A 72,089-nucleotide genomic window follows, 5' to 3' on the forward strand; every position below is an offset into this window, starting at 1 on the left:
CAATCCCTGCACATCCATTCTCACACCCCGGGTTTCAGCAATTCCCCTCCTACCCCCACTACAATGATAAATTGTTTGTTCTCTCCCTTTCCTAGCAGTATTTAGACCTAGGACCTTCTCCCATTTCCCTACTATCGTCCAGCCCACATCCAGGTACAATAAAATACAATTAAATAAAATAAAATAAATTAATACAACAATAACAATAATTTCCCCCTTTTTTAGATAGCTCTCATCCAGTGATACTGTGTTGTGACTAAATTATCTCTTCTTGTAACACTAATTTTTACTATTTTAATATTTCCCTTTTCACCTTGCTATCGATGTAACTGATTCAGAAGTTACACTACATTTGTAAGAAAGCCCTAACCGACCCAGAACTTATATTACATTTGTCTCAAACCCTTAAATCATTATCTCTATATACAATCATTTATTCGTGGTCAATTGGCCCTCTGTTTATAGTACGATTGCAATCCTGTCATTTCTCTTTTTATAATCTTCTGCTTATTAAATCAGATGTACCTATAATATGATAGTATTATTACTTTAGGACATCAACAATAATTTGACGTTCTTCTAGTTAATTAAAAAATTTTTTATTTGGTTTAACCAGCGCCTTATTGTCATTAATGGACACCTTTCACATTTCTCCCCCTTGTTTTCCCTTTTTATCCTGAGCTCCATGCTGATATCAGCACATGATGAATCAAACAGAACGACCACGGCTGTGCAGCAATCTTTAACACGGGATACACGCCCCCCCATTGATTGGATATCAGCTGACGTCTATCCTAATAAAAACTGCTGGAGCCCACTATACCCCAGGAAGTGACCAAGCCCGGCGAACGGGCGAAACGCGTCTTCCGACCCCGGGCTGTCCAGGACCGTCCACATCTCCAACCTCCTGCCTGCGCCGTAGCTGCAACCAGGACAGCGGCTTTCAACAACCTGTGAACCAGAGACTTCGTCCGCCGTGCAGTATCCGACGTTGAACCAGACCGGCACATAGCACAGTGACACTCGTAACTAGAGCTTCTCTCTTCACTGCGAGGCACCGAACGACCAGCTCTCCCACATTTACGGGTAATATCAGTACTCATTACCCGTACACATGTCACTATTCCAAGGCGGCACTTGAGAGTCATTACGGACCTATCGATTGAGGCCGCAACCTCATGGGTGTTCTTATATCATTTTGACACCTATTATCTTTATCAGAACTGTCTGCTAATAGTACTTAATATTCCATTAACTGAATTTATCTTGTCATAGGGGTATATGCAATAGCGGGCGAAATCGCGGCAATTATCGCCGTTTTTTCAATTCGACCAAATTCGCCAGGTGAATTCCGGAAGGTGGCTTCCGGAATTCACCATATGCAATGAAAAACGGATTCGCCAGAGTCGCGGGCGAAAATCGGCCGATTTGGCGGATTTTGCCGCGATTTTTAAAAACGGGAAAAAACGGGGAAAAACCCGAAAAAAAAATGGCGTGGGGTCCCCCCTCCAAAGCATAACCAGCCTCGGGCTCATCGAGCTGGTCCTGGTTCTAAAAATGCAGGGGAAAAATCGGGCAGGGATCCCCCGTATTTTTAAAACCAGCACCGGGCTCTGCGCCTGATGCTGGTGCCAAAAATACGGGGGACAAAACGAGTAGGGGTCCCCCGTATTTTTAACACCAGCATCGGGCTCCACTAGCTGGACAGATAATGCCACAGCCGGGGGTCACTTTTATGCCGTGCCCTGCGGCCGTGGCATCAAATATCCAACTAGTCACCCCTGGCCGGGGTACCCTGGGGGAGTGGGGACCCCTTCAATCAAGGGGTCCCCCCCCCCCAGCCACCCAAGGGCCAGGGGTGAAGCCCGAGGCTGTCCCCCCCCATCCAATGGGCTGCGGATGGGGGGGCTGATAGCCTTTGTGATAAAAAAAAAGATATTGTTTTTTCCATTAGTACTACAAGTCCCAGCAAGCCTCCCCCGCAAGCTGGTACTTGGAGAACCACAAGTACCAGCATGCGGGAGAAAAACGGGCCCGCTGGTACCTGTAGTACTACTGGGGAAAAAATACCCAAATAAAAACAGGACACACACACCTTGATAGTAAAACTTTATTTCATACACCGACACACACATACTTACCTGTGTTGACACGCCGACTGCAACGATCTCCGACGATCCGAGGGTACCTGTCAAAAAATTATACTCACCTTCCAGCGTCCAGAGGTCCAGAGGTAAATCCACGTACTTTGTAAAAAAACAAACCGAACACCCGCTCCACCGGACTAATGAAAGGGGTCCAATGTTTTCACATTAGAATCCTTTCCCCGAATGCCGGGACATCACGTGACTCCTGTCACTGATGTCCCTTCAGCCAATCAGGAAGCGCTACTGCCGTGGCGCTCATCTGATTGGCTGGACGCCGTCTGTACTCTGACAGCGCCTCGCACAGCTCCCTCCATTACTTTCAATGGTGGGAACTTAGCGGCTAGCGGTGGGGTCACCCGCCGGTCACCGCTGACCGGCGGGTGACCTCACCGCTAGCCGCTAAGTTCCCACCATTGAATATAATGGAGGGAGCTGTGCGATGCGCTGTCACAGCGATCAGCCAATCAGGTTAGCGCAACGAAGTTGCGCTTCCTGATTGGCTTAGAGACCTGTCAGTGACAACTGTCACTGACAGATCTTAATCGTGGATAGGTGTCCCATGTGTCAGCATGGGACACCTTTCAGTCCGTTTTTGGTGCGGGTAAATGCGCTTTCTTTTTTTGCCAAGTCCGTGGATTTATCTCTGGAGCCTGTTGAGGTGAGTATAATTGATCTTTTATTTTCAGGTACCCCGGGATTCTACATGGAGAAGAGGACCGATGTCGGCGTGTGAACATAGGTAAGTATGTGTGTGTCGGCAGTGTGTAATAAAGTTTTACTGTCGACGGTGTCTGTGTCCTGTTTTTATTTGGGTATTTTTTTTCCATTAGAACTACAGGTACCAGCGGGCCCGTTTTTCTCCCGCATGCTGGTACTTGTGGTTCTCCAAGTACCAGCTTGCAGGGGAGGCTTGCTGGGACTTGTAGTACTAATGGAAAAAACAATATCTTTTTTTTTGAACACAAAGGCTATCAGCCCCCCCATCCGCAGCCCATTGGATGGGGGGGGACAGCCTCGGGCTTCACCCCTGGCCCTTGGGTGGCTGGGGGGGGGGGACCCCTTGATTGAAGGGGTCCCCATTCCCCCAGGGTACCCCGGCCAGGGGTGACTAGTTGGATATTTGATGCCACGGCCGCAGGGCACTGTATAAAAGTGACCCCCGGCTGTGGCATTATCTGTCCAGCTAGTGGAGCCCGATGCTGGTGTTAAAAATACGGGGGACCCCTACTCGTTTTGTCCCCCGTATTTTTGGCACCAGCATCAGGCGCAGAGCCCGGTGCTGGTTTTAAAAATACGGGGGATCCCCTGTCAATTTTTTCCCCGCATTTTTAGAACCAGGACCAGCTCAATGAGCCCGAGGCTGGTTATGCTTTGGAGGGGGGACCCCACGCCATTTTTTTCCCGGATTTTACCGTTCCAGCAATAAAAAAAATAAAAAAATAAAAATATTATTTTAAAAAATATATAAATAATATTTGTGCCTCCCCCCAAAAAAAAAAAAAAACCTAATCCCTTCTAATATAAATAGATCTGCTATTCCTAAAAAAAAAAACACAAAAAAAAACATGTTTAAAATTTTTTTATTTGTTTTCACCCTCCAAAGTGTGGCGGAGTGAAAATCGCGAATTTGCTGTCTAAAAGCACTGCAGGCGAATTTCCAAACTTGAATTGAATATGCTGGAGGCGAATTGCAGCATCTGTACCATTGCAGAAAAGGCGAATTCGGAAAAAGGCGAATTGAGAAAAGGCGAATTTTGACGGGCCGTTTTTTTGCGAAAAATGACTGCACTGCATAGGCGAATTGATTTTTGGAGGCGAAAACGGCCCGGAATTCGCCTATTTTGCCAATTCGCCCGCTATTGCATATACCCCATTATCTTTACACTGCGGAGTTTAAGTGCCACTTGTGCTATATTGCTCATCAAGTTTATGCCAAAATATATATATATATATATATATATATATATATATATATATATATATTCTATGATTAGTATATTTATTCTGGCCAGAGCACTGTTTTCATCCTCGGTTTATACGGAGGGGATTTTTTACATATACAGCTTTCCCTACAGTTACTATTTTTAGGAGAGAAAGAATACCTTTTGTCATTATATTTGGTGTATATTTTACCAACTTGGTATATATTTTTTTGTAGACCATTATTGGTTACCCATTTGTATCCAATATAATGTGCATAAATGTTTATTCATTTACATAAAACCAGTACCTTTGGAAGTTCATGAGGTTTTCAATCCTCCTTTCATTACAAGGTAATTTCACCTGATAACCTCATCATTATCTGATATTCACCACCTGTTATCACTTTGCATACAGATTGCAGTCTTTCATCAGAAAAATATTTTTTATCATTATTCTTTATTACGCTGCTCAACGGACGGTGTATGCCCATGTGTGTACTCCACACGGAGTGTATACTTCATATGTACTCCATAATCGGTACACATCATACACAGTTATAAATTTATCATCAAAATTGATTGTTCCTCTGTATCAAATCCCACTTATCTCTGTGTTGTTCTTTACTTTCGCTATCATTCGGGACTCTCACCATTGATTCAGGGATTTCCTTGTCTAACAATGGCAGCAGATCCTCCTTCTTAGCTCTTCTCCCAGGACCCCTCACCCATTCTTATTCTTCCCAGATTTTCGTGAACTCTCATCAGTGATTCTAGAGCACAAGGTTATCGGTATATTGTTTCTACTATCATACCACACTGGAAACGCCCGAACCCATACCGATCTTGGAAGCTAATCAGTGTTGGGCTGGGTCAGTACTCAAATAGGAGACTTTTGAGGAATACTCGGTGTAGTAGAAAATTTCGGGCATTCATGCTCTATGTCTAACGCTGACAGCAGATTCATCTTTTCTATCACATTCTTCTCTTTTCCCTCTCCTACCAGATAATCAGTGATCCGACTCATTAATCTTCATTAAATATATTTAGAGTTGCTCATCCACCACCTATTGAAGCAGTTAGGTTGTGTATAGCTTATATCAGATATTTTTCTATCACAGGCAGATCTTGGAGTCTAAGTTGTTGACCTATTGTTTCATTGTAAACGTGATCTAACCTGGACAGCTCACCATTACTATCCAATATTGATTGGCATTATTGGTTTATTACTTTTATGTGTGTTTTTCTCCATAATATGTGTCCAACTACTTTATGTTTTATTGTGTTACATGAATAAAAATTTAATAATTTTTAACCATCTCTTTTTCAATACTACAAATTATTCAAGAGTGCACCCACAAAAGAGTCTTCTTTTCTCCTTTGTTTCTAAATGTTTCACACTGACTCAGGGTGCACCACCAAATATAACTATTATTGGAAAAGTTTACCTTCTCCTATTCTATTATTGTATTTTGGTAATTATTAATATCCAGCCTTATACTCTCCTGTGCGGTATACCCCCTATATACAGCTTTATATCTATATATATATAATGTATACTGCGCCTAAATTTAGTGCCCCCTCTCTCTTTTTTTAACCCTTGTAGACTGCAGGGGAGAGCCAGGGAGCTTCCCTCCAACGGAGCTGTGAGGGAAAATGGCGCCAGTGTGCTGAGGAGATAGGCTCCGCCCCTTTTTCGCTGCCTATTCTCCCGTTTTTTATGGACTTCTGGCAGGGGTATTTACCTCATATATAGCCCCTGGGGCTATATATTGAGGTATTTTTGCCAGCCAAGGTGTTTTTATTGCTGCCTCAGAGCGCCCCCCCCCCAGCGCTCTGCACCCTCAGTGACCGGAGTGTGAAGTGTGTATGAGGAGCAATGGCGCACAGCTGCAGTGCTGTGCGCTACCTTGGTGAAGACTGAGTCTTCATGCCGCCGATTTTCAGGACCATCTTCTTGCTTCTGGCTCTGTAAGGGGGACGGCGGCGCGGCTCCGGGACCGAACATCAAGGCTGGGCCTGCGGTCGATCCCTCTGGAGCTAATGGTGTCCAGTAGCCTAAGAAGCCCAATCCGGCTGCAAGCAGGCGAGTTCGCTTCTTCTCCCCTTAGTCCCTCGCTGCAGTGAGCCTGTTGCCAGCAGGTCTCACTGAAAAGAACAAATTCTAAGACTATAACTTTCTAAGAGCTCAGGAGAGCCCCTAGTGTGCATCCAACCTCGGCCGGGCACGAAATCTAACTGAGGCTTGGAGGAGGGTCATAGTGGGAGGAGCCAGTGCACACCAGGTAGTCTAAGATCTATCTAGAGTGCCCAGCCTCCTTCGGAGCCCGCTATTCCCCATGGTCCTTACGGAGTTCCCAGCATCCACTAGGACGTTAGAGAAATATACAATATATAAATATAAAAAATATAAATCTAAAAAATATACTGTGGAAAAACTATATACAGATGGGTTCACGATTATTTTGGCTAGTTTGCTGCGCCTAGGCACAACATGGTTTATTAACATAAACCCTTCATCTATTGTTCTCAGCTGCAATACAATACAGAGAACAATACAGCAGGGGATTAAGTCATTACAGCAGGGGAATAAGTCCGACTGGCCAGTCTCAGTTAATCCTATTAAAGGTCAAGATAAACATGGACCCATCTGTATATTAGAAAGATATTTTTTAAGTAAAATACAAGGGCTTAATTGACAGAACCAAACAAATAGTGATGCTGCAATTGCGTTCAAATCAAAACAAAATATAAAAATATAAATCGGAACAATAAGCTCAACCAGGTGAAAGCTATTGCAGCAAAGGTGACCTAAAACATCCCAGAAGACTGGGCCGTAATGTTGTCCAGTCCAAGGAGATTAACTGGTCAGGGACAGAGACACCACATTCCTATAGGATAGAAGAAAAATACTCGGGCCCACTAGCCCCATCCTAAATCTCCTGCATAGTTTGACATGAAATGAAAGCCACAGATAACTCAGCTATCAGAGCTATCAGTCTGTTTCCTCAGTCGAAAAACTGCTATAAAAAGCTGTTCCATAGCATGGTCAGTGTGTACAGCCAATATAGGAAAACAAGTAAGTTCCACAGAGTAGCCCTGAACAGAAGACTAGGGTGCTGAAATCAACAGATGTGATAGAGAGCCAGCGAGACAGATGAGAAAGTGAAGGGAACAGTTCATGCAAAGGACAACCAGACTGCAGCAGGTAAGTATCAGCAGCCTGGCTCAACAGAGTAGCCCTGAACAAGAGACTGGGGTGAACAAATCAATAGAAGTGATAGAGAGCCAGCGAAACAGACGAGAAAGTGAAGGGAACAGTTCACGCAAAAGACAAACAGGCTGCAGCAGGTAAGTATCAGGAGCCTGACTCCACGGAGTAGCACCGAACTGGTGACTGGGGTTACCAGATCAAAGTGAAAGAAACAGTTCAAGAAAAAGACAACCAGGCTGCAGCAAGTAAGTATCAGTAGCCTGGCCCCACAAAGTAGCACTGAACTGGCGACTGGGGTTGCCAGATCAAAGTGAAAGTAACAGTTCAAGAAAAAGACAACCAGGCAAGTATCAGGAGCCTGGCTTCACAGAGTAGCCCTGAACAGGAGACTGTGTAACCTGAGTAACAGAGCATGTAAGGGAATGATGATGGCTTAACACCAGTAGACATCAAGGAGATCAGGGTGTCCATCATCACAGGAGCGTGGAAGTGGAACAGCAAACTAAGCAGCAGTCACCAGGGCCTCACAGACACAAGCTACAGCATTCAAAATGGGGCAGACGGAAGTCCCCAGCAGCAGAGAAGCGACCAGCGAGTAGGAACATTCAGCAGAACAGAACCCCAGCGCTGCAGCAACTACTGGAGAGCAGCAGTCACCAGGGAGGAAGCCATAAGTAGGAGCCACCACGCGGTAGAGGATGTCCCTCAAGCCAAGTCAGTGCAGCAATGTGCCCACTTTAATAAAATTATCAATAATAGGAAACTCTTAAGGCCGGTACTCACCAGCCGATGCGGGAGAGATGTGTGCTGAGCAAACCGCTCAGCACACATCTCTCCCGCTGCTCAGCACAGCGCGATGTGTGCTGAGCGATGCAGGGGAGGACGGGGGGGCCGCTTATTTCACCCAGCGGGTGAAACGAGCGACCTGCTAGATTGGCCTGCACGGCAGGCCAATCTAGCACCAGCGATAGCAATGCGCGGGGCTGCGCATCGCTTTCGCTGCGGGGGCTACACACGGAGCGATCCTGCTTAAAATTTAAGCAATCTAGTCAGATTGCTTAGATTTTAAGCAGCGATCGCTCCGTGAGTACCCCCCTTTATTATAGTAGCAATAATCGGTGCCCCTTTTAATGGATTATCAATAATACACATAGCGAGTGTGTGTGTGTGTATAAATATATATATATATATATATATATATCTACACATGCACACAAGTATACACATATATAGGGGCATATCCAAGTGAGAGCGAAAGCTGCCCTCCCCCTATTATGATGGCTTCCATACCCGTCCTACCCGGTTCGCCTGCATCCGCCTATTTATATAGTGTACATTAACATACCCATACAGAGTGTAGATACAGACCTACAATATATGTGCATGTACACAGAATGCATACATATACAGCAGGAGTAGGCAACGTCCAGCACTCCAGATGCCGTGGAACTGAACATCCCAGCATGCCCAGCTACAGTTATAGCTTGCCCTAACTGCAAAACATGGGGCAAGACATGCTGAGATGTGAAATTACATGGCAGCTGTAGTGCTGAACGTTGCCTATATACATAGCATACATATATTTACATAGTATACACATACATACAGTATACATAGTATACACATACTGTACATATACATAGTATACACATACATATACATAATCAAAACATACACACACATACCTATAAATATATATGTTTATCTATATAAAACATCATGAAATATATACAGCCATTAGCCATCAGCCTGATGACAGCCGGGCAAGCAGCTGTACTATGTAGCCTGCTATAATGAACCGCCCGGTGACCTCGTCTAGGCCCGCACTCCTGCTATAGAGGCCGTGGCTATCAATCTCCGGGGTCTACCGTGGATTTCCCTGATATCCTAGCAGCCCAGTCCAAACTTCAGCGGAGGAGCCAATAAAGATGGAAACTAGGCGTGCGGAGCTAGAGGAGGCCCTATCACAAAAACCCATTACAATTACAATTTATGCAACGCTGTACCCACAATATAACTCATTCATATTAGTCCCTGCCCCACTGGAGCTTACAGACTACAATTCCTAACACACAAGCGCTCAAACACATGAATATTTCATTGCACCTAGCCTTCTTGGCAGGGTGATTTCTCACAAAGAGCCCTATTTATTTTACCTACATTTATACAAAAGTAGGTGAAAATGAAAATTTTCACCTACTTTTGTAGAAATTAAGAATCGTGGCCATTCATTGGAATACTAATACAGGAGATATCACCTATCTCCTGCTCAGATTTCAGTCTTGATCAGGCCCACTGTACCCATACAGTAGTATGAGGATCTAAATTCATCAAGCTCTCAAAATGTCTTTAGGAAGAACGTGTATAGAAAACACATTTAATAAATATTAATGTATTTCAGAAACATATTACCGCGCCTCTACAGGTCTAGAACCAAAGTCTAGCCTGAGTTATCTGTAATTAATAATAATATTAATTACCTGTCTTGGGTCAGCTACTCCTGACGTTCTATCTTCAATATATGCTTTGTTGTAAAGATGACCTCACAGAAGCCCAGAAATGTAGTTTGCTCCGCTGATGATCTCACAATTCAATCATAGAGAAGGTCCACCTGAAAAAAGAAGATAGAGGCGCGATAATATGTTCCTGATAGACATGAATATTTATTACGGTTTCTTTATATAGTACCACAAAAACGCAGTGCTGTATAGAGAACACAAGTCATCCATATCAGTCCCTGCCCCAAAGGAGCTTACAGTCTAAATTCGCTAACACACACACACACACACACACACACACACACACACACACACACACACACACACACACACACACACATTACACACAGTGTTGCATAAATATCTCCTGTTGGCAGGGAGATTTCACACTAAAACAATTGGATTATTGGAAGTAAAATCTTCAAGTATAATAAATGTGATAAACGGCGTAGTCACAAATACCCTATCCGACACCAATTTAACAATACAATACAACAGCAGTAAAGCAGCTGCCTGAAGGCGCCATTCAGTCCCGCACAACACGAAGTCAGGAGAATAGCAGGAACAATGTGAAACCCAACTCTACAGTGATGGATAGTGCTGTGCATCTATACCCCAGCACCAAACATACTTTGCCGCTCAAATGAGAGTCTAGCTATAGAGAACTGGCGTATAATAAACAAATATATTCATTAACAAAGAGTAACAAACAAGATATACACTGACCATAGTCACCAAAACATAGAGAACAGATTACAGCAAATAGCAGCCAGGCCCCCTCGCAAGTGCACGTATTTTATAGTGGGGAAAAAACATAAATATAAAATATCTAAAAACATATGAGCTATCAATATAAAATATATACAATATATAAATATAAAAAATATAAATCTAAAAAATATACTGTGGAAAAACTATATACAGATGGGTTCACGATTATTTTGGCTAGTTTGCTGCGCCTAGGCACAACATGGTTTATTAACATAAACCCTTCATCTATTGTTCTCAGCTGCAATACAATACAGAGAACAATACAGCAGGGGATTAAGTCATTACAGCAGGGGAATAAGTCCGACTGCCCAGTCTCAGTTAATCCTATTAAAGGTCAAGATAAACATGGACCCATCTGTATATTAGAAAGATATTTTTTAAGTAAAATACAAGGGCTTAATTGACAGAACCAAACAAATAGTGATGCTGCAATTGCGTTCAAATCAAAACAAAATATAAAAATATAAAATCGGAACAATAAGCTCAACCAGGTGAAAGCTATTGCAGCAAAGGTGACCTAAAACATCCCAGAAGACTGGGCCGTAATGTTGTCCAGTCCAAGGAGATTAACTGGTCAGGGACAGAGACACCACATTCCTATAGGATAGAAGAAAAATACTCGGGCCCACTAGCCCCATCCTAAATCTCCTGCATAGTTTGACATGAAATGAAAGCCACAGATAACTCAGCTATCAGAGCTATCAGTCTGTTTCCTCAGTCGAAAAACTGCTAGAAAAAGCTGTTCCATAGCATGGTCAGTATGTACAGCCAATATAGGAAAACAAGTAAGTTCCACAGAGTAGCCCTGAACAGAAGACTAGGTTGCTGAAATCAACAGATGTGATAGAGAGCCAGCGAGACAGATGAGAAAGTGAAGGGAACAGTTCATGCAAAGGACAACCAGACTGCAGCAGGTAAGTATCAGCAGCCTGACTCAACAGAGTAGCCCTGAACAAGAGACTGGGGTGAACAAATCAATAGAAGTGATAGAGAGCCAGCGAAACAGACGAGAAAGTGAAGGGAACAGTTCACGCAAAAGACAAACAGGCTGCAGCAGGTAAGTATCAGGAGCCTGACTCCACGGAGTAGCACCGAACTGGTGACTGGGGTTACCAGATCAAAGTGAAAGAAACAGTTCAAGAAAAAGACAACCAGGCTGCAGCAGGAAAGTATCAGTAGCCTGGCCCCACAAATTAGCACTGAACTGGCGACTGGGGTTACCAGATCAAAGTGAAAGTAACAGTTCAAGAAAAAGACAACCAGGCAAGTATCAGGAGCCTGGCTTCACAGAGTAGCCCTGAACAGGAGACTGTGTAACCTGAGTAACAGAGCAGGTAAGGGAATGATGATGGCTTAACACCAGTAGACATCAAGGAGATCAGGGTGTCCATCATCACAGGAGCGTGGAAGTGGAACAGCAAACTAAGCAGCAGTCACCAGGGCCTCACAGACACAAGCTACAGCATTCAAAATGGGGCAGACGGAAGTCCCCAGCAGCAGAGAAGCGACCAGCGAGTAGGAACATTCAGCTTAATAGAACCCCAGCGCTGCAGCAACCACTGGAGAGCAGCAGTCACCAGGGAGGAAGCCATAAGTAGGAGCCACCACGCGGTAGAGGATGTCCCTCAAGCCAAGTCAGTGCAGCAATGTGCCCACTTTAATAAAATTATCAATAATAGGAAACTTTTAAGGCTGGTACTCACCAGCCGATGCGGGAGAGATGTGTGCTGAGCAAACCGCTCAGCACACATCTCTCCCGCCGCTCAGCACAGCGCGATGTGTGCTGAGCGATGCAGGGGAGGACGGGGGGGGGCGCTCATTTCACCCAGCGGGTGAAACGAGCGACCTGCTAGATTGGCCTGCACGGCAGGCCAATCTAGCACCAGCGATAGCGATGCGCGGGGCTGCGCATCGCTTTCGCTGCGGGGGCTACACACGGAGCGATCCTGCTTAAAATCTAAGCAATCTAGTCAGATTGCTTAGATTTTAAGCAGCGATCGCTCCGTGAGTACCCCCCTTTATTATAGTAGCAATAATCGGTGCCCCTTTTAATGGATTATCAATAATACACATAGCGAGTGTGTGTGTGTGTGTGTGTGTGTGTGTATAAATATATATATATATATATATATATATATCTACACATGCACACAAGTATACACATATATAGGGGCATATCCAAGTGAGAGCGAAAGCTGCCCTCCCCCTATTATGATGGCTTCCATACCCGTCCTACCCGGTTCGCCTGCATCCGCCTATTTATATAGTGTACATTAACATACCCATACAGAGTGTAGATACAGACCTACAATATATGTGCATGTACACAGCATGCATACATGTACAGCAGGAGTAGGCAACGTCCAGCACTCCAGATGCCGTGGAACTGAACATCCCAGCATGCCCAGCTACAGTTATAGCTTGCCCTAACTGCAAAACATGGGGCAAGACATGCTGAGATGTGAAATTACATGGCAGCTGTAGTGCTGAACGTTGCCTATATACATAGCATACATATATTTACATAGTATACACATACATACAGTATACATAGTATACACATACTGTACATATACATAGTATACACATACATATACATAGTATACATAATCAAAGCATACACACACATACCTATAAATATATATGTTTATCTATATAAAACATCATGAAATATATACAGCCATTAGCCATCAGCCTGATGACAGCCGGGCAAGCAGCTGTACTATGTAGCCTGCTATAATGAACCGCCCGGTGACCTCGTCTAGGCCCGCACTCCTGCTATAGAGGCCGTGGCTATCAATCTCCGGGGCCTACCGTGGATTTCCCTGATATCCTAGCAGCCCAGTCCAAACTTCAGCGGAGGAGCCAATAAAGATGGAAACTAGGCGTGCGGAGCTAGAGGAGGCCCTATCACAAAAACCCATCACAATTACAATTTATGCAACACTGTACCCACAATATAACTCATTCATATTAGTCCCTGCCCCACTGGAGCTTACAGACTACAATTCCTAACACACAAGCGCTCAAACACATGAATATTTCATTGCACCTAGCCTTCTTGGCAGGGTGATTTCTCACAAAGAGCCCTATTTATTTTACCTACATTTATACAAAAGTAGGTGAAAATGAAAATTTTCACCTACTTTTGTAGAAATTAAGAATCGTGGCCATTCATTGGAATACTAATACAGGAGATATCACCTATCTTCTGCTCAGATTTCAGTCTTGATCAGGCCCACTGTACCCATACAGTAGTATGAGGATCTAAATTCATCAAGCTCTCAAAATGTCTTTAGGAAGAACGTGTATAGAAAACACATATTTAATAAATATTAATGTATTTCAGAAACATATTACCGCGCCTCTACAGGTCTAGAACCAAAGTCTAGCCTGAGTTATCTGTAATTAATAATAATATTAATTACCTGTCTTGGGTCAGCTACTCCTGACGTTCTATCTTCAATATATGCTTTGTTGTAAAGATGACCTCACAGAATCCCAGAAATGTAGTTTGCTCCGCTGATGATCTCACAATTCAATCATAGAGAAGGTCCACCTGAAAAAATAAGAATTTACTTACCGATAATTCTATTTCTCGGAGTCCGTAGTGGATGCTGGGGTTCCTGAAAGGACCATGGGGAATAGCGGCTCCGCAGGAGACAGGGCACAAAAAGTAAAGCTTTAGGATCAGGTGGTGTGCACTGGCTCCTCCCCCTATGACCCTCCTCCAAGCCTCAGTTAGGTACTGTGCCCGGACGAGCGTACACAATAAGGAAGGATTTATGAATCCCGGGTAAGACTCATACCAGCCACACCAATCACACTGTACAACCTGTGATCTGAACCCAGTTAACAGTATGATAACAGCGGAGCCTCTGAAAAGATGGCTCACAACAATAATAACCCGATTTTTGTAACTATGTACAAGTAATGCAGATAATCCGCACTTGGGATGGGCGCCCAGCATCCACTACGGACTCCGAGAAATAGAATTATCGGTAAGTAAATTCTTATTTTCTCTATCGTCCTAGTGGATGCTGGGGTTCCTGAAAGGACCATGGGGATTATACCAAAGCTCCCAAACGGGCGGGAGAGTGCGGATGACTCTGCAGCACCGAATGAGAGAACTCCAGGTCCTCCTTAGCCAGGGTATCAAATTTGTAGGATTTTACAAACGTGTTTGCCCCTGACTAAATAGCCGCTCGGCAAAGTTGTAAAGCCGAGACCCCTCGGGCAGCCGCCCAAGATGAGCCCACCTTCCTTGTGGAATGGGCATTTACATATTTTGGCTGTGGCAGGCCTGCCACAGAATGTGCAAGCTGAATTGTATTACACATCCAACTAGCAAAAGTCTGCTTAAAAGCAAGAGCACCCAGTTTGTTGGGTGCATACAGGATAACAGTAAGTCAGTTTTCCTGACTCCAGCCGTCCTGGAACCTATATTTTCAGGGCCCTGACCACATCTAGCAACTTGGAGTCCTCCAAGTCCCTAGTAGGCGCAAGACACCACAATAAGCTGGTTCAGGTGAAACACTGACACCACCTTAGGGAGAGAACTGGGGACGAGTCCGCAGCTCTGCCCTGTCCGAATGGACAAACAGATATGGGCTTTTTTGAGAAAAAAACCACCAATTTGACACTCGCCTGGTCCAGGCCAGGTCCAAGAGCATGTTCACTTTTCATGTGAGATGCTTCAAATCCACAGATTTGACTGGTTTTAAACCAATGTGTTTTGAGGAATCCCAGAACTACGTTGAGATCCCACAGTGCCACTGGAGGCACAAAAGGGGGTTGTATATGCAATACTCCCTTGACAAACTTCTGGACTTCAGGAACTGAAGCCAATTCTTTCTGGAAGAAAAATCGACAGGGCCGAAATTTGAACCTTAATGGACCCCAATTTGAGGCCCATAGACACTTCTGTTTGCAAGAAATGCAGGAATCGACAGAGTTGAAATTTCTTCGTGGGGCCTTCCTGGCCTCACACCACGCAACATATTTTCGCCACATGTGGTGATAATGTGCGGTCACCTCCTTTCTGGCTTTGACCAGGGTAGGAATGACCTCTTCCTGAATGCCTTTTCCCTTAGGATCCGGCGTTCCACCGCCATGCCGTCAAACGCAGCTGCGGTAAGTCTTGGAACAGACATGGTACTTGCTGAAACAAGTCCCTTCTTAGCGGCAGAGGCCATAAGTCCTCTGTGAGCATCTCTTGAAGTTCCGGGTACCAAGTCCTTCTTGGCCAATCCGGAGCCATGAGTATAGTTCTTACTCCTCTACGTCTTATAATTCTCAGTACCTTAGGTATGAAAAGCAGAGGATGGAACACATACACCGACTGGTACACCCACGGTGTTACCAGAACGTCCACAGCTATTGCCTGAGGGTCTCTTAACCTGGCGCAATACCTGTCCCGTTTTTTGTTCAGACGGGACGCCATCATGTCCACCTTTGGTAATTCCCAACGGTTTACAATTATGTGGAAAACTTCCCCATGAAGTTCCCACTCTGCCGGGTGGAGGTCGTGCCTACTGAGGAAGTCTGCTTCCCAGTTTCCATTCCCGGAATGAAACACTGCTGACAGTGCTATCACATGATTTTCCGCCCAGCGAAAAGTCCTTGCAGTTTTTGCCACTGCCCTCCTGCTTCTTGTGCCGCCCTGTCTATTTACGTGGGCGACTGCCGTGATGTTTTATCCCACTGGATCAATACCGGCTGACCTTGAAGCAGAGGTCTTGCTAAGCTTAGAGCATTATAAATTTACCCTTAGCTATATTTATGTGGAGAAAAATCTCCAGACTTGATCACACTCCCTGGAAATTTTTTCCTTGTGTGACTGCTCCCCAGCCTCTCGGGCTGGCCTCCGTGGTCACCAACATCCAAAACTGAATGCCGAATCTGCGGCCCTCTAGAAGATGAGCACTCTGTAACCACCACAGGAGAGACACCCTTGTCCTTGGATATAGGGTTATCCGCTGATGCATCTGAAGATGCGATCCGGACCATTTGTCCAGCAGATCCCACTGAAAAGTTCTTGCATGAAATCTGCCGACTGGAATTGCTTCGAAGGAAGTCACCATTTTTTTACCATGGCCCTTGTGCAATGATGCACTGATTTTAGGAGGTTCCTGACTAGCTCGGATAACTCCCTGGCTTTCTCTTCCGGGAGAAACACCTTTTTCTGGACTGTGTCCAGAATCATCCCTAAGCACAGGAGACTTGTTGTCGGGATCAGCTGCGATTTTGGAATATTTAGAATCCACCCCTGCTGTTGTAACAGTATCCGAGATAGTGCTACTCCGACCTCCAACTGTTCCCTGGACTTTGCCCTTATCAGGAGATCGTCCAAGTAAGGGATAATTAAGACGCCTTTTCTTCGAAGAAGAACCATCATTTCGGCCATTACCTTGGTAAAGACCCGGGGTGCCGTAGACAATCCAAACGGCAGCGTCTGAAACTGATAGTGACAGTTCTGTACCACGAACCTGAGGTACCCTTAGTGATAAGGGCAAATTTGGGACATGGAGGTAAGCATCCCTGATGTCTCGGGACACCAGATAGTCCCCTTCTTCCCGGTTCGTTATCACTGCTCTGAGTGACTCCATCTTGATTTGAACCTTTGTAAGTGTTCAAATTTTTTTAGATTTAGCCTTCTGGCTTCAGTACCACAATATAGTGTGGAATAATACCCCCTTTTCTTGTTGTAGGAGGGGTAATTTAATTATCACCTGCTGGGAATACAGCTCGTGAATTTTTTCCCATACTGCCTCCTTGTCGGAGGGAGACCTTGGTAAAGCAGACTTCAGGAGCCTGCGCAGGGGAAACGTCTCGACATTCCAAACTGTACCCCTGGGATCCTACTTGTAGGATCCAGGGGTCCTGTACGGTCTCAGCGTCATGCTGAGAGCTTGTCAGAAGCGGTGGAACGCTTCTGTTCCTGGGAATGGGCTGCCTGCTGCAGTCTTCTTCCCTTTCCTCTATCCCTGGGCAGATATGACTCTTATAGGGACGAAAGGACTGAAGCTTAAAAAAGACGGTGTCTTTTTCTGCAGAGATGTGACTTAGGGTAAAAACGGTGGATTTTCCAGCAGTTGCCGTGGCCACCAGGTCCGATGGACCGACCCCAAATAACTCCTCTTCCTTTATACGGCAATACACCTTTGTGCCGTTTGGAATCTGCATCACCTGACCACTGTCGTGTCCATAAACATCTTCTGGCAGATATGGACATCGCACTTACTCTTGATGCCAGAGTGCAAATATCCCTCTGTGCATCTCGCATATATAGAAATACATCCTTTAAATGCTCTATAGTCAATAAAATACTGTCCCTGTCAAGGGTATCAATATTTTTAGTCAGGGAATCCGACCAAGCCACCCCAGCTCTGCACATCCAGGCTGAGGCGATCGCTGGTCGCAGTATAACACCAGTATGTGTGTATATACTTTTTATGATATTTTTCCAGCCTCCTGTCAGCTGGCTCCTTGAGGACGGCCCTATCTATAGACGGTACCGCCACTTGTTCTGATAAGCGTGTGAGCGCCTTATCCACCCTAAGGGGTGTTTCCCAACGCGCCCTAACTTCTGGCGGGAAAGGGTATACCGCCCATATTTTCTATCGGGGGGAACCCACGCATCATCACACACTTCATTTAATTTATCTGATTCAGGAAAAACTACGGTAGTTTTTTCACATCCCACATAATACCCTCTTTTGTGGTACTTGTAGTATCAGAAATATGTAACACCTCCTTCATTGCCCTTAACGTGTGGCCCTAATAAGGAATACGTTTGTTTATTCACCGTCGACACTGGATTCAGTGTCCCTGTCTGTGTCTGTGTCGACCGACTAAAGTAAACGGGCGTTTTAAAACCCCTGACGGTGTTTTTGAGACGTCTGGACCGGTACTAATTGTTTGTCGGCCGTCTCATATCGTCAACCGACCTTGGCGCGTGTTGACATTATCACGTAATTCCCTAAATAAGCCATCCATTCCGGTGTCGACTCCCTAGAGAGTGACATCACCATTTCAGGCAATTGCTCCGCCTCCTCACCAACATCGTCCTCATACATGTCGACACACACGTACCGACACACAGCACACACACAGGGAATGCTCTGATAGAGGACAGGACCCACTAGCCCTTTGGAGAGACAGAGGGAGAGTTTGCCAGCACACACCAAAAACGCTATAATTATATAGGGACAACCTTATATAAGTGTTTTCCCTTATAGCATCTTTTTTATATATTTCTAACGCCAAATTAGTGCCCCCCCCTCTCTGTTTTAACCCTGTTTCTGTAGTGCAGTGCAGGGGAGAGCCTGGGAGCCTTCCCTCCAGCCTTTCTGTGAGGGAAAATGGCGCTGTGTGCTGAGGAGATAGGCCCCGCCCCTTTTTCGGCGGCCTCGTCTCCCGCTCTTAACGGATTCTGGCAGGGGTTAAATATCTCCATATAGCCCCCGGAGGCTATATGTGAGGTATTTTTAGCCAAAAAAGGTTTTCATTTTGCCTCCCAGGGCGCCCCCCTCCCAGCGCCCTGCACCCTCCGTGACTGCCGTGTGAAGTGTGCTGAGAGGAAAATGGCGCACAGCTGCAGTGCTGTGCGCTACCTTAAGAAGACTGAGGAGTCTTCTGCCGCCGATTCTGGACCTCTTCTCGTTTCAGCATCTGCAAGGGGGCCGGCGGCGAGGCTCCGGTGACCATCCAGGCTGTACCTGTGATCGTCCCTCTGGAGCTGTCCAGTAGCCAAGAAGCCAATCCATCCTGCACGCAGGTGAGTTCACTTCTTCTCCCCTAAGTCCCTCGTTGCAGTGATCCTGTTGCCAGCAGGAGTCACTGTAAAATAAAAAACCTAAGCTAAACTTTTCTAAGCAGCTCTTTAGGAGAGCCACCTAGATTGCACCCTTCTCGGCCGGGCACAAAAATCTAACTGAGGCTTGGAGGAGGGTCATAGGGGGAGGAGCCAGTGCACACCACCTGATCCTAAAGCTTTACTTTTTGTGCCCTGTCTCCTGCGGAGCCGCTATTCCCCATGGTCCTTTCAGGAACCCCAGCATCCACTAGGACGATAGAGAAAAGAAGATAGAGGCGCGATAATATGTTCCTGATAGACATGAATATTTATTACGGTTTCTTTATATAGTACCACAAAAACGCAGTTCTGTATAGAGAACACAAGTCATCCATATCAGTCCCTGCCCCATAGGAGCTTACAGTCTAAATTCGCTAACACACACACACACACACACACACACACACACACACACACACACACACACACACACACACACACATTACACACAGTGTTGCATAAATATCTCCTGTTGGCAGGGAGATTTCACACTAAAACAATTGGATTATTGGAAGTAAAATCTTCAAGTATAATAAATGTGATAAACGGCGTAGTCACAAATACCCTATCCGACACCAATTTAACAATACAATACAACAGCAGTAAAGCAGCTGCCTGAAGGCGCCATTCAGTCCCGCACAACACGAAGTCAAGAGAATAGCAGGAACAATGTGAAACCCAACTCTACAGTGATGGATAGTGCTGTGCATCTATACCCCAGCACCAAACATACTTTGCCGCTCAAATGAGAGTCTAGCTATAGAGAACTGGCGTATAATAAACAAATATATTCATTAACAAAGAGTAACAAACAAGATATACACTGACCATAGTCACCAAAACATAGAGAACAGATTACAGCAAATAGCAGCCAGGCCCCCTCGCAAGTGCACGTATTTTATAGTGGGGAAAAAACATAAATATAAAATAATATCTAAAAACATATGAGCTATCAATATAAAATATATACAATATATAAATATAAAAAATATAAATCTAAAAAATATACTGTGGAAAAACTATATACAGATGGGTTCACGATTATTTTGGCTAGTTTGCTGCGCCTAGGCACAACATGGTTTATTAACATAAACCCTTCATCTATTGTTCTCAGCTGCAATACAATACAGAGAACAATACAGCAGGGGATTAAGTCATTACAGCAGGGGAATAAGTCCGACTGCCCAGTCTCAGTTAATCCTATTAAAGGTCAAGATAAACATGGACCCATCTGTATATTAGAAAGATATTTTTTAAGTAAAATACAAGGGCTTAATTGACAGAACCAAACAAATAGTGATGCTGCAATTGCGTTCAAATCAAAACAAAATATAAAAATATAAATCGGAACAATAAGCTCAACCAGGTGAAAGCTATTGCAGCAAAGGTGACCTAAAACATCCCAGAAGACTGGGCCGTAATGTTGTCCAGTCCAAGGAGATTAACTGGTCAGGGACAGAGACACCACATTCCTATAGGATAGAAGAAAAATACTCGGGCCCACTAGCCCCATCCTAAATCTCCTGCATAGTTTGACATGAAATGAAAGCCACAGATAACTCAGCTATCAGAGCTATCAGTCTGTTTCCTCAGTCGAAAAACTGCTAGAAAAAGCTGTTCCATAGCATGGTCAGTATGTACAGCCAATATAGGAAAACAAGTAAGTTCCACAGAGTAGCCCTGAACAGAAGACTAGGGTGCTGAAATCAACAGATGTGATAGAGAGCCAGCGAGACAGATGAGAAAGTGAAGGGAACAGTTCATGCAAAGGACAACCAGACTGCAGCAGGTAAGTATCAGCAGCCTGACTCAACAGAGTAGCCCTGAACAAGAGACTGGGGTGAACAAATCAATAGAAGTGATAGAGAGCCAGCGAAACAGACGAGAAAGTGAAGGGAACAGTTCACGCAAAAGACAAACAGGCTGCAGCAGGTAAGTATCAGGAGCCTGACTCCACGGAGTAGCACCGAACTGGTGACTGGGGTTACCAGATCAAAGTGAAAGAAACAGTTCAAGAAAAAGACAACCAGGCTGCAGCAGGTAAGTATCAGTAGCCTGGCCCCACAAAGTAGCACTGAACTGGCGACTGGGGTTACCAGATCAAAGTGAAAGTAACAGTTCAAGAAAAAGACAACCAGGCAAGTATCAGGAGCCTGGCTTCACAGAGTAGCCCTGAACAGGAGACTGTGTAACCTGAGTAACAGAGCAGGTAAGGGAATGATGATGGCTTAACACCAGTAGACATCAAGGAGATCAGGGTGTCCATCATCACAGGAGCGTGGAAGTGGAACAGCAAACTAAGCAGCAGTCACCAGGGCCTCACAGACACAAGCTACAGCATTCAAAATGGGGCAGACGGAAGTCCCCAGCAGCAGAGAAGCGACCAGCGAGTAGGAACATTCAGCTTAATAGAACCCCAGCGATGCAGCAACCACTGGAGAGCAGCAGTCACCAGGGAGGAAGCCATAAGTAGGAGCCACCACGCGGTAGAGGATGTCCCTCAAGCCAAGTCAGTGCAGCAATGTGCCCACTTTAATAAAATTATCAATAATAGGAAACTCTTAAGGCCGGTACTCACCAGCCGATGCGGGAGAGATGTGTGCTGAGCAAACCGCTCAGCACACATCTCTCCCGCCGCTCAGCACAGTGCGATGTGTGCTGAGCGATGCAGGGGAGGACGGGGGGGGGCGCTCATTTCACCCAGCGGGTGAAACGAGCGACCTGCTAGATTGGCCTGCACGGCAGGCCAATCTAGCACCAGCGATAGCGATGCGCGGGGCTGCGCATCGCTTTCGCTGCGGGGGCTACACACGGAGCGATCCTGCTTAAAATCTAAGCAATCTAGTCAGATTGCTTAGATTTTAAGCAGCGATCGCTCCGTGAGTACCCCCCTTTATTATAGTAGCAATAATCGGTGCCCCTTTTAATGGATTATCAATAATACACATAGCGAGTGTGTGTGTGTGTATAAATATATATATATATATATATATCTACACATGCACACAAGTATACACATATATAGGGGCATATCCAAGTGAGAGCGAAAGCTGCCCTCCCCCTATTATGATGGCTTCCATACCCGTCCTACCCGGTTCGCCTGCATCCGCCTATTTATATAGTGTACATTAACATACCCATACAGAGTGTAGATACAGACCTACAATATATGTGCATGTACACAGAATGCATACATATACAGCAGGAGTAGGCAACGTCCAGCACTCCAGATGCCGTGGAACTGAACATCCCAGCATGCCCAGCTACAGTTATAGCTTGCCCTAACTGCAAAACATGGGGCAAGACATGCTGAGATGTGAAATTACATGGCAGCTGTAGTGCTGAACGTTGCCTATATACATAGCATACATATATTTACATAGTATACACATACATACAGTATACATAGTATACACATACTGTACATATACATAGTATACACATACATATACATAATCAAAACATACACACACATACCTATAAATATATATGTTTATCTATATAAAACATCATGAAATATATACAGCCATTAGCCATCAGCCTGATGACAGCCGGGCAAGCAGCTGTACTATGTAGCCTGCTATAATGAACCGCCCGGTGACCTCGTCTAGGCCCGCACTCCTGCTATAGAGGCCGTGGCTATCAATCTCCGGGGCCTACCGTGGATTTCCCTGATATCCTAGCAGCCCAGTCCAAACTTCAGCGGAGGAGCCAATAAAGATGGAAACTAGGCGTGCGGAGCTAGAGGAGGCCCTATCACAAAAACCCATTACAATTACAATTTATGCAACGCTGTACCCACAATATAACTCATTCATATTAGTCCCTGCCCCACTGGAGCTTACATACTACAATTCCTAACACACAAGCGCTCAAACACATGAATATTTCATTGCACCTAGCCTTCTTGGCAGGGTGATTTCTCACAAAGAGCCCTATTTATTTTACCTACATTTATACAAAAGTAGGTGAAAATGAAAATTTTCACCTACTTTTGTAGAAATTAAGAATCGTGGCCATTCATTGGAATACTAATACAGGAGATATCACCTATCTTCTGCTCAGATTTCAGTCTTGATCAGGCCCACTGTACCCATACAGTAGTATGAGGATCTAAATTCATCAAGCTCTCAAAATGTCTTTAGGAAGAACGTGTATAGAAAACACATATTTAATAAATATTAATGTATTTCAGAAACATATTACCGCGCCTCTACAGGTCTAGAACCAAAGTCTAGCCTGAGTTATCTGTAATTAATAATAATATTAATTACCTGTCTTGGGTCAGCTACTCCTGACGTTCTATCTTCAATATATGCTTTGTTGTAAAGATGACCTCACAGAATCCCAGAAATGTAGTTTGCTCCGCTGATGATCTCACAATTCAATCATAAAGAAGGTCCACCTGAAAAAAGAAGATAGAGGCGCGATAATATGTTCCTGATAGACATGAATATTTATTACGGTTTCTTTATATAGTACCACAAAAACGCAGTTCTGTATAGAGAACACAAGTCATCCATATCAGTCCCTGCCCCATAGGAGCTTACAGTCTAAATTCGCTAACACACACACACACACACACACACACACACACACACACACACACACACACACACACACACACACACACACACACAAATTACACACAGTGTTGCATAAATATCTCCTGTTGGCAGGGAGATTTCACACTAAAACAATTGGATTATTGGAAGTAAAATCTTCAAGTATAATAAATGTGAGAAACGGCGTAGTCACAAATACCCTATCCGACACCAATTTAACAATACAATACAACAGCAGTAAAGCAGCTGCCTGAAGGCGCCATTCAGTCCCGCACAACACGAAGTCAGGAGAATAGCAGGAACAATGTGAAACCCAACTCTACAGTGATGGATAGTGCTGTGCATCTATACCCCAGCACCAAACATACTTTGCCGCTCAAATGAGAGCCTAGCTATAGAGAACTGGCGTATAATAAACAAATATATTCATTAACAAAGAGTAACAAACAAGATATACACTGACCATAGTCACCAAAACATAGAGAACAGATTACAGCAAATAGCAGCCAGGCCCCCTCGCAAGTGCACGTATTTTATAGTGGGGAAAAAACATAAATATAAAATAATATCTAAAAACATATGAGCTATCAATATAAAATATATACAATATATAAATATAAAAAATATAAATCTAAAAAACATACTGTGGAAAAACTATATACAGATGGGTTCACGATTATTTTGGCTAGTTTGCTGCGCCTAGGCACAACATGGTTTATTAACATAAACCCTTCATCTATTGTTCTCAGCTGCAATACAATACAGAGAACAATACAGCAGGGGATTAAGTCATTACAGCAGGGGAATAAGTCCGACTGGCCAGTCTCAGTTAATCCTATTAAAGGTCAAGATAAACATGGACCCATCTGTATATTAGAAAGATATTTTTTAAGTAAAATACAAGGGCTTAATTGACAGAACCAAACAAATAGTGATGCTGCAATTGCGTTCAAATCAAAACAAAATATAAAAATATAAATCGTAACAATAAGCTCAACCAGGTGAAAGCTATTGCAGCAAAGGTGACCTAAAACATCCCAGAAGACTGGGCCATAATGTTGTCCAGTCCAAGGAGATTAACTGGTCAGGGACAGAGACACCACATTCCTATAGGATAGAAGAAAAATACTCGGGCCCACTAGCCCCATCCTAAATCTCCTGCATAGTTTGACATGAAATGAAAGCCACAGATAACTCAGCTATCAGAGCTATCAGTCTGTTTCCTCAGTCGAAAAACTGCTAGAAAAAGCTGTTCCATAGCATGGTCAGTATGTACAGCCAATATAGGAAAACAAGTAAGTTCCACAGAGTAGCCCTGAACAGAAGACTAGGGTGCTGAAATCAACAGATGTGATAGAGAGCCAGCGAGACAGATGAGAAAGTGAAGGGAACAGTTCATGCAAAGGACAACCAGACTGCAGCAGGTAAGTATCAGCAGCCTGGCTCAACAGAGTAGCCCTGAACAAGAGACTGGGGTGAACAAATCAATAGAAGTGATAGAGAGCCAGCGAAACAGACGAGAAAGTGAAGGGAACAGTTCACGCAAAAGACAAACAGGCTGCAGCAGGTAAGTATCAGGAGCCCGACTCCACGGAGTAGCACCGAACTGGTGACTGGGGTTACCAGATCAAAGTGAAAGAAACAGTTAAAGAAAAAGACAACCAGGCTGCAGCAAGTAAGTATCAGTAGCCTGGCCCCACAAAGTAGCACTGAACTGGCGACTGGGGTTGCCAGATCAAAGTGAAAGTAACAGTTCAAGAAAAAGACAACCAGGCAAGTATCAGGAGCCTGGCTTCACAGAGTAGCCCTGAACAGGAGACTGTGTAACCTGAGTAACAGAGCATGTAAGGGAATGATGATGGCTTAACACCAGTAGACATCAAGGAGATCAGGGTGTCCATCATCACAGGAGCGTGGAAGTGGAACAGCAAACTAAGCAGCAGTCACCAGGGCCTCACAGACACAAGCTACAGCATTCAAAATGGGGCAGACGGAAGTCCCCAGCAGCAGAGAAGCGACCAGCGAGTAGGAACATTCAGCAGAACAGAACCCCAGCGCTGCAGCAACCACAGGAGAGCAGCAGTCACCAGGGAGGAAGCCATAAGTAGGAGCCACCACGCGGTAGAGGATGTCCCTCAAGCCAAGTCAGTGCAGCAATGTGCCCACTTTAATAAAATTATCAATAATAGGAAACTCTTAAGGCCGGTACTCACCAGCCGATGCGGGAGAGATGTGTGCTGAGCAAACCGCTCAGCACACATCTCTCCCGCTGCTCAGCACAGCGCGATGTGTGCTGAGCGATGCAGGGGAGGACGGGGGGGCCGCTTATTTCACCCAGCGGGTGAAACGAGCGACCTGCTAGATTGGCCTGCACGGCAGGCCAATCTAGCACCAGCGATAGCAATGCGCGGGGCTGCGCATCGCTTTCGCTGCGGGGGCTACACACGGAGCGATCCTGCTTAAAATTTAAGCAATCTAGTCAGATTGCTTAGATTTTAAGCAGCGATCGCTCCGTGAGTACCCCCCTTTATTATAGTAGCAATAATCGGTGCCCCTTTTAATGGATTATCAATAATACACATAGCGAGTGTGTGTGTGTGTATAAATATATATATATATATATATATATATATCTACACATGCACACAAGTATACACATATATAGGGGCATATCCAAGTGAGAGCGAAAGCTGCCCTCCCCCTCTTATGATGGCTTCCATACCCGTCCTACCCGGTTCGCCTGCATCCGCCTATTTATATAGTGTACATTAACATACCCATACAGAGTGTAGATACAGACCTACAATATATGTGCATGTACACAGAATGCATACATATACAGCAGGAGTAGGCAACGTCCAGCACTCCAGATGCCGTGGAACTGAACATCCCAGCATGCCCAGCTACAGTTATAGCTTGCCCTAACTGCAAAACATGGGGCAAGACATGCTGAGATGTGAAATTACATGGCAGCTGTAGTGCTGAACGTTGCCTATATACATAGCATACATATATTTACATAGTATACACATACATACAGTATACATAGTATACACATACTGTACATATACATAGTATACACATACATATACATAATCAAAACATACACACACATACCTATAAATATATATGTTTATCTATATAAAACATCATGAAATATATACAGCCATTAGCCATCAGCCTGATGACAGCCAGGCAAGCAGCTGTACTATGTAGCCTGCTATAATGAACCGCCCGGTGACCTCGTCTAGGCCCGCACTCCTGCTATAGAGGCCGTGGCTATCAATCTCCGGGGTCTACCGTGGATTTCCCTGATATCCTAGCAGCCCAGTCCAAACTTCAGCGGAGGAGCCAATAAAGATGGAAACTAGGCGTGCGGAGCTAGAGGAGGCCCTATCACAAAAACCCATTACAATTACAATTTATGCAACGCTGTACCCACAATATAACTCATTCATATTAGTCCCTGCCCCACTGGAGCTTACAGACTACAATTCCTAACACACAATCGCTCAAACACATGAATATTTCATTGCACCTAGCCTTCTTGGCAGGGTGATTTCTCACAAAGAGCCCTATTTATTTTACCTACATTTATACAAAAGTAGGTGAAAATGAAAATTTTCACCTACTTTTGTAGAAATTAAGAATCGTGGCCATTCATTGGAATACTAATACAGGAGATATCACCTATCTTCTGCTCAGATTTCAGTCTTGATCAGGCCCACTGTACCCATACAGTAGTATGAGGATCTAAATTCATCAAGCTCTCAAAATGTCTTTAGGAAGAACGTGTATAGAAAACACATATTTAATAAATATTAATGTATTTCAGAAACATATTACCGCGCCTCTACAGGTCTAGAACCAAAGTCTAGCCTGAGTTATCTGTAATTAATAATAATATTAATTACCTGTCTTGGGTCAGCTACTCCTGACGTTCTATCTTCAATATATGCTTTGTTGTAAAGATGACCTCACAGAATCCCAGAAATGTAGTTTGCTCCGCTGATGATCTCACAATTCAATCATAGAGAAGGTCCACCTGAAAAAAGAAGATAGAGGCGCGATAATATGTTCCTGACAGACATGAATATTTATTACGGTTTCTTTATATAGTACCACAAAAACGCAGTTCTGTATAGAGAACACAAGTCATCCATATCAGTCCCTGCCCCATAGGAGCTTACAGTCTAAATTCGCTAACACACACACACACACACACACACACACACACACACACACACACAAATTACACACAGTGTTGCATAAATATCTCCTGTTGGCAGGGAGATTTCACACTAAAACAATTGGATTATTAAAAGTAAAATCTTCAAGTATAATAAATGTGATAAACGGCGTAGTCACAAATACCCTATCCGACACCAATTTAACAATACAATACAACAGCAGTAAAGCAGCTGCCTGAAGGCGCCATTCAGTCCCGCACAACACGAAGTCAGGAGAATAGCAGGAACAATGTGAAACCCAACTCTACAGTGATGGATAGTGCTGTGCATCTATACCCCAGCACCAAACATACTTTGCCGCTCAAATGAGAGCCTAGCTATAGAGAACTGGCGTATAATAAACAAATATATTCATTAACAAAGAGTAACAAACAAGATATACACTGACCATAGTCACCAAAACATAGAGAACAGATTACAGCAAATAGCAGCCAGGCCCCCTCGCAAGTGCACGTATTTTATAGTGGGGAAAAAACATAAATATAAAATAATATCTAAAAACATATGAGCTATCAATATAAAATATATACAATATATAAATATAAAAAATATAAATCTAAAAAATATACTGTGGAAAAACTATATACAGATGGGTTCACGATTATTTTGGCTAGTTTGCTGCGCCTAGGCACAACATGGTTTATTAACATAAACCCTTCATCTATTGTTCTCAGCTGCAATACAATACAGAGAACAATACAGCAGGGGATTAAGTCATTACAGCAGGGGAATAAGTCCGACTGGCCAGTCTCAGTTAATCCTATTAAAGGTCAAGATAAACATGGACCCATCTGTATATTAGAAAGATATTTTTTAAGTAAAATACAAGGGCTTAATTGACAGAACCAAACAAATAGTGATGCTGCAATTGCGTTCAAATCAAAACAAAATATAAAAATATAAATCGGAACAATAAGCTCAACCAGGTGAAAGCTATTGCAGCAAAGGTGACCTAAAACATCCCAGAAGACTGGGCCGTAATGTTGTCCAGTCCAAGGAGATTAACTGGTCAGGGACAGAGACACCACATTCCTATAGGATAGAAGAAAAATACTCGGGCCCACTAGCCCCATCCTAAATCTCCTGCATAGTTTGACATGAAATGAAAGCCACAGATAACTCAGCTATCAGAGCTATCAGTCTGTTTCCTCAGTCGAAAAACTGCTAGAAAAAGCTGTTCCATAGCATGGTCAGTATGTACAGCCAATATAGGAAAACAAGTAAGTTCCACAGAGTAGCCCTGAACAGAAGACTAGGGTGCTGAAATCAACAGATGTGATAGAAAGCCAGCGAGACAGATGAGAAAGTGAAGGGAACAGTTCATGCAAAGGACAACCAGACTGCAGCAGGTAAGTATCAGCAGCCTGACTCAACAGAGTAGCCCTGAACAAGAGACTGGGGTGAACAAATCAATAGAAGTGATAGAGAGCCAGCGAAACAGACGAGAAAGTGAAGGGAACAGTTCACGCAAAAGACAAACAGGCTGCAGCAGGTAAGTATCAGGAGCCTGACTCCACGGAGTAGCACCGAACTGGTGACTGGGGTTACCAGATCAAAGTGAAAGAAACAGTTCAAGAAAAAGACAACCAGGCTGCAGCAGGTAAGTATCAGTAGCCTGGCCCCACAAATTAGCACTGAACTGGCGACTGGGGTTACCAGATCAAAGTGAAAGTAACAGTTCAAGAAAAAGACAACCAGGCAAGTATCAGGAGCCTGGCTTCACAGAGTAGCCCTGAACAGGAGACTGTGTAACCTGAGTAACAGAGCAGGTAAGGGAATGATGATGGCTTAACACCAGTAGACATCAAGGAGATCAGGGTGTCCATCATCACAGGAGCGTGGAAGTGGAACAGCAAACTAAGCAGCAGTCACCAGGGCCTCACAGACACAAGCTACAGCATTCAAAATGGGGCAGACGGAAGTCCCCAGCAGCAGAGAAGCGACCAGCGAGTAGGAACATTCAGCAGAACAGAACCCCAGCGCTGCAGCAACTACTGGAGAGCAGCAGTCACCAGGGAGGAAGCCATAAGTAGGAGCCACCACGCGGTAGAGGATGTCCCTCAAGCCAAGTCAGTGCAGCAATGTGCCCACTTTAATAAAATTATCAATAATAGGAAACTCTTAAGGCCGGTACTCACCAGCCGATGCGGGAGAGATGTGTGCTGAGCAAACCGCTCAGCACACATCTCTCCCGCCGCTCAGCACAGCGCGATGTGTGCTGAGCGATGCAGGGGAGGACGGGGGGGCCGCTCATTTCACCCAGCGGGTGAAACGAGCGACCTGCTAGATTGGCCTGCACGGCAGGCCAATCTAGCACCAGCGATAGCGATGCGCGGGGCTGCGCATCGCTTTCGCTGCGGGGGCTACACACGGAGCGATCCTGCTTAAAATCTAAGCAATCTAGTCAGATTGCTTAGATTTTAAGCAGCGATCGCTCCGTGAGTACCCCCCTTTATTATAGTAGCAATAATCGGTGCCCCTTTTAATGGATTATCAAAAATACACATAGCGAGTGTGTGTGTGTGTGTGTGTGTATAAATATATATATATATATATATATATATATATCTACACATGCACACAAGTATACACATATATAGGGGCATATCCAAGTGAGAGCGAAAGCTGCCCTCCCCCTATTATGATGGCTTCCATACCCGTCCTACCCGGTTCGCCTGCATCCGCCTATTTATATAGTGTACATTAACATACCCATACAGAGTGTAGATACAGACCTACAATATATGTGCATGTACACAGCATGCATACATATACAGCAGGAGTAGGCAACGTCCAGCACTCCAGATGCCGTGGAACTGAACATCCCAGCATGCCCAGCTACAGTTATAGCTTGCCCTAACTCAGTGGTTCCCAAACTTTTTTGAATCACGGCGCCCTAGAGTATCAGAATTTTTATCACGGCACCCCTAGTCCAAAAGTTTCTAATTGGGAAATTTATAAAAAATATGAAATTAAGTAAATTATGTTTATATGTCATACTTAGGTTCAGTTATGTGGTGAGGGACAAGATTTGCTTCTGCTGTACACATATTTTATGACTGCCAGCCACAAGTACTAGTTTTTCCTATTACATGGATAATAAATATTTTGAATTGGTTCTGGACCACCAATCCGAGGCACCCCTGCAAGTGTCCCGCGGCACCCCAGGGTGCCACGGCACACAGTTTGGGAACCACTGCCCTAACTGCAAAACATGGGGCAAGACATGCTGAGATGTGAAATTACATGGCAGCTGTAGTGCTGAACGTTGCCTATATACATAGCATACATATATTTACATAGTATACACATACATACAGTATACATAGTATACACATACTGTACATATACATAGTATACACATACATATACATAGTATACATAATCAAAGCATACACACACATACCTATAAATATATATGTTTGTATATATTTCATGATGTTTTATATAGATAGCCATTAGCCATCAGCCTGATGACAGCCGGGCAAGCAGCTGTACTATGTAGCCTGCTATAATGAACCGCCCGGTGACCTCGTCTAGGCCCGCACTCCTGCTATAGAGGCCGTGGCTATCAATCTCCAGGGCCTACCGTGGATTTCCCTGATATCCTAGCAACCCAGTCCAAACTTCAGCGGAGGAGCCAATAAAGATGGAAACTAGGCGTGCGGAGCTAGAGGAGGCCCTATCACAAAAACCCATTACAATTACAATTTACGCAACGCTGTACCCACAATATAACTCATTCATATTAGTCCCTGCCCCACTGGAGCTTACAGACTACAATTCCTAACACACAAGCGCTCAAACACATGAATATTTCATTGCACCTAGCCTTCTTGGCAGGGTGATTTCTCACAAAGAGCCCTATTTATTTTACCTACATTTATACAAAAGTAGGTGAAAATGAAAATTTTCACCTACTTTTGTAGAAATTAAGAATCGTGGCTATTCATTGGAATACTAATATAGGAGATATCACCTATCTCCTGCTCAGATTTCAGTCTTGATCTGGCCCACTGTACCCATACAGTAGTATGAGGATCTAAATTCATCAAGCTCTCAAAATGTCTTTAGGAAGAACGTGTATAGAAAACACATATTTAATAAATAATAAGATTTTACTCACCGGTAAATCTATTTCTCGTAGTCCGTAGTGGATGCTGGGGACTCCGAAAGGACCATGGGGAATAGACGGCTCCGCAGGAGACTGGGCACATCTAAGAAAGATTTAGGACTATCTGATGTGCACTGGCTCCTCCCCCTATGACCCTCCTCCAAGCCTCAGTTAGGAACTGTGCCCGGAAGAGCTGACACAATAAGGAAGGATTTTTGAATCCCGGGTAAGACTCATACCAGCCACACCAATCACACCATATAACACGTGATAGGAACCCCGGTTAACAGTATGATAACAAAATGGAGCCTCTGAAGAGATGGCTCACAACAAAACCCGATTTTTGTAACAATAACTATGTACAGGTATTGCAGACAATCCGCACTTGGGATGGGCGCCCAGCATCCACTACGGACTATGAGAAATAGAATTATCGGTAAGTAAATTCTTATTTTCTCTAACGTCCTAGTGGATGCTGGGGACTCCGAAAGGACCATGGGGATTATACCAAAGCTCCCAAACGGGCGGGAGAGTGCGGATGACTCTGCAGCACCGAATGAGAGAACTCCAGGTCCTCCTCAGCCAGGGTATCAAATTTGTAGAATTTAGCAAACGTGTTTGCCCCTGACCAAGTAGCTGCTCGGCAAAGTTGTAAAGCCGAGACCCCTCGGGCAGCCGCCCAAGATGAGCCCACCTTCCGTGTGGAATGGGCTTTTACAGATTTTGGCTGTGGCAGGCCTGCCACAGAATGTGCAAGCTGAATTGTACTACAAATCCAACGAGCAATCGTCTGCTTAGAAGCAGGAGCACCCAGCTTGTTGGGTGCATACAGGATAAACAGCGAGTCAGATTTTCTGACTCCAGCCGTCCTGGAAACATATTTTCAGGGCCCTGACAACATCCAGCAACTTGGATTCCTCCAAGTCCCTAGTAGCCGCAGGCACCACAATAGGTTGGTTCAGGTGAAAACGCTGGAACCACCTTAGGGAGAAACTGAGGACGAGTACTCAATTCCCCCTGTCCGAATGGAAAATCAGATAAGGGCTTTTACAGGATAAAGCCGCCAATTCTGACACGCGCCTGGCCCAGGCCAGGGCCAACAGCATGACCACTTTCCATGTGAGATATTTTAACTCCACAGATTTAAGTGGTTCAAACCAATGTGACTTTTGGAACCCAAACTACATTGAGATCCCAAATTGCCACTGGAGGCACAAAAGGAGGCTGTATATGCAGTACCCCTTTTACAAACGTCTAAACTTCAGGGACTGAAGCTAGTTCTTTTTTGGAAGAAAATTGACAGAGCCGAAATCTGAACCTTAATGGACCCCAATTTCAGGCCCATAGACTCTCCTGTTTGCAGGAAATGTAGGAATCAACCCAGTTGAATTTCCTCCGTCAGGCCTTACTGGCCTCGCACTACGCAACATATTTTCGCCAATTGCGGTGATAATGTTTTTGTGGTTACATCCTTCCTGGCTTTGATCAGGATAGGGATGACTTCATCCGGAATGCCTTTTTTCCTTCAGGATCCGGTGTTCAACCGCCATGCCGTCAAACGCAGCCGCGGTAAGTCTTGGAACAGACAGGGTCCTTGCTGGAGCAGGTCCCTTCTTAGAGGTAGAGGCCACGGATCCTCCGTGAGCCTCTCTTGAAGTTCCGGTTACCAAGTCCTTCTTGGCCAATCCGGAGCCACGAATATAGTGCTTTCTCCTCTCCATCTTATCAATCTCAGTACCTTGGGTATGAGAGGCAGAGGAGGGAACACATACACTGACTGGTACACCCACTGTGTTACCAGAGCGTCTACAACTATTGCCTGAGGGTCTCTTGACCTGGCGCAATACCTGTCGAGTTTTTTAATCATGTGGACGACTTCTGGGTGAAGTCCCCACTCTCCCGGGTGGAGGTCGTGCTGAGGAAGTCTGCTTCCTAGTTGTCCACTCCCGGAATGAATACTGTTGACAGTGCTATCACATGATTTTCCGCCCAGCGAAGAATCCTTGCAGCTTCTGCCATTGCCCTCCTGCTTCTTGTGCCACCCTGTCTGTTTACGTGGGTGACTGCCATGATGTTGTCCAACTGGATCAACACCGGCTGACCTTGAAGCAGAGGTCTCGCTAAGCTTAGAGCATTGTAAATGGCCCTTAGCTTCAGGATATTTATGTGAAGTGATGTATCCAGGCTTGACCCTAAGCCCTGGATATTCCTTCCCTGTGTGACTGCTCCCCAGCCTCGCAGGCTGGCATCCGTGGTCACCAGGACCCAGTCCTGAATGCCGAATCTGCGGCCCTCTAGAAGATGAGCACTCTGCAACCACTACAGGATGGATACCCTTGTCCTTGGCGACAGGGTTATCCGCTGATGCATCTGAAAATGCGACCCGGACCATTTGTCCAGTAGGTTCCACTGGAAAGTTCTTGCGTGGAATCTAACGAATGGGATTGCTTCGTAGGAAGCCACCATTTTTACCCAGAACCCTTGTGCATTGATGCACTGAGACTTGGTTCGGTTTTAGGAGGTTCCTGATTAGCTCGGATAACTCCCTGGCTTTCTCTTCCGGGAGAAACACCTTTTTTCTGGACTGTGTCCAGGATCATCCCTAGGAAACAGAAGACAAGTCGTCGGAACCAGCTGCGATTTTGGAATATTGAGAATCCAATCGTGCTGCCGCAACACTACCTGAGATAGTGCTACACCGACCTCCAACTGTTCCTTGGATCTTACCCGTATCAGGGAATCGTCCAAGTAAGGGATAACTAAAATTCCCTTCCTTCGAAGGGATATCATTTCGTCCATTACCTTGGTAAAGACCCGGGGTGCCGTGGACCATCCCTACGGCAGCGTCTGAACTGATAGTGACAGTTCTGTACCATAACCTGAGGTACCCTTGGTGAGAAGGGTAAATTTTGACATGAAGGTAAGCATCCTTGATGTCCCGAGACATCATGTAGTCCCCTTCTTCCAGGTTCGCAATCACTGCTCTGAGTGACTCAATCTTGAATTTGAACCTCTGTATGTAAGTGTTCAAAGATTTTAGATTTAGAATCGGTCTCACCGAGCCGTCTGGCTTCGGTACCACAATAGTGTGGAATAATACCCCGTTCCCTGTTGCAGGAGGGGTACCTCAATTATCACCTGCTGGGAATACAGCTTGTGAATGGCTTCCAAAACTGCCTCCCTGTCAGAGGGAGACGTCGGTAAAGCCGACTTTTGGAAACGGCGAGGGGGAGACGTCTCGAATTCCAATATGTACCCCTGAGATATTACCTGAAGGATCCAGGGGTCTACTTGCGAGTGAGCCCACTGCGCACTGAAATTCATTGAGAACGGGCCCCCACCGTGCCTGGGAACTGGCTGATCTCTACAGCCTTTTTCCTCTCCCTCTATCACGAGCAGAAAAGAGGAACCTTTTGTCCGCTTGCCAAAAAAGGACTGCGCCTGATAATACGGCGTCTTATTTTGAGAGGCGACCTGGGGTACCAACGTGGATTTCCCAGCTGTTGCCGTGGCAACCAGGTCTAAAAGACCGACCCCAAATGTCCCCTTTCAAAGGCAATACTTCCAAATGCCGTTTGGAATCCGCATCACCTGACCATTTTACTGGTAGACTTGGACAACGCACTTATACTTGATGCCAGTCGGCAATTATTCCGCTGTGCATCATGCATATATAGAAATGCATCTTTTAAATGCTCTATAGGCAATAATATACTATCCTTATCTAGGATATCAATATTTCCAGTCAGGGAATCCGACCATGCCAACCCAGCACTGCACCTCCAGGCTGAGGCGATAGCTGGTCGCAGTATAACACCAGTATGTGTGTAAATACCTTTTTGGATACCCTCCTGCTTTCTATCAGCAGGATCCTTAAGGGAGGCCATCTCATGAGAGGGTAGAGCCCTTGTTCTTACAAGCGTGTGAGCGCCTTATCCCCCCTAGGGGGTGTTTCCCAACGCACCCTAACCTCTGGCGGGAAAGGGTATGCAGCCAATACTTTTTAAGAAATTTGTTATCGGGGGGAAACCCACGCATCATCACACACCTCATTTTATTTCTCAGATTCAGGAAAACTACAGGTAGTTTTTCCCTCACCGAACATAATACCCCTTTTTGGTGGTACTCGTATTATCGGAAATGTATAAAAACATTTTCCATTGCCTCAATCATGTAACGTGTGGCCCCACTGGAAATCACGGTTGTCTCTTCACCGTCGACACAGGAGTCAGTATCCGTGTCGGCGTCTGTATCTGCCATCTGAGGTAACGGCCGCTTTAGAGCCCCTGACGGCCTATGAGACGTCTGGACAGGCACAAGCTGAGTAGCCGGCTGTCTCATGTCAACCACTGTTTTTTTATATAGAGCTGACACTGTCACGTAATTTTCAACAGTACATCCACTCATGTGTCGACCCCCTAGGGGGTGACATCACTGTTACAGACACTCTGCTCCGTCTCCACATCATTTTTCTCCTCATACATGTCGACACAAACGTACCGACACACAGCACACACACAGGGAATGCTCTGATAGAGGACAGGACCCCACTAGCCCTTTGGGGAGACAGAGGGAGAGTATGCCAGCACACACCAGAGCGCTATATATATACAGGGATAACCTTATATAAGTGTTTTTCCCCTTATAGCTGCTGTATGTTTTACTACTGCGCCTAATTAGTGCCCCCCTCTCTTTTTTCTGTAGTGTAGTGACTGCAGGGAAGAGCAGGGAGCTTCCCTCCAACTGAGCTGTGAGGGAAAATGGCGCCAGTGTGCTGAGGAGATAGGCTCCGCCCCCTTTACGGCGGCCTTATCTCCCGGTTTTTTGTATATTCTGGCAGGGGTTAAATGCATCCATATAGCCCAGGAGCTATATGTGATGTATTTTTTGCCATGTAAGGTATGTTTTATTGCGTCTCAGGGCGCCCCCCCCAGCGCCCTGCACCCTCAGTGACCGGAGTGTGAAGTGTGCTGAGAGCAATGGCGCACAGCTGCAGTGCTGTGCGCTACCTTATGAAGACAGGAAAGTCTTCTGCCGCCGATTTATGGACCTCTTCTTGCTTCAGCATCTGTAAGGGGGCCGGCGGCGCGGCTCCGGGACCCATCCATGGCTGGGCCTGTGATCGTCCCTCTGGAGCTAATGTCCAGTAGCCAAGAAGCCCAATCCACTCTGCACGCAGGTGAGTTCGCTTCTTCTCCCCTTAGTCCCTCGATGCAGTGAGCCTGTTGCCAGCAGGTCTCACTGAAAATAACAAACCTAAACTAAAACTTTCACTAAGAAGCTCAGGAGAGCCCCTAGTGTGCACCCTTCTCGTCGGGCACAGAAATCTAACTGGAGGGTCATAGGGGGAGGAGCCAGTGCACACCAGTTAGTTCTAAAGCTTTCTTTAGATGTGCCCAGTCTCCTGCGGAGCCGCTATTCCCCATGGTCCTTTCGGAGTCCCCAGCATCCACTAGGACGTTAGAGAAATGTGTAAAACATTTTTCATAGCCTCAATCATATAACGGGTGGATCTATTGGAGGGTACACTCGTCTCATCATCGTCGACACTGGAGTCGGTATACGTGTCGACATCTGTATCTGTCATCTGAGGTAGCGGGCGTTTTAGAGCCCCTGATGACATTTGAGACGCTTGGACAGGCACAAGCTGAGTAGCCGGCTGTCCTATGTCGTCAAACCTTTTATGTAAGGAGCTGACACTGTCACGTAATTCCTTCCATAAGTCCATCCACACTGGTGTCGACCCCGCAGGGGGTGACATCACATTCACAGGCATTTGCTCCGCCTCCACATCATTATCCTCATCATACATGTCGACACAACAGTACCGACACACAGCAGACACACAGGGAATGCTCTTACAGAGGACAGGATCCCACAAAGCCCTTTGGGGAGACAGAGCGAGAGTATGCCAGCACACACCAGGGCGCTATATAACACAGGGATATCACTATACAGAGTGTTTTCCCCTATAGCTGCCTATAATATATATATACTGCGCCTAAATTGTGCCCCCCCTCTCTTTTTTACCCTTTCTGTAGTGCAGGACTGCAGGGAAGAGCCAGGGAGCTTCCTTCCAGCGAAGCTGTGAGGGAATAATGGCGCCAGTGTGCTGAGGGAGTTGGCTCCGCCCCTTTTTCGGCGGGCTTTCTCCCGCTTTTTTATCGTTTCTGGCAGGGGTTAATATACACCTATATAGCCTCTGGGGCTATATATGGTGTTAGTTTTGCCAGCCAAGGTGTTATTATTGCTGCTCAGGGCGCCCCCCCCCAGCGCCCTGCACCCATCAGTGACCGCAGTTTGTGGTGTGCATGAGGAGCAATGGCGCACAGTTGCAGTGCTGTGCGCTACCTTGGAGAAGACAGAAGTCTTCAGCCGCCGATTTTCCGGACCACCTTCTTCTTTCTGGCTCTGTAAGGGGGACGGCGGCGCGGCTCCGGGAACGGACGACGAGGTCGGGTCCTGTGTTCGATCCCTCTGGAGCTAATGGTGTCCAGTAGCCTAAGAAGCCCAAGCTACCACCACTTAGGTAGGTTCGCTTCTTCTCCCCTTAGTCCCTCGTTGCAGTGAGCCTGTTGCCAGCAGGTCTCACTGAAAATAAAAAACCTAAACTATACTTTCTTCTAGGAGCTCAGGAGAGCCCCTAGTGTGCAACCAGCTCAGCCGGGCACAGAAATCTGAGGCTTGGAGGAGGGTCATAGGGGGAGGAGCCAGTGCACACCAGATAGTCCTAAATCTTTCTTAGATGTGCCCAGTCTCCAGCGGAGCCGTCTATTCCCCATGGTCCTTACGGAGTCCCCAGCATCCACTAGGACGTCAGAGAAATTAATGTATTTCAGAAACATATTACCGCGCCTCTACAGGTCTAGAACCAAAGTCTAGCCTGAGTTATCTGTAATTAATAATAATATTAATTACCTGTCTTGGGTCAGCTACTCCTGACGTTCTATCTTCAATATATGCTTTGTTGTAAAGATGACCTCACAGAAGCCCAGAAATGTAGTTTGCTCCGCTGATGATCTCACAATTCAATCATAGAGAAGGTCCACCTGAAAAAAGAAGATAGAGGCGCGATAATATGTTCCTGATAGACATGAATATTTATTACGGTTTCTTTATATAGTACCACAAAAACGCAGTGCTGTATAGAGAACACAAGTCATCCATATCAGTCCCTGCCCCATAGGAGCTTACAGTCTAAATTCGCTAACACACACACACACACACACACACACACACACACACACACACACACACACACACACACACACACACACACACACACACACACACAAATTACACACAGTGTTGCATAAATATCTCCTGTTGGCAGGGAGATTTCACACTAAAACAATTGGATTATTGGAAGTAAAATCTTCAAGTATAATAAATGTGATAAACGGCGTAGTCACAAATACCCTATCCGACACCAATTTAACAATACAATACAACAGCAGTAAAGCAGCTGCCTGAAGGCGCCATTCAGTCCCGCACAACACGAAGTCAGGAGAATAGCAGGAACAATGTGAAACCTAACTCTACAGTGATGGATAGTGCTGTGCATCTATACCCCAGCACCAAACATACTTTGCCGCTCAAATGAGAGCCTAGCTATAGAGAACTGGCGTATAATAAACAAATATATTCATTAACAAAGAGTAACAAACAAGATATACACTGACCATAGTCACCAAAACATAGAGAACAGATTACAGCAAATAGCAGCCAGGCCCCCTCGCAAGTGCACGTATTTTATAGTGGGGAAAAAACATAAATATAAAATAATATCTAAAAACATATGAGCTATCAATATAAAATATATACAATATATAAATATAAAAAATATACTGTGGAAAAACTATATACAGATGGGTTCACGATTATTTTGGCTAGTTTGCTGCGCCTAGGCACAACATGGTTTATTAACATAAACCCTTCATCTATTGTTCTCAGCTGCAATACAATACAGAGAACAATACAGCAGGGGATTAAGTCATTACAGCAGGGGAATAAGTCCGACTGGCCAGTCTCAGTTAATCCTATTAAAGGTCAAGATAAACATGGACCCATCTGTATATTAGAAAGATATTTTTTAAGTAAAATACAAGGGCTTAATTGACAGAACCAAACAAATAGTGATGCTGCAATTGCGTTCAAATCAAAACAAAATATAAAAATATAAATCGGAACAATAAGCTCAACCAGGTGAAAGCTATTGTAGAAGACTGGGCCGTAATGTTGTCCAGTCCAAGGAGATTAACTGGTCAGGGACAGAGACACCACATTCCTATAGGATAGAAGAAAAATACTCGGGCCCACTAGCCCCATCCTAAATCTCCTGCATAGTTTGACATGAAATGAAAGCCACAGATAACTCAGCTATCAGAGCTATCAGTCTGTTTCCTCAGTCGAAAAACTGCTAGAAAAAGCTGTTCCATAGCATGGTCAGTATGTACAGCCAATATAGGAAAACAAGTAAGTTCCACAGAGTAGCCCTGAACAGAAGACTAGGGTGCTGAAATCAACAGATGTGATAGAGAGCCAGCGAGACAGATGAGAAAGTGAAGGGAACAGTTCATGCAAAGGACAACCAGACTGCAGCAGGTAAGTATCAGCAGCCTGACTCAACAGAGTAGCCCTGAACAAGAGACTGGGGTGAACAAATCAATAGAAGTGATAGAGAGCCAGCGAAACAGACGAGAAAGTGAAGGGAACAGTTCACGCAAAAGACAAACAGGCTGCAGCAGGTAAGTATCAGGAGCCTGACTCCACGGAGTAGCACCGAACTGGTGACTGGGGTTACCAGATCAAAGTGAAAGAAACAGTTCAAGAAAAAGACAACCAGGCTGCAGCAGGTAAGTATCAGTAGCCTGGCCCCACAAAGTAGCACTGAACTGGCGACTGGGGTTACCAGATCAAAGTGAAAGTAACAGTTCAAGAAAAAGACAACCAGGCAAGTATCAGGAGCCTGGCTTCACAGAGTAGCCCTGAACAGGAGACTGTGTAACCTGAGTAACAGAGCAGGTAAGGGAATGATGATGGCTTAACACCAGTAGACATCAAGGAGATCAGGGTGTCCATCATCACAGGAGCGTGGAGTGGAACAGCAAACTAAGCAGCAGTCACCAGGGCCTCACAGACACAAGCTACAGCATTCAAAAATAAGAATTTACTCACCGGTAATTCTATTTCTCGTAGTCCGTAGTGGATGCTGGGAACTCCGTAAGGACCATGGGGAATAGCGGGCTCCGAAGGAGGCTGGGCACTCTAGAAAGATCTTAGACTACCTGGTGTGCACTGGCTCCTCCCACTATGACCCTCCTCCAAGCCTCAGTTAGGTACTGTGCCCGGACGAGCGTACACAATAAGGAAGGATTTTGAATCCCGGGTAAGACTCATACCAGCCACACCAATCACACCGTACAACTCGTGATATGAAACACAGTTAACAGTATGAAACAATAGAGCCTCTCAACAGATGGCTCAACAATAACCCGATTTAGTTAACAATAACTATGTACAAGTATTGCAGATAAACCGCACTTGGGATGGGCGCCCAGCATCCACTACGGACTACGAGAAATAGAATTACCGGTGAGTAAATTCTTATTTTCTCTAACGTCCTAGTGGATGCTGGGAACTCCGTAAGGACCATGGGGATTATACCAAAGCTCCCAAACGGGCGGGAGAGTGCGGGTGACTCTGCAGCACTGAATGAGAGAACTCCAGGTCCTCCTCAGCCAGGGTATCAAATTTGTAGAATTTTGCAAACGTGTTTGCCCCTGACCAAGTAGCTGCTCGGCAAAGTTGTAAAGCCGAGACCCCTCGGGCAGCCGCCCAAGATGAGCCCACCTTCCTTGTGGAATGGGCATTGACAGATTTTGGCTGTGGCAGGCCTGCCACAGTATGTGCAAGCTGAATTGTACTACAAATCCAACGAGCAATAGTCTGCTTAGAAGCAGGAGCACCCAGCTTGTTAGGTGCATATAGGATAAACAGCGAGTCAGATTTTCTGACTCTAGCCGTTCTGGAAACATATATTTTCAGTGCCCTGACAACGTCTAGCAACTTGGAGTCCTCCAAGTCCCTAGTAGCCTAGGCACCACAATAGGCTGGTTCAGGTGAAACGCTGACACCACCTTTGGGAGAAACTGGGGACGAGTCCTCAATTCTGCCCTATCCATATGGAAAATCAAATAAGGGCTTTTACAAGACAAAGCCGCCAACTTTGATACTCGCCTGGCAGAAGCCAAGGCCAATAACATAACCACCTTCCACGTGAGATATTTTAGATCCACGGTTTTTAGTGGTTCAAACCAATGTGATTTTAAGAAACTCAACACCACGTTGAGATCCCAAGGTGCCACAGGTGCCACAGGAGGCACAAACGGGGGCTGACTCTGCAGCACTCCTTTTGAAAATGGAAAAAGGGGGGAACCTGGATTGCACATCCTATTACTAAAGATATCAAGAGGTGCTATCATGCTGAGGCTTCTAATACTATGCTGGGGGAAGAGAGATGCAGATGCACACTCTTAGCACTAAGAACACTGATAATGAAAATAATTTAAATAAACCCTCACAATTAACATGGAGTATAATTGAAGTTCTTAGCACACATTTGCGCAAATATGCGGGCCCATGTACCGCGGCCAGGTGACTTCATCACATGGGTCCCTAACATCCCTAATACTATCACATTCTATAAATTTATACAGGACTTACCTCTAAATAGGGCCTTATCAATGTGTGATCTGAAATGCAGGAACCCAGCTAATTAAAACACCTGAGGGTGAATGGGAGGAGTGCCAATCCAGAGGAAGGAAGCCTTGCCTTCCAGTGTACAATATATACACAAATATAGTGGAAAAAGGGGGGAACCTGGATTGCACATCCTATTACTAAAGATATCAAGAGGTGCTATCATGCTGAGGCTTCTAATACTATGCTGGGGGAAGAGAGATGCAGATGCACACTCTTAGCACTAAGAACACTGATAATGAAAATAATTTAAATAAACCCTCACAATTAACATGGAGTATAATTGAAGTTCTTAGCACACATTTGCGCAAATATGCGGGCCCATGTACCGCGGCCAGGTGACTTCATCACATGGGTCCCTAACATCCCTAATACTATCACATTCTATAAATTTATACAGGACTTACCTCTAAATAGGGCCTTATCAATGTGTGATCTGAAATGCAGGAACCCAGCTAATTAAAACACCTGAGGGTGAATGGGAGGAGTGCCAATCCAGAGGAAGGAAGCCTTGCCTTTCAGTGTACAATATATACACAAATATAGTGGAAAAAAAGGGGAACCTGGATTGCACATCCTATTACTAAAGATATCAAGAGGTGCTATCATGCTGAGGCTTCTAATACTATGCTGGGGGAAGAGAGATGCAGATGCACACTCTTAGCACTAAGAACACAGTTAACAGTATGAAACAATAGAGCCTCTCAACAGATGGCTCAACAATAACCCGATTTAGTTAACAATAACTATGTACAAGTATTGCAGATAAACCGCACTTGGGATGGGCGCCCAGCATCCACTACGGACTACGAGAAATAGAATTACCGGTGAGTAAATTCTTATTTTCTCTAACGTCCTAGTGGATGCTGGGAACTCCGTAAGGACCATGGGGATTATACCAAAGCTCCCAAACGGGCGGGAGAGTGCGGGTGACTCTGCAGCACTGAATGAGAGAACTCCAGGTCCTCCTCAGCCAGGGTATCAAATTTGTAGAATTTTGCAAACGTGTTTGCCCCTGACCAAGTAGCTGCTCGGCAAAGTTGTAAAGCCGAGACCCCTCGGGCAGCCGCCCAAGATGAGCCCACCTTCCTTGTGGAATGGGCATTGACAGATTTTGGCTGTGGCAGGCCTGCCACAGTATGTGCAAGCTGAATTGTACTACAAATCCAACGAGCAATAGTCTGCTTAGAAGCAGGAGCACCCAGCTTGTTAGGTGCATATAGGATAAACAGCGAGTCAGATTTTCTGACTCTAGCCGTTCTGGAAACATATATTTTCAGTGCCCTGACAACGTCTAGCAACTTGGAGTCCTCCAAGTCCCTAGTAGCCTAGGCACCACAATAGGCTGGTTCAGGTGAAACGCTGACACCACCTTTGGGAGAAACTGGGGACGAGTCCTCAATTCTGCCCTATCCATATGGAAAATCAAATAAGGGCTTTTACAAGACAAAGCCGCCAACTTTGATACTCGCCTGGCAGAAGCCAAGGCCAATAACATAACCACCTTCCACGTGAGATATTTCAGATCCACGGTTTTTAGTGGTTCAAACCAATGTGATTTTAAGAAACTCAACACCACGTTGAGATCCCAAGGTGCCACAGGAGGTACAAACGGGGGCTGACTCTGCAGCACTCCTTTTATAAATGTCTGAACTTCAGGTACTGAAGCTAGTTCTTTTTGAAAGAAAATCGACAGAGCCGAGATCTGTACCTTAATGGAACCCAATTTAAGGCCCATAGTCACTCCTGCTTGCAGGAAATGCAGAAATCGACCTAGTTGAAATTCCTCTGTTGGGGCCCTTTCGGCCTCACACCATGCAACATTTTTTCGCCATATGCGGTGATAATGAGTTGCTGTAACCTCTTTCCTGGCTTTAGTAAGCGTAGGAATGACTTCCTCCGGAATGCCCTTTTCCTTCAGGATCCGGCATTCAACCGCCATGCCGACAAACGCAGCCGCGGTAAGTCTTGGAACAGACAGGGCCCCTGCTGCCGCAGGTCCTGTCTGAGTGGCAGAGGCCATGGGTCCTCTGATATAAATTCTTGAAGTTCTGGGTACCAAGCTCTTCTTGGCCATCCACGAGTATCGTTCTTACTCCTCGCCTTCTTATTATTCTCAGTACCTTTGGTATGAGAGGCAGAGGGGAGAACACATAAACCGACTGGTACACCCACGGTGTTACCAGAGCGTCCATAGCTATCGCCTGAGGGTCCCTTGACCCGGTGCAATATCTTTTATAGCTTTTTGTTGAGGCGGGACGCCATCATGTCCACCTGTGGCCTTTCCCAATGGTGTACAATCCTATTGGAAGACTTCTGGAGGAAGTCCCCATTCTCCCGGGTGGAGGTCGTGTCTGTTGAGAAGATCTGCTTCCCAGTTGTCCACTCCGGGAATGAACACTGCTGACAGTGCTAACACATGATTTTCCGCCTATCGGAGAATCCTTGTGGCTTCTGCCATCGCCATCCTGCTTCTTGTGCCGCCCTGTTGGTTTACATGGGCGACTGCCGTGATGTTGTCTGATTGGATCAGTACCGGCTGGTTTTGAAGCAGAGGCCTTGCCGGCCTCAGGGCATTGTAAATGGCCCTCAGGTCCAGAATATTTATGTGTAGGGAAATAACCTGACTTGACCAAAGTCCCTGGAAATTTCTTCCCTGTGTGACTGCCTCCCAGCCTCAAAGGCTGGAATCCATGGTCACTAGGACCTAGTCCTGTATGCCGAACCGGCGGCCCTCTTGAAGATGGGCACTCTGCAGCCACCACAGTAGAGATACCCTGGTCCTTGGAGACAGGGTTATCAGCCTATGCATCGGAAGATGCGATCCGGACCACTTGTCCAACAGGTCCCTCTGAAAAGTTCTTGTATGGAACCTGCGTAATGGGATTGCTTCGTAGGAAGCTACCATTTTTCCCAGGACTCGCGTGCAATGATGCACCGCTACCTATTTTGGCTTCAGGAGGTCTCTGACTAGAGATGACAACTCCTTGGCTTTCTCCTCCGGGAGAAACACTATTTCTGGTTTATGTCCAGAACCATCCCCAGGAACAGTAGACGTGTCATAGGAACCAGCTGTGACTTTGGACTGTTTGGAATCCAACCATGCTGTTGTAGCACTTTCCAAAATAGTGCTACCCCGACTACCAACTGCTCCTTGGACCTCGCCCTTATAACGAGATTGTCCAAGTACGGGATAATTACAACTCCCTTTTTTTGAAGGAGTATCAACATCTCGTCCATTACCTTGATAAAACACCCTCGGTGCCATGTACAGTCCAAACGGCAGTGTCTGGACTTGGTAATGGTAATCCTGTACCACAAATCTGAGGTACTCCTGGCGAGGATGGTAAATGGGGACATGCAGGTAAGCATCCTTGATGTCCCAGGATACCATGTAATCCCCCTCGTCCTTGGAATAACCGCCCTGAGCGATTCCATCTAGAACTTGAATTTTTGTGTTCAAGGATTTTAAATATAAAATGGGTCACACCGAACCATGCGGTTTCGGTACCCCAACCCGTGTGGAATAGTAACCCCGTCCTTGTTGAAGTAGGGGCACCTTGAGTATTACCTGCTGGGAATACCGCTTATTAATTGCCTCTAGCACAGCCTCCCTGCCTGAGGGAGTTGTCAGCAAGGCATATTTTAGGAAACGGCTGGGGGGAGACATCTCGAATTCCAGCTTGTACCCCTGAAATACTACTTGAAAGAAACAGGGATCCACCTGTGAGCGAGCCCACTAATTGCTGAAATTTTTTAGACGGCCCCCCACCGTACCTGGCTACACCTGTGGAGCACCCGCGTCATGGTGTGGCCTCACAGGAGGCGGGGGAAGAATCTTGATTCTGGGAACAGGCTGACTGGTGCAGCTTTTTTCCCTCTTCCCTTGTCTCTGTACAGAAAGGAAGCGCCATTTGACCCGCTTGCTTTTCTGAAGCCGAAAGGACTGTACCTTTGTCTGTGAGGAAACCTGAGGTAAAATTATTTCTTCCCAGCAGTTGCTGTGGATACGAGGTCCCAGAGACCATCCCCAAATAATTCCTCACCCTTATAAGGCTCTCTATGCGCTTTTTAAGTCAGCATCACCTGTCCAGTGACAGGTCTCTAATACCCTCCTGACAGAATGGACATTACATTTATTTTGGATGCCAGCCGGCAAAATATCCCTCTGTGCATCCCCCATATATAAGACGACGTCTTTAATATGTTTTTATGTTTGCCAACTAGTATCCCTGTTTGACAGGGTCACCGACCACGCTGCAGCAGCACTATCTGCAGGTCTCAGTCTAGTACCTGAGTGTGTAAATACAGACTTCAGGATAGCCTCCTGTTTTTTATCAACAGGCACCTATTAAAGTGGCCGTATCCTAAGACGGCAGTGCCACCTTTTTTGACAAACGTGTGAGCGCCTTATCCACCCTAGGGGATATCTCCCAGCGTACTTATCCACCTGGCGGGAAAGGGTACGCCATCAGTAACTTTTTATAAATTACCAGTTTCTTAACGGGGGAACCCACGCTTTCACACACTTCATTTATTCATCTGATGGGGGAACAAAACACTGCCTGTTTTTTCTCCCCAAACCTAAAACCCATTTTTAGAGGTGCTTGGGTTAAAGTCAGAAATGTATAACACATTTTTTATTGCCGGGATCACGTCACGGATGTTCCTAGTGGATTGTGTATATGTCTCCACCTTGTCGACACTGGAGTCAGACTCCGTGTCGACATCTGTGTCTGCCATCTGAGAGAGCGGGCGTTTTTGAGCCCCTGATGGCCTTTGAGACGCCTGGGCAGGCGCGGGCTGCGAAGCCGGCTGTCCCACAGCTGTTACGTCATCCACCCTTTTATGTAAGGAGTTGACACTGTCGGTTAATACCTTTCACCTATCCATCCACTCTGGTGTCGGCCCCACAGGGGGCGACATCACATATATCGGCCTCTGTTCTGTCACCATATAAGCCTCCTCATTCAACATGTCGACACAGCCGTACCAACACACCGCAGACACACAGGGAATGCTCTAAACGAGGACAGGACCCACAAAAGCCCTTTGGGGGGACAGAGTAAGAGTATGCCAGCACACACCAGAGCGCTATATATATACAGGGACTAACTGAGTTATGTCCCTAATAGCTGCTTTTTATATAATATACTGTATACAGTGCCAATTTTAATGCCCCCCCTCTCTTTTCCCTCTTACTGTACTGTAGAATTGCAGGGAAGAGCCAGGGAGCTTCCTTCCAGCCGAGCTGTGAGGGAAAAATGGCGCCAGTGTGCTGAGGAGATAGGCTCCGCCCCTTTTTCGCGGCCTATTCTCCTGTTTTTTATGGAATTCTGGCAGGGGTATTTACCTCATATATAGCCCCTGGGGCCATATATTGAGGTATTTTAGCCAGCCAAGGTGTTTTTATTGCTGCCTCAGGGCGCCCCCCCCAGCGCCCTGCACCCTCAGTGACCGGAGTGTGAAGTGTGTGAGAGGAGCAATGGCGCACAGCTGCAGTGCTGTGCGCTACCTTGGTGAAGACAGAGTCTTCATGCCGCCGATTTTCCGGACCATCTTCTTGCTTCTGGCTCTGTAATGGGGACGGCGGCGCGGCTCCGGGACCGAACATCAAGGCTGGGCCTGCGGTCGATCCCTCTGGAGCTAATGGTGTCCAGTAGCCTAAGAAGCCCAATCCGGCTGCAAGCAGGCGAGTTCGCTTCTTCTCCCCTTAGTCCCTCGCTGCAGTGAGCCTGTTGCCAGCAGGTCTCACTGAAAATAACAAATTCTAAGACTATAACTTTCTAAGAGCTCAGGAGAGCCCCTAGTGTGCATCCAACCTCGGCCGGGCACGAAATCTAACTGAGGCTTGGAGGAGGGTCATAGTGGGAGGAGCCAGTGCACACCAGGTAGTCTAAGATCTTTCTAGAGTGCCCAGCCTCCTTCGGAGCCCGCTATTCCCCATGGTCCTTACGGAGTTCCCAGCATCCACTAGGACGTTAGAGAAATGGGGCAGACGGAAGTCCCCAGCAGCAGAGAAGCGACCAGCGAGTAGGAACATTCAGCAGAACAGAACCCCAGCGCTGCAGCAACTACTGGAGAGCAGCAGTCACCAGGGAGGAAGCCATAAGTAGGAGCCACCACGCGGTAGAGGATGTCCCTCAAGCCAAGTCAGTGCAGCAATGTGCCCACTTTAATAAAATTATCAATAATAGGAAACTCTTAAGGCCGGTACTCACCAGCCGATGCAGGAGAGATGTGTGCTGAGCAAACCGCTCAGCACACATCTCTCCCGCCGCTCAGCACAGCGCGATGTGTGCTGAGCGATGCAGGGGAGGACGGGGGGGGGGGGGGCGCTCATTTCACGGCAGGCCAATCTAGCACCAGCGATAGCGATACGCGGGGCTGCGCATCGCTTTCACTGCGGGGGCTACACACGGAGCGATCCTGCTTAAAATCTAAGCAATCTAGTCAGATTGCTTAGATTTTAAGCAGCGATCGCTCCGTGAGTACCCCCCTTTATTATAGTAGCAATAATCGGTGCCCCTTTTAATGGATTATCAATAATACACATAGCGAGTGTGTGTGTGTGTGTGTGTGTGTGTGTGTGTATAAATATATATATATATATATATATATATATCTACACATGCACACAAGTATACACATATATAGGGGCATATCCAAGTGAGAGCGAAAGCTGCCCTCCCCCTATTATGATGGCTTCCATACCCGTCCTACCCGGTTCGCCTGCATCCGCCTATTTATATAGTGTACATTAACATACCCATACAGAGTGTAGATACAGACCTACAATATATGTGCATGTACACAGCATGCATACATATACAGCAGGAGTAGGCAACGTTCAGCACTCCAGATGCCGTGGAACTGAACATCCCAGCATGCCCAGCTACAGTTATAGCTTGCCCTAACTGCAAAACATGGGGCAAGACATGCTGAGATGTGAAATTACATGGCAGCTGTAGTGCTGAACGTTGCCTATATACATAGCATACATATATTTACATAGTATACACATACATACAGTATACATAGTATACACATACTGTACATATACATAGTATACACATACATATACATAGTATACATAATCAAAGCATACACACACATACCTATAAATATATGTTTATCTATATAAAACATCATGAAATATATACAGCCATTAGCCATCAGCCTGATGACAGCCGGGCAAGCAGCTGTACTATGTAGCCTGCTATAATGAACCGCCCGGTGACCTCGTCTAGGCCCGCACTCCTGCTATAGAGGCCGTGGCTATCAATCTCCGGGGCCTACCGTGGATTTCCCCGATATCCTAGCAGCCCAGTCCAAACTTCAGCGAAAGAGCCAATAAAGATGGAAACTAGGCGTGCGGAGCTAGAGGAGGCCCTATCACAAAAACCCATTACAATTACAATTTATGCAACGCTGTACCCACAATATAACTCATTCATATTAGTCCCTGCCCCACTGGAGCTTACAGACTACAATTCCTAACACACAAGCGCTCAAACACATGAATATTTCATTGCACCTAGCCTTCTTGGCAGGGTGAGTTCTCACAAAGAGCCCTATTTATTTTACCTACATTTATACAAAAGTAGGTGAAAATGAAAATTTTCACCTACTTTTGTAGAAATTAAGAATCGTGGCCATTCATTGGAGTACTAATACAGGAGATATCACCTATCTCCTGCTCAGATTTCAGTCTTGATCTGGCCCACTGTACCCATACAGTAGTATGAGGATCTAAATTCATCAAGCTCTCAAAATGTCTTTAGGAAGAACGTGTATAGAAAACACATATTTAATAAATATTAATGCATTTCAGAAACATATTACCGCGCCTCTACAGGTCTAGAACCAAAGTCTAGCCTGAGTTATCTGTAATTAATAATAATATTAATTACCTGTCTTGGGTCAGCTACTCCTGACGTTCTATCTTCAATATATGCTTTGTTGTAAAGATGACCTCACAGAAGCCCAGAAATGTAGTTTGCTCCGCTGATGATCTCACAATTCAATCATAGAGAAGGTCCACCTGAAAAAAGAAGATAGAGGCGCGATAATATGTTCCTGATAGACATGAATATTTATTACGGTTTCTTTATATAGTACCACAAAAACGCAGTGCTGTATAGAGAACACAAGTCATCCATATCAGTCCCTGCCCCATAGGAGCTTACAGTCTAAATTCGCTAACACACACACACACACACACACACACACACACACACACACACACACAAATTACACACAGTGTTGCATAAATATCTCCTGTTGGCAGGGAGATTTCACACTAAAACAATTGGATTATTGGAAGTAAAATCTTCAAGTATAATAAATGTGATAAACGGCGTAGTCACAAATACCCTATCCGACACCAATTTAACAATACAATACAACAGCAGTAAAGCAGCTGCCTGAAGGCGCCATTCAGTCCCGCACACACGAAGTCAGGAGAATAGCAGGAACAATGTGAAACCCAACTCTACAGTGATGGATAGTGCTGTGCATCTATACCCCAGCACCAAACATACTTTGCCGCTCAAATGAGAGCCTAGCTATAGAGAACTGGCGTATAATAAACAAATATATTCATTAACAAAGAGTAACAAACAAGATATACACTGACCATAGTCACCAAAACATAGAGAACAGATTACAGCAAATAGCAGCCAGGCCCCCTCGCAAGTGCACGTATTTTATAGTGGGGAAAAAACATAAATATAAAATAATATCTAAAAACATATGAGCTATCAATATAAAATATATACAATATATAAATATAAAAAATATAAATCTAAAAAATATACTGTGGAAAAACTATATACAGATGGGTTCACGATTATTTTGGCTAGTTTGCTGCGCCTAGGCACAACATGGTTTATTAACATAAACCCTTCATCTATTGTTCTCAGCTGCAATACAATACAGAGAACAATACAGCAGGGGATTAAGTCATTACAGCAGGGGAATAAGTCCGACTGCCCAGTCTCAGTTAATCCTATTAAAGGTCAAGATAAACATGGACCCATCTGTATATTAGAAAGATATTTTTTAAGTAAAATACAAGGGCTTAATTGACAGAACCAAACAAATAGTGATGCTGCAATTGCGTTCAAATCAAAACAAAATATAAAAATATAAATCGGAACAATAAGCTCAACCAGGTGAAAGCTATTGTAGCAAAGGTGACCTAAAACATCCCAGAAGACTGGGCCGTAATGTTGTCCAGTCCAAGGAGATTAACTGGTCAGGGACAGAGACACCACATTCCTATAGGATAGTAGAAAAATACTCGGGCCCACTAGCCCCATCCTAAATCTCCTGCATAGTTTGACATGAAATGAAAGCCACAGATAACTCAGCTATCAGAGCTATCAGTCTGTTTCCTCAGTCGAAAAACTGCTAGAAAAAGCTGTTCCATAGCATGGTCAGTATGTACAGCCAATATAGGAAAACAAGTAAGTTCCACAGAGTAGCCCTGAACAGAAGACTAGGGTGCTGAAATCAACAGATGTGATAGAGAGCCAGCGAGACAGATGAGAAAGTGAAGGGAACAGTTCATGCAAAGGACAACCAGACTGCAGCAGGTAAGTATCAGCAGCCTGACTCAACAGAGTAGCCCTGAACAAGAGACTGGGGTGAACAAATCAATAGAAGTGATAGAGAGCCAGCGAAACAGACGAGAAAGTGAAGGGAACAGTTCACGCAAAAGACAAACAGGCTGCAGCAGGTAAGTATCAGGAGCCTGACTCCACGGAGTAGCACCGAACTGGTGACTGGGGTTACCAGATCAAAGTGAAAGAAACAGTTCAAGAAAAAGACAACCAGGCTGCAGCAGGTAAGTATCAGTAGCCTGGCCCCACAAAGTAGCACTGAACTGGCGACTGGGGTTACCAGATCAAAGTGAAAGTAACAGTTCAAGAAAAAGACAACCAGGCAAGTATCAGGAGCCTGGCTTCACAGAGTAGCCCTGAACAGGAGACTGTGTAACCTGAGTAACAGAGCAGGTAAGGGAATGATGATGGCTTAACACCAGTAGACATCAAGGAGATCAGGGTGTCCATCATCACAGGAGCGTGGAAGTGGAACAGCAAACTAAGCAGCAGTCACCAGGGCCTCACAGACACAAGCTACAGCATTCAAAATGGGGCAGACGGAAGTCCCCAGCAGCAGAGAAGCGACCAGCGAGTAGGAACATTCAGCAGAACAGAACCCAGCGCTGCAGCAACTACTGGAGAGCAGCAGTCACCAGGGAGGAAGCCATAAGTAGGAGCCACCACGCGGTAGAGGATGTCCCTCAAGCCAAGTCAGTGCAGCAATGTGCCCACTTTAATAAAATTATCAATAATAGGAAACTCTTAAGGCCGGTACTCACCAGCCGATGCAGGAGAGATGTGTGCTGAGCAAACCGCTCAGCACACATCTCTCCCGCCGCTCAGCACAGCGCGATGTGTGCTGAGCGATGCAGGGGAGGACGGGGGGGGGCGCTCATTTCACCCAACGGGTGAAACGAGCGACCTGCTAGATTGGCCTGCACGGCAGGCCAATCTAGCACCAGCGATAGCGATGCGCGGGGCTGCGCATCGCTTTCGCTGCGGGGGCTACACACGGAGCGATCCTGCTTAAAATCTAAGCAATCTAGTCAGATTGCTTAGATTTTAAGCAGCGATCGCTCCGTGAGTACCCCCCTTTATTATAGTAGCAATAATCGGTGCCCCTTTTAATGGATTATCAATAATACACATAGCGAGTGTGTGTGTGTGTGTGTGTGTGTGTGTGTATAAATATATATATATATATATATATATATATATATCTACACATGCACACAAGTATACACATATATAGGGGCATATCCAAGTGAGAGCGAAAGCTGCCCTCCCCCTATTATGATGGCTTTCATACCCGTCCTACCCGGTTCGCCTGCATCCGCCTATTTATATAGTGTACATTAACATACCCATACAGAGTGTAGATACAGACCTACAATATATGTGCATGTACACAGCATGCATACATATACAGCAGGAGTAGGCAACGTCCAGCACTCCAGATGCCGTGGAACTGAACATCCCAGCATGCCCAGCTACAGTTATAGCTTGCCCTAACTGCAAAACATGGGGCAAGACATGCTGAGATGTGAAATTACATGGCAGCTGTAGTGCTGAACGTTGCCTATATACATAGCATACATATATTTACATAGTATACACATACATACAGTATACATAGTATACACATACTGTACATATACATAGTATACACATACATATACATAGTATACATAATCAAAGCATACACACACATACCTATAAATATATATGTTTATCTATATAAAACATCATGAAATATATACAGCCATTAGCCATCAGCCTGATGACAGCCGGGCAAGCAGCTGTACTATGTAGCCTGCTATAATGAACCGCCCGGTGACCTCGTCTAGGCCCGCACTCCTGCTATAGAGGCCGTGGCTATCAATCTCCGGGGCCTACCGTGGATTTCCCTGATATCCTAGCAGCCCAGTCCAAACTTCAGCGGAGGAGCCAATAAAGATGGAAACTAGGCGTGCGGAGCTAGAGGAGGCCCTATCACAAAAACCCATTACAATTACAATTTATGCAACGCTGTATCCACAATATAACTCATTCATATTAGTCCCTGCCCCACTGGAGCTTACAGACTACAATTCCTAACACACAAGCGCTCAAACACATGAATATTTCATTGCACCTAGCCTTCTTGGCAGGGTGATTTCTCACAAAGAGCCCTATTTATTTTACCTACATTTATACAAAAGTAGGTGAAAATGAAAATTTTCACCTACTTTCGTAGAAATTAAGAATCGTGGCCATTCATTGGAATACTAATACAGGAGATATCACCTATCTCCTGCTCAGATTTCAGTCTTGATCTGGCCCACTGTACCCATACAGTAGTATGAGGATCTAAATTCATCAAGCTCTCAAAATGTCTTTAGGAAGAACGTGTATAGAAAACACATATTTAATAAATATTAATGCATTTCAGAAACATATTACCGCGCCTCTACAGGTCTAGAACCAAAGTCTAGCCTGAGTTATCTGTAATTAATAATAATATTAATTACCTGTCTTGGGTCAGCTACTCCTGACGTTCTATCTTCAATATATGCTTTGTTGTAAAGATGACCTCACAGAAGCCCAGAAATGTAGTTTGCTCCGCTGATGATCTCACAATTCAATCATAGAGAAGGTCCACCTGAAAAAAGAAGATAGATGCGCGATAATATGTTCCTGATAGACATGAATATTTATTACGGTTTCTTTATATAGTACCACAAAAACGCAGTGCTGTATAGAGAACACAAGTCATCCATATCAGTCCCTGCCCCATAGGAGCTTACAGTCTAAATTCGCTAACACACACACACACACACACACACACACACACACACACACACACACACACACACACACACACACACACACACACACACACACACACACACACACACACACACACACACACACACACACACACACACACACACACATTACACACAGTGTTGCATAAATATCTCCTGTTGGCAGGGAGATTTCACACTAAAACAATTGGATTGTTGGAAGTAAAATCTTCAAGTATAATAAATGTGATAAACGGCGTAGTCACAAATACCCTATCCGACACCAATTTAACAATACAATACAACAGCAGTAAAGCAGCTGCCTGAAGGCGCCATTCAGTCCCGCACAACACGAAGTCAGGAGAATAGCAGGAACAATGTGAAACCCAACTCTACAGTGATGGATAGTGCTGTGCATCTATACCCCAGCACCAAACATACTTTGCCGCTCAAATGAGAGCCTAGCTATAGAGAACTGGCGTATAATAAACAAATATATTCATTAACAAAGAGTAACAAACAAGATATACACTGACCATAGTCACCAAAACATAGAGAACAGATTACAGCAAATAGCAGCCAGGCCCCCTCGCAAGTGCACGTATTTTATAGTGGGGAAAAAACATAAATATAAAATAATATCTAAAAACATATGAGCTATCAATATAAAATATATACAATATATAAATATAAAAAAATAAGATTTTACTTACCGATAAATCTATTTCTTGTAGTCCGTAGTGGATGCTGGGGACTCCGTCAGGACCATGGGGATTAGCGGCTCCGCAGGAGACAGGGCACAAAACTAAAGCTTTAGGATCAGGTGGTGTGTACTGGCTCCTCCCCCTATGACCCTCCTCCAAGCCTCAGTTAGGATACTGTGCCCGGACGAGCGTACACAATAAGGAAGGATATTGAATCCCGGGTAAGACTCATACCAGCCACACCAATCACACCGTATAACTTGTGATCTAAACCCAGTTAACAGTATGACAAACGTAGGAGCCTCTGAACAGACGGCTCACAACAATAACAACCCGATTTTTTTGTAACAATAACTATGTACAAGTATTGCAGACAATCCGCACTTGGGATGGGCGCCCAGCATCCACTACGGACTACGAGAAATAGATTTATCGGTAAGTAAAATCTTATTTTCTCTGACGTCCTAAGTGGATGCTGGGGACTCCGTCAGGACCATGGGGATTATACCAAAGCTCCCAAACGGGCGGGAGAGTGCGGATGACTCTGCAGCACCGAGTGAGAGAACTCCAGGTCCTCCTCAGCCAGGGTGTGCCCCTGACCAAGTAGCAGGCAGCTCGGCAAAGTTGTAAAGCCGAGACCCCTCGGGCAGTCGCCCAAGATGAGCCCACCTTCCTTGTGGAATGGGCATTTATATATTTTGGCTGTGGCAGTCCTGCCACAGAATGTGCAAGCTGAATTGTACTACACATTCAACTAGCAATCGTCTGCTTAGAAGCAAGAGCACCCAGTTTTTTGGGTGCATACAGGATAACCGCAAGTCAGTTTTCCTGACTCCAGCCGTCCTGGAAATCTATATTTTCAGGGCCCTGACAACATCTAGCAACTTGGAGTCCTCCAAGTCTCTAGTAGCCGCAGGTACCACAATAAGCTGGTTCAGATGAAACGCTGACACCACCTTAGGGAGAAACTGGGGACGAGTCCGCAGCTCTGCCCTGTCCGAATGGACAATCAGATATGGGCTTTTGTGAGACAAAGCCGCCAATTCTGACACTCGCCTGGCCGAGGCCAGGGCCAACATCATGGTCACTTTCCATGTGAGATATTTCAAATCCACAGATTTGAGCGGTTTAAACCAACGTGATTTGAGGAATCCCAGGACTACGTTGAGATCCCACAATGCCACTGGAGGCACAAAAGGGGGTTGTATATGCAGTACTCCCTTGTCAAATTTCTGGACTTCAGGAACTGAAGCCAATTCTTTCTGGAAGAAAATCGACAGGGCCGAAATTTGAACCTTAATGGACCCCAATTTGAGGCCCATAGACACTCCTGTTTGCAGGAAATGCAGGAATCGACCGAGTTGAAATTTCTTCGTGGGGCCTTCCTGGCCTCACACCACGCAACATATTTTCGCCACATGTGGTGATAATGTTGTGCGGTCACCTCCTTCCTGGCTTTGACCAGGGTAGGAATGACCTCTTCCGGAATGCCTTTTTCCCTTAGGATCCGGCGTTCAACCGCCATGCCGTCAAACGCAGCCGCGGTAAGTCTTGGAACAGACATGGTACTTGCTGAAGCAAGTCCCTTCTTATCGGCAGAGGCCCTGAGTCCTCTGTGAGCATCTCTTGAAGTTCCGGGTACCAAGTCCTTCTTGGCCCATCCGGAGCCACGAGTATAGTTCTTACTCCTCTACGTCTTATAATTCTCAGTACCTTTGGTATGAGAAGCAGAGGAGGGAACACATACACCGACTGGTACACCCATGGTGTTACCAGAACGTCCACAGCTATTGCCTGAGGGTCTCTTGACCTGGCGCAATACCTGTCCAGTTTTTTGTTCAGGCGGGACGCCATCATGTCCACCTTTGGTCTTTCCCAACGGTGCACAATCATGTGGAAAAAACTTCTCGATGAAGTCCCCACTCTCCCGGGTGGAGGTCGTGCTGAGGAAGTCTGCTTCCCAGTTGTCCACCCCCGGAATGAAAACTGCTGACAGTGCTATCACATGATTTTCCGCCCAGCGAAGAATCCTTGCAGTTTCTGCCATTGTCCTCCTGCTTCTTGTGCCGCCCTGTCTGTTTACGTGGGCGACTGCCGTGATGTTGTCCCACTGGATCAATACCGGCTGACCTTGAAGCAGAGGTCTTGCTTAAGCTTAGAGCATTGTAAATTGCTCTTAGCTCCAGTATTTTTATGCGGAGAGAAGTCCCCAGACTTGATCACACTCCCTGGAAATTTTTTCCCTGTGTGACAGCTCCCCAGCCTTTCAAGCTGGAATCCGTGGTCACCAGGACCCAGTCCTGAATGCATAACTGTGGCCCTTTAGTAGATGAGCACTCTGCAGCCACCACAGAAGAGACACCCTTGTCCTTGGAGACAGGGTTATCCGCTGATGCATCTGAAGATGCGATCCGGACCATTTGTCCAGCAGATCCCACTGAAAAGTTCTTGCGTGAAATCTGCCGAATGGAATCGCTTCGTAAGAAGCCACCATTTTTCCCAGGACCCTTGTGCAATGATGCACTGACACTTTTCCTGGTTTTTTGGAGGTTCCTGACTAGCTCGGATAACTCCCTGGCTTTCTCCTCCGGGAGAAACACCTTTTTCTGGACTGTGTCCAGAATCATCCCTAGGGACAGCAGACGTGTCGTCGGAGACAGCTGCGATTTTGGAATATTTAGAATCCACCCGTGCTGTCGTAGAACTACTTGAGATAGTGCTACTCAGACCTCCAACTGTTCTCTGGACCTTGCCCTTATCAGGAGATCGTCCAAGTAAGGGATAATTAAGACGCCTTTTCTTTGAAGAAGAATCATCATTTCGGCCATTACCTTGGTAAAGACCCGGGGTGCCGTGGACAATCCAAACGGCAGCGTCTGAAACTGATAGTGACAGTTTTGTACCACGAACCTGAGGTACCCTTTGTGAGAAGGGCAAATTTGGACATGGAGGTAAGCATCCTTGATGTCCAGGGACACCATATAGTCCCCTTCTTCCTGGTTCGCTATCACTGCTCTGAGTGACTCCATTTAGAATAGGTCTCACCTAGCCGTCTGGCTTCAGTACCACAATATAGTGTGGAATAATACCCCTTTACTTGTTGTAGGAGGGGTACTTTGATTATCACCTGCTGGGAATACAGCTTGTGAATTGTTTCCAATACTGCCTCCCTGTCGGAGGTAGACGTTGGTAAAGCAAACTTCAGGAACCTGCGAGGGGGAGACGTCTCGAATTTCCAATCTGTACCCCTGGGATACTACTTGTAGGATCCAGGGGTCCACTTGCGAGTGAGCCCACTGCGTGCTGAAACTCTTGAGACAACCCCCCACCGCACCTGTTTGTACGGCCCCAGCGTCATGCTGAGGACTTGGCAGAAGCGGTGGAAGGCTTCTGTTCCTGGGAATGGGCTGCCTGCTGCAGTCTTCTTCCCTTACCTCTATCCCTGGGCAGATATTATGGGGACGAAAGGACTGAGGCTGAAAAGACTATGTCTTTTTCTGCTGAGATGTGACTTGGGGTAAAAAAGGTGGATTTTCTAGCTGTTGCCGTGGCCACCAGGTCCGATGGACCGACCCCAAATAACTCCTCCCCTTTATACGGCAATACTTCCATGTGCCGTTTGGAATCTGCATCACCTGACCACTGTCGTGTCCATAAACATCGTCTGGCAGATATGGACATCGCACTTACTCTTGATGCCAGAGTTTCGCATATATAGAAATGCATCTTTTAAATGCTCTATAGTCAATAAAATACTGTCCCTGTCAAGGGTATCAATATTTCCAGTCAGGGAATCCGACCAAGCCACCCCAGCGCTGCCCATCCAGGCTGAGGCGATCGCTGGTCGCAGTATAACACCAGTATGTGTGTATATACTTTTTAGGATATTTTCCAACCTCCTATCAGTTGGCTCCTTGAGGGCGTCCGTATCTGGAGACGGTAACGCCACTTGTTTTTATAAGCGTGTGAGCACCTTATCCACCCTAAGGTGTGTTTCCCAACGCGCCATAACTTCTGGCGGGAAAGGGTATACCGCCAATAATTTTCTATCGGGGGAAACCCACGCATCATCACCCACTTCATTTAATTTATCTGATTCAGGAAAAACCACATGTAGTTTTTTCACACTCCACATAATACCCTTTTTTGTGGTACTTGTAGTATCAGAAATATGTAACATCTCCTTCATTGCCCTTAACAAGTAACGTGTGGCACTAAAGGAAAATACGTTTGTTTCTTCACCGTCGACACTGGAGTCAGTGTCCGTGTCTGTGTCGACCGACTGAGGTAAAAGGACGTTTTAACGCCCCTGACGGTGTTTTAGACGCCTGGACAGGTACTAATTGGTTTGCCGGCCGTCTCATGTCGTCAACCGACCTTGCAGCGTGTTGACATTATCACGTAATTCCTTAAATAAGCCATCCATTCCGGTGTCGACTCCCTAGAGAGTGACATCACCATTACCGGCAATTGCTCCGCCTCCTCACCAACATCGTCCTCATACATGTCGACACACAAGTACCGACACACAGCACACACACAGGGAATGCTCTGATAGAGGACAGGACCCCACTAGCCCTTTGGGGAGACAGAGGGAAAGTTTGCCAGCACACACCAAAAACGCTATATTATACAGGGACAACCTTTATATAAGTGTTTTTCCCTTATAGCATTTTAATATATATAAACATATCGCCAAATAAGTGCCCCCCCTCTCTGTTTTAACCCTGTTTCTGTAGTGCAGTGCAGGGGAGAGCCTGGGAGCCTTCCCACCAGCATTTCTGTGAGGGAAAATGGCGCTGTGTGCTGAGGAGAATAGGCCCCGCCCCCTTTTCGGCGGGCTTCTTCTCCCGTTTTTCTGAGACCTGGCAGGGGTTAAATACATCCATATAGCCTCCAGGGGCTATATGTGATGTATTTTTAGCCAGAATAAGGTATTATACATTGCTGCCCAGGGCGCCCCCTGCAACGCCCTGCACCCTCCGTGACCGTTGGTGTGAAGTGTGTGACAACAATGGCGCACAGCTGCAGTGCTGTGCGCTACCTTCATGAAGACTGAAAAGCCTTCTGCCGCCGGTTTCTGGACCTTCAATCTTCAGTATCTGCAAGGGGGGTCGGCGGCGCGGCTCCGGGACGAACCCCAGGGTGAGACCTGTGTTCCGACTCCCTCTGGAGCTAATGGTGTCCAGTAGCCTAAGAAGCCAATCCATCCTGCACGCAGGTGAGTTGAACTTCTCTCCCCTAAGTCCCTCGATGCAGTGAGCCTGTTGCCAGCAGGACTCACTGAAAATAAGAAACCTAAAAACTTTTTCTAAGCAGCTCCTTAAGAGAGCCACCTAGATTGCACCCTGCTCGGACGGGCACAAAAACCTAACTGAGGCTTGGAGGAGGGTCATAGGGGGAGGAGCCAGTACACACCACCTGATCCTAAAGCTTTAGTTTTGTGCCCTGTCTCCTGCGGAGCCGCTAATCCCCATGGTCCTGACGGAGTCCCCAGCATCCACTTAGGACGTCAGAGAAATATAAATCTAAAAAATATACTGTGGAAAAACTATATACAGATGGGTTCACGATTATTTTGGCTAGTTTGCTGCGCCTAGGCACAACATGGTTTATTAACATAAACCCTTCATCTATTGTTCTCAGCTGCAATACAATACAGAGAACAATACAGCAGGGGATTAAGTCATTACAGCAGGGGAATAAGTCCGACTGGCCAGTCTCAGTTAATCCTATTAAAGGTCAAGATAAACATGGACCCATCTGTATATTAGAAAGATATTTTTTAAGTAAAATACAAGGGCTTAATTGACAGAACCAAACAAATAGTGATGCTGCAATTGCGTTCAAATCAAAACAAAATATAAAAATATAAATCGGAACAATAAGCTCAACCAGGTGAAAGCTATTGTAGCAAAGGTGACCTAAAACATCCCAGAAGACTGGGCCGTAATGTTGTCCAGTCCAAGGAGATTAACTGGTCAGGGACAGAGACACCACATTCCTATAGGATAGTAGAAAAATACTCGGGCCCACTAGCCCCATCCTAAATCTCCTGCATAGTTTGACATGAAATGAAAGCCACAGATAACTCAGCTATCAGAGCTATCAGTCTGTTTCCTCAGTCGAAAAACTGCTAGAAAAAGCTGTTCCATAGCATGGTCAGTATGTACAGCCAATATAGGAAAACAAGTAAGTTCCACAGAGTAGCCCTGAACAGAAGACTAGGGTGCTGAAATCAACAGATGTGATAGAGAGCCAGCGAGACAGATGAGAAAGTGAAGGGAACAGTTCATGCAAAGGACAACCAGACTGCAGCAGGTAAGTATCAGCAGCCTGACTCAACAGAGTAGCCCTGAACAAGAGACTGGGGTGAACAAATCAATAGAAGTGATAGAGAGCCAGCGAAACAGACGAGAAAGTGAAGGGAACAGTTCACGCAAAAGACAAACAGGCTGCAGCAGGTAAGTATCAGGAGCCTGACTCCACGGAGTAGCACCGAACTGGTGACTGGGGTTACCAGATCAAAGTGAAAGAAACAGTTCAAGAAAAAGACAACCAGGCTGCAGCAGGTAAGTATCAGTAGCCTGGCCCCACAAAGTAGCACTGAACTGGCGACTGGGGTTACCAGATCAAAGTGAAAGTAACAGTTCAAGAAAAAGACAACCAGGCAAATATCAGGAGCCTGGCTTCACAGAGTAGCCCTGAACAGGAGACTGTGTAACCTGAGTAACAGAGCAGGTAAGGGAATGATGATGGCTTAACACCAGTAGACATCAAGGAGATCAGGGTGTCCATCATCACAGGAGCGTGGAAGTGGAACAGCAAACTAAGCAGCAGTCACCAGGGCCTCACAGACACAAGCTACAGCATTCAAAATGGGGCAGACGGAAGTCCCCAGCAGCAGAGAAGCGACCAGCGAGTAGGAACATTCAGCAGAACAGAACCCCAGCGCTGCAGAAACTACTGGAGAGCAGCAGTCACCAGGGAGGAAGCCATAAGTAGGAGCCACCACGCGGTAGAGGATGTCCCTCAAGCCAAGTCAGTGCAGCAATGTGCCCACTTTAATAAAATTATCAATAATAGGAAACTCTTAAGGCCGGTACTCACCAGCCGATGCAGGAGAGATGTGTGCTGAGCAAACCGCTCAGCACACATCTCTCCCGCCGCTCAGCACAGCGCGATGTGTGCTGAGCGATGCAGGGGAGGACGGGGGGGGGGGGGGGGGGGGGCGCTCATTTCACCCAATGGGTGAAACGAGCGACCTGCTAGATTGGCCTGCACGGCAGGCCAATCTAGCACCAGCGATAGCGATGCGCGGGGCTGCGCATCGCTTTCGCTGCGGGGGCTACACACGGAGCGATCCTGCTTAAAATCTAAGCAATCTAGTCAGATTGCTTAGATTTTAAGCAGCGATCGCTCCGTGAGTACCCCCCTTTATTATAGTAGCAATAATCGGTGCCCCTTTTAATGGATTATCAATAATACACATAGCGAGTGTGTGTGTGTGTGTGTGTGTGTGTGTATAAATATATATATATATATATATCTACACATGCACACAAGTATACACATATATAGGGGCATATCCAAGTGAGAGCGAAAGCTGTCCTCCCCCTATTATGATGGCTTCCATACCCGTCCTACCCGGTTCGCCTGCATCCGCCTATTTATATAGTGTACATTAACATACCCATACAGAGTGTAGATACAGACCTACAATATATGTGCATGTACACAGCATGCATACATATACAGCAGGAGTAGGCAACGTCCAGCACTCCAGATGCCGTGGAACTGAACATCCCAGCATGCCCAGCTACAGTTATAGCTTGCCCTAACTGCAAAACATGGGGCAAGACATGCTGAGATGTGAAATTACATGGCAGCTGTAGTGCTGAACGTTGCCTATATACATAGCATACATATATTTACATAGTATACACATACATACAGTATACATAGTATACACATACTGTACATATACATAGTATACACATACATATACATAGTATACATAATCAAAGCATACACACACATACCTATAAATATATATGTTTATCTATATAAAACATCATGAAATATATACAGCCATTAGCCATCAGCCTGATGACAGCCGGGCAAGCAGCTGTACTATGTAGCCTGCTATAATGAACCGCCCGGTGACCTCGTCTAGGCCCGCACTCCTGCTATAGAGGCCGTGACTATCAATCTCCGGGGCCTACCGTGGATTTCCCTGATATCCTAGCAGCCCAGTCCAAACTTCAGCGGAGGAGCCAATAAAGATGGAAACTAGGCGTGCGGAGCTAGAGGAGGCCCTATCACAAAAACCCATTACAATTACAATTTATGCAACGCTGTACCCACAATATAACTCATTCATATTAGTCCCTGCCCCACTGGAGCTTACAGACTACAATTCCTAACACACAAGCGCTCAAACACATGAATATTTCATTGCACCTAGCCTTCTTGGCAGGGTGAGTTCTCACAAAGAGCCCTATTTATTTTACCTACATTTATACAAAAGTAGGTGAAAATAAAAATTTTCACCTACTTTTGTAGAAATTAAGAATCGTGGCCATTCATTGGAATACTAATACAGGAGATATCACCTATCTCCTGCTCAGATTTCAGTCTTTATCTGGCCCACTGTACCCATACAGTAGTATGAGGATCTAAATTCATCAAGCTCTCAAAATGTCTTTAGGAAGAACGTGTATAGAAAACACATATTTGTAGCCCTACTGGTAATTTTAATATATATATATTGTAATATATTGTGTATACATATGCATATGTAATCTGTCATGTTACATAGGGCATGAAATGAAGGAGTTAAGCTCATGTACTGCAGTATGTGGGGAGAAGTTTCTAGATTGCCATGAGGCCAGGAGATCGTTGGGGAGAGCATGAGGACGGAAGGGAAAGGGGCCCCTGCGCATGCTGTGACAGTTAGTCCGAGACAAACAGTACCTGTGAGAGAGGCAGCATCCCAGCGGGCAGCTCGAGTGACAGAGCAGAGAGCGGGGGACGGAGACGCTGGCAGAGAGGCAGTCCTGGTAGCGGCGATGCTAGAGACGCTGCAGGCATGGAAATAGGCGCTGGCAAAAAGATAGTCTCGGTGACAGTGAGGCTGGAGAACGCTGCAGGCAGACAAATAGCCCCTGGCATAGAGGCAGTCCCGGTGATGTTGGAGAGCCAGAGAGCTGTGCAATAGAGGCGCAAGCAACCAGAGTAAGAGGGAGAACGGTGAGGAGTGAGATCCTGTCAGTGCTGAGGACTCACTGATTGGTACAAGAACTACAATAAGAGGTACCTACACTATCTGTCTTACAATAATCAGACAGAGGGGGTGGAGAGGCAGAGCGTAGAGGAACAAGAGGAATAGGAGGAGTCGGGGGAGCTACCAGAGGTGAGCAACTATCCGTTGTGTCGCCTCCCCCTGGCAAGGTAACTCCTTCAGTACTAAAGTACCCCAAATGCTTGAATCCTCACTGCATTAACTGTATACATTATAAATGTTTCAACTGAACTTTAATTTTAGAGACACCATAAGCATTCTTCTGTATTATATGGACTGAGGCCAGTTATAGAATACACATTACTATATAGACTGTGGCCGATTATATACTACATACCCAGAGATGCTACAGGTGCACTATTGTCACATATAGACTGAAAGCCCAGAACTGTAAAGCCTGTTAAAGTAGAAAGCTGCAAAAAGAAGCACCCATATCGGGATAGCTATTGAAATAGAGACATTCCTGAAGGAGGGGCAACTATAGACTGAAAGAGAAGTAACTATTAGCGAACTGAAGGCATACCGTTTCTCTTATCTACCAGCATGACGAAAAGATAGAAACGCCTTAGAGTAATGATAGACTTTACTAGTAAAGCCTCACAACACAGAGAAACTGATGATACTAAATCTGGATAGCTGTCAGGGACAATAGGATGTGTATATGCTTTGATATAGCCAGCTGGTGACCATTTACCATCAGAGAGAAAAGTCAGTAATAACCAGCCCGACCAGTCAGAGTGGAAAATTAACCCCTAACTGGATGTTAAGAGGAAAAGTGAGTTATAATAACAGTGTCATCGCTGAGTAAAGTAAAGGAAGCAATCCAAGCTGGATATATTCTATAACTGAGGCAGTATAACTGTAGCATGTAACAACTCGGAAACCATGGGCCCCAACAGTGCACAAATGTTTGTATAAACACTCGGGTCGATCTCATTTTTTAAAGATCTGATATGGTACCAGAGGTAATTTTTTGTTATGCATGCGAATACATTGTATAGGATGGGGAGAGTATAGTGATTAACTTGCGTAATAATTATTATATAGGTGGTAATGTTTGTTGGAACGGTCTAAAGAATTTATTGACGCTGATAGCCCAACTATAGTTGTACAATAAAGCTATTATACTTACCACTGCCTGACTCTTCTGCTAGGGGACCCGACATGCCTAATGGAGAGAAAACAGGTAAATGAATTATTGGATTGTGTGTAATGCATTATCTATACACATAGGCGACTACACATTAGATACGGCTTACCCAAACAAGCCGGGTGATATAACACAATAGTTAATAGTTTGGGTGGAGGCACAAAGGTAGTTGATAGTAACTCTCTCGAACAGCTACCCCAGAGCAGAGCAAGGGGGTTACATATTTAATAAATATTAATGCATTTCAGAAACATATTACCGCGCCTCTACAGGTCTAGAACCAAAGTCTAGCCTGAGTTATCTGTAATTAATAATAATATTAATTACCTGTCTTGGGTCAGCTACTCCTGACGTTCTATCTTCAATATATGCTTTGTTGTAAAGATGACCTCACAGAAGCCCAGAAATGTAGTTTGCTCCGCTGATGATCTCACAATTCAATCATAGAGAAGGTCCACCTGAAAAAAGAAGATAGAGGCGCGATAATATGTTCCTGATAGACATGAATATTTATTACGGTTTCTTTATATAGTACCACAAAAACGCAGTGCTGTATAGAGAACACAAGTCATCCATATCAGTCCCTGCCCCATAGGAGCTTACAGTCTAAATTCGCTAACACACACACACACACACACACACACACACACACACACACACACACACACACACACACACACACAAATTACACACAGTGTTGCATAAATATCTCCTGTTGGCAGGGAGATTTCACACTAAAACAATTGGATTATTGGAAGTAAAATCTTCAAGTATAATAAATGTGATAAACGGCGTAGTCACAAATACCCTATCCGACACCAATTTAACAATACAATACAACAGCAGTAAAGCAGCTGCCTGAAGGCGCCATTCAGTCCCGCACAACACGAAGTCAGGAGAATAGCAGGAACAATGTGAAACCCAACTCTACAGTGATGGATAGTGCTGTGCATCTATACCCCAGCACCAAACATACTTTGTCGCTCAAATGAGAGCCTAGCTATAGAGAACTGGCGTATAATAAACAAATATATTCATTAACAAAGAGTAACAAACAAGATATACACTGACCATAGTCACCAAAACATAGAGAACAGATTACAGCAAATAGCAGCCAGGCCCCCTCGCAAGTGCACGTATTTTATAGTGGGGAAAAAACATAAATATAAAATAATATCTAAAAACATATGAGCTATCAATATAAAATATATACAATATATAAATATAAAAAATATAAATCTAAAAAATATACTGTGGAAAAAATAAGAATTTACTTACCGATAATTCTATTTCTCGTAGTCCGTAGTGGATGCTGGGGACTCCGTCAGGACCATGGGGAATAGCGGGCTCCGCAGGAGACAGGGCACATCTAAAAAGCTTTTTAGGTCACATGGTGTGTACTGGCTCCTCCCCCTATGACCCTCCTCCAAGCCTCAGTTAGGTACTGTGCCCGGACGAGCGTACACAATAAGGAAGGATCTTGAATCCCGGGTAAGACTCATACCAGCCACACCAATCACACCGTACAACTTGTGATCTGAACCCAGTTAACAGTATGATAACAAAACGAAGTAGCCTCCGAAAAGATGGCTCACAACAATAGTAATAACCCGATTTTTGTAACAATAACTATGTACAAGCATTGCAGACAATCCGCACTTGGGATGGGCGCCCAGCATCCACTACGGACTACGAGAAATAGAATTATCGGTAAGTAAATTCTTATTTTCTCTAACGTCCTAGTGGATGCTGGGGACTCCGTCAGGACCATGGGGATTATACCAAAGCTCCCAAACGGGCGGGAGAGTGCGGATGACTCTGCAGCACCGAATGAGAGAACTCCAGGTCCTCCTTAGCCAGAGTATCAAAATTTGTAAAATTTTACAAACGTGTTCTCCCCTGACCACGTAGCTGCTCGGCAAAGTTGTAATGCCGAGACTCCTCGGGCAGCCGCCCAGGATGAGCCCACCTTCCTTGTGGAATGGGCATCTACATATTTCGTCTGTGGCAGGCCTGCCACAGAATGTGCAAGCTGAATTGTACTACAAATCCAGCGTGCAATAGACTGCTTAGAAGCATGAGCACCCAGCTTGTTGGGTGTATACAGTATAAACAGCAAGTCAGACTTTCTGACTCCAGCCGTCCTAACTATATATATATATATATATATTTTTAGGGCCCTGACCACGTCTAGTAACTTGGAGTCCTCCAAGTCCCTAGTAGCCGCAGGCACCACAAGAGGTTGTTTCAGGTGAAAACGCTGACACCCCTTCATGAAGAAACTGGAGACGAGTCCCAGTTCTGTCCTGTTCAAATGGAAAATTTTTAATATGGGCTTTTGTAAGACAAAGCCGCCCATTCTGACAATCGCCTGGCCGAGGCCAGGGCTAACAACATGGTCACTTCCCATGTGAGATATTTGTCAACAGCATGGTCACTTTCCATGTGAGATATTTCAAATCCACAGATTTGAGCGGTTCAAACCAATATGATTTTAAGAAATCCCAACACTATGTTGAGATCTCACGGTGCCCCTAGGGGCACAAAAAAGCTGTATATGCAATACATCCTTTACAATCTGGACTTCAGGAACTGAAGTCAATTCTTTCTGGAAGAAAATCTACAGGGCCGAAATTTAAATGTTAATGAACCCCAATTTGAGGTCCAAAACACTCCTGTTTTCAGGAAGTGTAGAAATCGACCTAGTTGAATTTCCGTCGTGGAGCCTTCCTGGCCTCACCCACGCAACATATTTTCACCACATGTGGTGATGACGTTGTGCGGTCACCTCCTTCCTGGCTTTGACCAGGGTAGGTATGACCTCTTATGGAATGCCTTTTCCCCTCAGGATCCGGCATTCAACCGCCATGCCGTCAAACGCAGCCGCGGTAAGTCTTGGAATAGACATGGTACTTGCTGAATCAAGTCCCTTCTTAGCTCCCCAGGCCCTTAGTCCTCTGTGAGCATTTCTTGAAGTTCCGGGTACCAAGTCCCTCTTGGCCAATCCGGAGCCACTAGTATAGTTCATACTCCTCTATGTCTTATAATTCTCAATACCCTGGTTATGAGAAACAGAGGAGGGAACACATACACAGACTGGTACACCCACGGTGTTACCAGAACATCCACAGCTATCGCCTGAAGGTCTCATGACCTGGCGGAATACCTGTCCCGTTTTTGTTCGGGCGGGACGCCATCATGTCCACCTTTGGTCTTTGCCAACGGTCCACAATCATGTTGAAAAACTTCCCTATGAAGTTTCCACTCTCCCGGGTGGAGGTCATGCCTGCTGAGGAAGTTTGCTTCCCAGTCGTCCACTCCCGGAAAGAACACTGCTGACAGTGCTATCACATGATTTTCCGCCTAGTGAAAAATCCTTGCAGTTTTCACTGCCCTCCTGCTTCTTGTGCCGCCCTTCTGTTTACGTGGGCGACTGCCGTGATGTTATCCCACTGGATCAATACCGGCTGACCTTGAAGCAGAGGTCTAGCTAAGTTTAGAGCATTATAAATTTGCTCTAAGCTTATTTATGCGGAGAGAATTCTCCAGACTTAATCACACTTCCCTGGAAATTTTTTCCCTGTGTGACTGTTCCCCAGCCTCTCAGGCTGGCCTCCGTGGTCACCGGCATCCAATCCTGAATGCCGAATCTGCGGCCCTCTAGAAGATGAGCACTCTGTAATCACCACAGGAGAGACACCCTTTTCCTTGGATATAGGGTTATCCGCTGATGCATCTGAGGATGCGATCCGGACCATTTGTCCAGCAGATCCCACTGAAGAGTTCTTGCGGGAAATCTGCCGAATGGAATTGCTTCGTAATAAGCCACCATTTTTACCAGGACTCTTGTGCAATGATGCACTGACACTTTTCCTGGTTTTAGGAGGATCCCGATTAGCTCGGATAACTCCCTGGTTTTCTCCACTGGGAGAAACACGTTTTTCTGGACTGTGTCCAGAATCTTCCCTAGGAACAGTAGACGTGTCGTCGGAAAAAGCTGCGATTTTGGAATATTTAGAATCCACTCGTGCTGTCGTAGAACTACTTAAGATAGTGCTACTCCGACCTCCAACTGTTCTCTGGACCTTGCCCTTATCAGGAAAGCGTCCATGTTTCTTTTAAGAAAAATCATCATTCCGGCCATTACCTTGGTAAAGACCCGGGGCGCCGTGGACCATCCAAACGGCAGCGTCTGAACTGATAGTGACAGTTCTGTACCAGGAACCTGAAGTACCCTTGGTGAGAAGGGCAAATTTGGACCTGTAGGTAAACGTCCCTGATATCCAGTGACATCATATCGTCCCCTTCTTCCTGGTTCGCTATCACTGCTCCGAGTGACTCCATCTTGATTTGAACGCTTGTATGTAAGTGTTCAAATATTTCAGATCTCACCGAGCCGGTTGGCTTCAGTACCACAATATAGTGTGGAATACTACCCCCTTCCTTGTTGTAAGAAGGGTACTTTGATTATCACCTGCTGGGAATACAGCCTGTGAATTGTGTGAGGGGGAGACGTCTCGAATTTCCAATGTACACCTGGGATATTACATGTAGGATCCCGGAGTTCCCTTGCGAGTGTTGCTGAAACTCTTGAGATGACCCCCTACCGCACCTGAGTCCGCTTGTACGGCCCCAGCGTTATGCTGCGGACTTGGCAGAAGCCGTGAGGAGCTTCTGTTCCTGGGAATGAGCTGCTTGCTGCAGTCTTCTTCCCTTTCCTCTCCCCCTGGGCAGATATGACTGGCCTTCGCCCGCCTGCCCGTATGGGGACGAAAGGACTGAGACTGAAAAGACTGTGTCCTTTTCTGCCAATATGTGACTCGGGGTAACAAAAGGTGGATTTTTCAGCTGTTGCCATGTCCACCAGGTCCAATGGACCGCCCCTTTATACGGCAATACTTCCATATGCCGTCTGGAATCTGCCTCACCTGACCACTGTCGTGTCTTCGTCTGGCAGATATGTACATCACATTTACTCTTTGATGCCAGAATGCAAATATGCCTCTGCGCATCACACATATATAGAAATGCATCCCTAAAATGCTCTATAGACAATAAAATCCTGTCCCTGTCAAGGGTATCAAAATTTTCAGTCAGGAAATCCGACCAAGCCCCCTCAGCGCTGCACATCCAGGCTGAGGCGATTGCTGGTCGTAGTATAACACCAGTATGTGTGTATATACTGTTATGATATTTTTCAGCTTCCTATCAGCTGGCTCCTTGAGGGCGGCCGTATCTGGAAACGGTAACGCCATGTTTTTTATATGCGTGTGAGCGCCTTGTCCACCCTAAGGTGTGTTTTCCAACTCGCCCTTACTACTGGCGGGAAAAAGGGTATACCGCCCATAACTTTCTGTCGGAGGAACCCCACGTATCATCACACACTTCATTTAATTTATCTGATTCAGGCAAAACTACAAGTAGTTTATTCCCACCCTACA

At 45.5% G+C, this 72,089-nt stretch overlaps 3 long non-coding RNA genes and 1 pseudogene across 4 annotated transcripts; 2 read left to right on the forward strand and 2 right to left on the reverse strand.

Moving 5' to 3' along the window:
- Window positions 1-4,867: 4,867 nt before the first annotated feature.
- LOC134968099 (5S ribosomal RNA) lies at window positions 4,868-4,987 on the forward strand (annotated as a pseudogene).
- A 4,355-nt stretch (window positions 4,988-9,342) lies between these two features.
- LOC134966215 (uncharacterized) lies at window positions 9,343-14,105 on the reverse strand. The gene is made up of 2 exons (XR_010188603.1): window positions 13,978-14,105; window positions 9,343-9,891 (listed from the first exon to the last, which is right to left on the reverse strand). It is a non-coding gene; the product is annotated as an uncharacterized LOC134966215 (long non-coding RNA).
- Window positions 14,106-23,684: 9,579 nt separating this feature from the next.
- Window positions 23,685-39,388, reverse strand: LOC134966216 (uncharacterized). Its single transcript, XR_010188604.1, has 3 exons — window positions 39,254-39,388; window positions 27,886-28,016; window positions 23,685-23,811 (listed from the first exon to the last, which is right to left on the reverse strand). It is a non-coding gene; the product is annotated as an uncharacterized LOC134966216 (long non-coding RNA).
- A 25,647-nt stretch (window positions 39,389-65,035) lies between these two features.
- LOC134965086 (uncharacterized) lies at window positions 65,036-66,629 on the forward strand. 2 transcript variants are annotated; one of them, XR_010188309.1, is made up of 2 exons: window positions 65,036-65,647; window positions 65,742-66,629. It is a non-coding gene; the product is annotated as an uncharacterized LOC134965086 (long non-coding RNA). The 2 variants fall into 2 exon arrangements; XR_010188310.1 differs by having other exon boundaries at window positions 66,546-66,629.
- The last annotated feature ends 5,460 nt before the right edge of the window (window positions 66,630-72,089 follow it).

Source organism: Pseudophryne corroboree, chromosome 10 (genome assembly GCF_028390025.1).
Source record: "Pseudophryne corroboree isolate aPseCor3 chromosome 10, aPseCor3.hap2, whole genome shotgun sequence".
NCBI classification, from domain to species: Eukaryota; Metazoa; Chordata; class Amphibia; order Anura; family Myobatrachidae; genus Pseudophryne; species Pseudophryne corroboree.